General features: G+C 43.8%; 4 protein-coding genes across 5 annotated transcripts; 3 read left to right on the forward strand and 1 right to left on the reverse strand.

Annotated features, from left to right (window-relative positions):
* Positions 1-16656: 16656 nt before the first annotated feature.
* On the forward strand, positions 16657-23514 carry LOC142196865 (uncharacterized). 2 transcript variants are annotated; one of them, XM_075266846.1, is made up of 5 exons: positions 16657-16925; positions 17013-17311; positions 17399-17603; positions 17686-17802; positions 21467-21567. In XM_075266846.1, exons 1-5 carry the CDS (start codon positions 16713-16715, stop codon positions 21512-21514), a joined length of 882 nt encoding a protein of 293 aa, XP_075122947.1. In that variant the 5' UTR covers positions 16657-16712; the 3' UTR covers positions 21515-21567. The 2 variants fall into 2 exon arrangements, with proteins under 2 accessions (XP_075122947.1, XP_075122945.1); XM_075266844.1 differs by lacking the exons at positions 16657-16925; positions 17013-17311; positions 17399-17603; positions 17686-17802 and adding exons at positions 19811-19880; positions 21763-22034; positions 22927-23514 and having other exon boundaries at positions 21467-21670.
* An 11288-nt stretch (positions 23515-34802) lies between these two features.
* Positions 34803-35750, forward strand: LOC142198663 (olfactory receptor 5P52-like). The gene has a single exon (XM_075269692.1). It carries the CDS (start codon positions 34803-34805, stop codon positions 35748-35750), a length of 948 nt encoding a protein of 315 aa, XP_075125793.1.
* A 14172-nt stretch (positions 35751-49922) lies between these two features.
* LOC142198664 (olfactory receptor 5V1-like) lies at positions 49923-50861 on the forward strand. The gene has a single exon (XM_075269693.1). The coding sequence runs from the start codon at positions 49923-49925 to the stop codon at positions 50859-50861; it is 939 nt and encodes a 312-aa protein (XP_075125794.1).
* Positions 50862-57818: 6957 nt separating this feature from the next.
* On the reverse strand, positions 57819-58757 carry LOC142198665 (olfactory receptor 13H1-like). Its single transcript, XM_075269694.1, has one exon. The coding sequence runs from the start codon at positions 58755-58757 to the stop codon at positions 57819-57821; it is 939 nt and encodes a 312-aa protein (XP_075125795.1).
* Positions 58758-72089: the final 13332 nt, after the last annotated feature.

Below are 72089 nucleotides of genomic sequence, written 5' to 3' on the forward strand. Positions count from 1 at the left end.
TACCTAGAAACAAGCTGTTTGTCCCAACTACTCTCTGACAAAGTCTACTGAGGGAGTGTCACGAGTCGGTTCTTGCTGGTCACCCGGGGGTTTCAGAGACCATGAGATTGGTGTCTAGGAATTTTTGGTGGCCAGGGTGGAGTAAGGATGTCTTGCAGTTTGTTCAAAATTGTTCGGTCTGTGCAAGAGCCAAGGCGTCGCATACCCGTCCCCACGGTCTTCTACATCCGTTAGAACCTCCTAAGGCACCTTGGACTCATCTGTCTATGGATTTCATCACGGGCCTTCCAGTGTCTAAGGGTTTCACGGTCATTTGGGTAGTCGTTGACCGCTTCACGAAAATGTGCCATTTGATCCCGTTTTCCAGGCTGCCATGTGCCAAGACACTATCAGGGTCATTTATTAAAGAAATTGTAAGGTTGCATGGTCTTCCTGAGGAGATCGTTTCGGACAGGGGTCCGCAATTTGTGGCTAAATTCTGGCGGGCTTTTTGCAGCAGGTTGGGAGTTACACTGTCGTTTTCCTCCGGGTTTCACCCGGAGTCTAACGGGCAAACAGAGAGGAAGAATCAGGATGTGGAACAGTTTTTGAGGTGTTTTGTTCGAGAGAATCAGAATAATTGGGCTGACTTTCTTCCCCTGGCAGAATTTTCCTTAAACAACCATGATTCCAACGCCACAGGTACCACACCTTTTTTTTGCTCCGGTGGTAGACATCCTGTTTTCGGAGTATTTTCTTCCATTTCGTCCCCAGTTCCGGAGGAGGAGCTATTTTCTAAAAAGCTGCAAGGGGTATGGTCCCGTATCCGAGAGAATCTGGTGCGGGCGTCGCACCAGGCTAAGGTCCAGGCGGATAGGAAGAGAGGGGAGTTGCAGTTCTTCCCTGGTGAGATGGTTTGGTTGTCCACCAAGAATATCAGGTTGAAGGTTCCTAGCAAGAAGCTGAGTCCCAGGTTTGTGGGTCCTTTTAAGATCATCAAGATGGTAAATGAAGTGGCGGCGCAGCTGCAACTACCTAAAAGGTGGAAGATAAACCGGGTGTTTCATGTCTCCTTGTTAAAGAAGGCCAAGAAGGGAACGTCTCCAGTTAAAGTTCCACCAGTTTCTGAGTCCGGGGAGTATGAGATATCCCGAGTTCTGGATAGCAAATATGTTCGGGGGAAGCTACGGTATCTGGTGGCATGGAAGGGATACGGTCCTGAAGATAATTCTTGGGTTCTGGAGTCGGATATGTCAGCCCCCAGACTCGTGGAGAAATTCCACAAGGAGTTCCCGAAGAAGGATGCTCCTAGAGAATCCGGAGTCTTCTCCTTGAGGGGAGGATCCTGTTAGGAGTATTTTGTGTCGTGGGTATTGGTGCACACCTTCTGACTTGCTCGCACGCACTGTTGGTAGACAGCTTGATTTCCTGGTTCATTAGTCTGTCCTCCCATTTGCACCTGGGAGGAGTGGTCTCTACTCTGTATTTAAACCCATGCCTCCCATGGTTCTGTGCTGAGTGTCGCTTTTACAGAGCTAGGCCTTAGCAGGAGGAGTAGGTGGTTATCTTGGATAGAGGAAGTTCCGTGGTTGGTTTTTGGGAGGTTTGGGTGAACAAGTTGGTTTGTGTGTTTTCCCTTCTGTGTTCACCAATCCTCCCTCCGTGTATAATTGACTGTGTGAGTGAATTGCCTTATCCTTTGATTTCTACTCAGTTTCCCTGTGTTTGTTTCCTAGTGTACGGTTCCTTCCCATATTGGTTTGGGGAATTCCTTTCCTACATGTTTCCTGTGTGCTGCTTGTGTTGTTAGTCAGCGCACACCCTTGTCAGTCCCTGTCAGTAGCAGCTTCACTTCTTCGTTAGGGGTGACCCCCTTTAGTCTCCAGTCCCTAGAGATCTTATAGGGCATTCCTTCTCCCACTTCCCTCTAGGCCTACGGTGTCAGTGAGAGAGGAGCTGTCGGGGTCAGGTTTAGCCTGAGAACAGCCGACCTACACCCGTGAGGCAGGGACCGGGTTAGCTAGTGGGAGTAGTGCAGGGCGAGATTCCCTACTGCAATCCCTTAGCCCCGTTGCAGCTACCTGGACTGACATAACAAAAAGAAAAAATAGGAATAGTGGCTCTTATAGAAATTTTAGAACAAAAGGCCCTAATACCAAAAGGCAAAAAATAAAGGAATATTGGACTTCCGACACGGATACATCTGATGATCAGCAATCGGACTCCAACAACGGGGGGAATCCACCGGCGAAGAAGCGTCTTGAGCAGTCAGTCCCTTTAGACCAAGGTCAAAAATCCGGAGAGGACGAAGAAAAAGAGGAAATAAGAATTGGAACCAAGAGGAAGCAGGTTTCATGGAGGAACTGAATGCTGAGCAAGATCAATTGGTGATCAATCTTACTGATACACCACTGGACGCTGCTTGCATATCTCTTCTGTCTAAGGGTTTAGGCTTTAGCCTGGTGGATCCCTTTAATGAGGTAGATTTCGAAATAGACCTCTTCAAAGGTGTTAGAAAACTCAATCTTTTTAAACACTTTAGTAGTCAACAGGTTACTGATAAAACGCCACTGGTGGGTGAAACACCTTGTGATATAGGCCCCTTAGGGTTTTTTGTTAATGATCCTCCTAATGAACAAGAGAAAAGGGTCCTGTTGGACCTTTTGGATGATCCCTCTGAGGATGTTTACCCTAGTAATTTAGATCATGAAACGTTTAAGGGAGGTGTAAAATCATCTTTTAATCCCCCCATAGTACCAGGAGGTGCAATAGATCTTTTTCATCATCAAGTACTAAAGGATGTTAAGGCTTTGATGTATAGAGAGGAGAGAAGTAACCTCTCACCTAAGGAGAAGAATGCTCTAGCTTGGTTAAAAAGACAACGGCATTTAGTAATAAAAAAAAGCCGATAAAGGCGGGAATCCCGTTGTCATGAGTAAAAGCTACTATGTCAGTGAAGCTGAGAGGCAGTTATCTGATCATAGAACTTATAAACGGTTAGAGAAGAGTCCAATTATATCTGTTAATAACAAAGTTAGAAGCTTCCTCAGACGAAGTGTGGAGGGTAATGTTATATCTAGAAGAACTGCGGAGAGGCTTTTTGTGAATGAACCAACTAAACCTTGTTGGTATTTTCTCCCCAAGGTACATAAGAGTATGATGAATCCACCCGGTAGGCCGATCGTGTCGGGGATTGGCTCGGCTACTGAGCCATTATCCCAGTATCTCGATTGGTTGTTGCAGCCACTACTCCTAAGAATCCCTGCATACTTAAAAGATACCAACGATTTCCTCAATCAAATAAATAGTGCTCCCTTTTGTAAGAACATGAAGTTAGCATCTATTGATGTGGAAAGCCTGTATACACGAATACCACAAAAACAAGGTGTTAGAGCAATAGAGAAGTTGTTGAAATATGCCGGTAAAGAAGAGGGCTTAATTAACTTTGTAACAAAGGGAGTTGAGTTGGTGTTAGGTAACAACACTTTTGTATTTAACGATCACTGGTACCATCAAATGGATGGAACAGCGATGGGGACGCCTTTAGCGTGCACCTATGCAAACATTTTCCTTGCTGATTTCGAAGACAAATATGTTTTTTCTTTGAACAACACTTTTTCTGGTAGCATTTCCCTCTATTTACGTTATGTTGACGATGTTTTCATTTTGTGGTCGGGCTCTGATGAGGATTTCTATAGTTTTGTTGAGTATTTGAATCGCAACGATTCTAATATGAAATTTACCGCTAAGATCAGTGAGGAATCTTTAGAATTTCTTGATGTCCTGGTACGAAAGAAAGAAGGGGGTTTCAGTACAGAGGTGTTTCGTAAACCCACTGCCACCAATGCGTTTTTACATTATGACAGCTTTCATCCACAAACAGTGAAGGACTCAATCCCGTATGGCCAATTTATCAGGTTAAAGAGGATCAACAGTGAGGTTTCTGTTTTTGAGGAACAGGCTGAACAGCTAAAACAACGATTACTACAGAGGGGTTACCCTATTAGTAATATCAACAGGGCTTACGAAAAGGCGAAATTGGCGGATAGAACAAGACTTCTGTCAGGAAGTCGCACTAAGCAAGAGAGACAGGATAATAACAGTGAGAGGTTTAGTTTTACCTTTAAGTATGGCCCTATGGCTGATCAGATTAGGGCGGCCATCTTTAAAAATTGGGGTATTATCGAATCGGATCCGGTACTTTCTCTTAGGGCAAAGAATAAACCTTTGGTTAGTTTCAGGCGAAGTCGCACTATAAAAGATACTCTAGTTTCCAGTAGATTTTCTGGAAGGGATAGTAGTTGGTTAGACTCCTCTTCCCCCAAGGGTAACTTTTGCTGTGGAAGATGTAATTTTTGTAGGTTCAATAAAAAAAGTGGTGTTTTGAATTTGGGCAGGATTAATCATAGAGTCACACAGTTTTTAAATTGTAAGACACAATATGTGGTTTATGTGGTTTTTTGCCCATGTGGTCGTTTTTATATCGGTAAGACCATACGTCCTCTATATGTTCGTTTTCGCGAACATTATAAATCTATTTCGACTAAAAAAGGCTCACCTCGCCTTATTGGACATATACATGAAGCACATGGTGGAAATGCCGATTGCCTTCGTTTTGCAGGTATTGAACATGTTAAGTTGCCTTCACGTGGTGGTGATAGGGGCAAACTATTACTCCAACAGGAAGCTAAGTGGATACTTAGAACAGATGCAATGGGACCTTTGGGTCTAAACGACAGAACAGACATGAGTGTGTTTTTGTAATTATATTAGTTATGTTTCCTTTTTTTTCGTTTGTTTTTCTATATATTAGTTATTAAGACTCTTTTTCTTTTATATATTTTCTAATGTTTAAGTTGTTTATGAGATTTGTGTTCCCTACTATCTCTATGTCAATCACCAGCCAATCACTTTTTATGTCTGGCTTTATACTGCGCTCTTCTTTTTTGTAGCTTGTTTTTGTATTATTATTATCCATTACTTACCCATTTTGGGTCATGTTTAGTATAATTTTAGGATACTAATTGTATGGATCCATTAGCTGGTGTTATACATACTGCCCCCTTTCTTCTTTATTTACTATAGAAGTGATGAGATCATTATAATGATCGGCGCCTATCTGAATGAGGGCTTCTGCTGATTGCGTCCGTGGGGATGGGCGGAGATTCTGCCCGTGTCTCCGTGAGCCCGGCCAATGAATGGGAATCAGCCGCTCGATGTTTTTCTTGGGCGGAGCGACTGTCTTGTTCAGTGTGCTCCGTGCGCAATGCGACGAGTACGCATGCGCATCGGCGATAGGCTTATTGGTCACTTCTGTATTCGGGCCGGGTTAGTTGTTCGTCCGCTTTTTTCTTCTTAGATGGGCGGTGCTAACACTCTTCCTTACGTGCGCAATGCTGTGGGGAAGTATGCGCAGCGGCAGGAGGTTGATTGGTCACCTCTACATTCGGGCCGGGTGAGTTGTCTGTTCTCTTTCCCTTTCACAGATGGGCACGTTTAACATCCTGCCTTACGTGCACAATGTTGTGGTTAGATATGCGCGTCGGCAGGATATCGATTGGGCACGGGCCAGGTGAATTTATCATTACTTGTGACACTAGGTAACTATTGGTGCGTTTTAGATCCTCCTACTGAGTGTGGTGTGTTTGTGCTATAGTTCTCCTTCAGGTCCGTCCTGAGGTAATGAGACTTGACTGTGATTGGTTTGTTTTGGTGATTGACATATGAGATTTCCAATCTGATTTTGCCTGAATGTCGTATTTAAAGGACTTGGAGTTCAACATATGGTATTGCATATTAGGCTTGAAAAAGCGTTTGATAACGCGAAACGGCTGTTGCCTGTTTTTTCTGCCAATTTATGTCATCCCTCCCTCCCTGAGGATTTGTTTTACTTATTCCAAATAAAGCATTTTTTTTATATAAAGAAGAAAAGTGCCGTCTACTGATTGGTGAGTGCCCACCCACATTTCTCCATTTTTTCGTTTCTATTACTGTTTTCTAAGGGTTGTGAGCACCACTGTATGTCAGAAGAGTTGCCGATTAAGAGGACCTATTGTTCACAGTTGATAACTATTTTTGCCGTTATTATTGAAGCGAGCAGTGCCGTCCACTTTCTTTCGTGGCATTTGGTCATATATGACGGACCATAGCGCTGAAAGACATAGCGCTGAAGACCGGACAAATCTATGCGGGGGAGTGTTACCTGCTGAACCTAAATGCAGTAAAAAAATAAGGATAGGCACTTCCTATGTTAGGAAGTGCAAAAATAACAAATATTACGTATGTCTTATTTAAACTATTGGTATCCATAGCTAGTGAACCAATGTCCCAGATAAAAATAGGGGAGGACTCTGAACTTTAAAGAGTGGCTTGTGTAAAGGAACAATATAAACTAGATATACAGTACATGTTAAAACCATAATCATAGTTAGCCACAATTATTAGAATCAGTATATATATATATTTTAGAGGAAATTTACACCAACGGTGCAGTGTTTTGGATATTGTCTAATCAAAATTCTCTGATACCATAATTATAGACATATTTGTTAGGAACATATTTGGATCATTAGTACACCTAAATCCTACACTACCTTAAGATTGTTAAAAAATATTTTGGGAACATATGAATAAATAGTGAGATACACAAGTAAATGAATAAATAAATATGTACATATTGTGTTTGGAATGCTGTATCTCAGCAACGGTACGTCCGAGCGAGTTGGAGTCTCATAGTAAACCTTCCCGGATACCTGAAGTATCTCTGCACCAAATTTGGTGAAGATCGGTCCAGTCGTTTGGTTCGCATTAGAGAACAGACAGACAGAAATTCATTTTTATAATACTAGCAGGAGGACCCGGCTTCGCACGGGTATATTACATTTTATGTTTGTGTAGTGGCCCCATGAGAATTGTGCAATTTTGCACTGGTGTATTTTGTATGTGGTTTGTGTGTATGTCCATAAGCGTCATGTGATTATGTGTATCTCATTTTGCATATCAGTGAAAAACCTGTGATCAGTTATTATGGATACCTGGAGTAAAGCTGTATCTAATCCTTCCCCGTGTAGTACTGTGTTTAGAAGCAAGTATCTAATCCTTGTTGGTGTGGTACTTTGTGCAGATGCATATATCTAATCCTCCGGCGTGTGGTATTGTGTGCAGATGCGTTTATCTAATCCTCCGGCAAGTGAAACTGTGTGCAGTAGTGCACATTTAATCTTACGGCATGTGGTACTGTGTGCAGAATAAATTGACACATTAGTTTTGAAAAATGAGGCCTGGTCGTTAAGGCATTTTTGGGCTGTTTCCTTAGGGTAAGTTCACACAGGGTTTTTTTGGCTAACCCTAACCCAAACCCTAACCCTAACCTTAGGCGCCTCAGGTTCCGATCCAAAAACTGGGTAGCCGCAACTGAAAACCAGTGCACTGCACCGGCATCCAGCCGTGCACTCCGCTCTGGATTAGGCTCGAATGAATGGGCCTAGTCCGGAGGAACAAACGAAAAAAAGATTGTTTTCAGCTCACCATATGATATGTCTTTATAAGACCCAGGAGACGAAAAAAGCCACTGCACGAACTCAGGCCAGTACACAATGAGGAAGGTACTTCGGTATCGAAACGTGTAGCAACTTTTCTTGGATCTGAAACTCATGTAATCCCCTCTTTTTTAATGGAGAAAAATAAAAGTAAATTTTTATTTATACCGGACGTCTCTTGGATCCTTTCCCAGTTTGAGCAGAGCCTTTTTATTTGGAATCTAGTCTGGAGGAGGGAGTGTCTTCAGGCCGAATTGCGAGGTGAAACGTTCAGAGGAATGAGCATCTCGCTTCTTTTTCCGGGAGCCAGAATAAGCCGGCTTCCGGAAAAAACTCCTGAGCTGAGTTTTTTTCAGTCAGGATTTTGAGGTGAATATGGCCTCAAAACCCTGACCAAAAAACTCCATGTGAACTTACCCTTAATAATAATAACAATAATAAATGTTATTTCTATAGCGCCAACATATTCCGCAGCGCTGTACAATGTGTAGGGTTCAAATACAGACAGAAAGATACATTACAAAGAAAGTCACTTCACACACTGGGACTGAGGGTCCTGCTCACAAGAGCTTACAATCTATGAGGTAGAGGGGGTGACACAAGAGGTAGCAGGGGCGATATTGCTTATACAGAGGTCAGACACTTCTGTAATAGAGGTGACTGTCATTACACAAACATAAGACTTTATGAGCCGTCACCAGTCGTGTCCTGTAACATGTGGATGGAGCTTGGACCTATAAAGTTATCCTGAGATGACATCATATCATGTGGGGAAATGTGGGAGCGGGGACAGAGGAGGGTTAAGGGTTTACGTTAGAAATTGTGACAGGTCTGTCTGATAAGATGCGTCTTTAGTTTGCGTTTGAAACTGTAGAAATTGGGAGTTAATCTGATTGTCCGGGGTAGAGCATTCCAGAGAAGTGGTGCAGCTCGGGAGAAGTCTTGTATATGAGCGGGGGAGGTTCTGATAATAGAGGATGTAAGTGTTAGGTCATTGAGTGAGCGGAGAACATGGGTTGGGCGGTAGACAGAGATGAGGGAGGAAATGTATGGAGGTGTGGCATTATGGAGAGCCTTGTGGGGGAGGGGGAGAAGGTTATATTGTATTCTGTAATGAATAGGCAGCCAATGTAGTGACCGGCACAGACCAGAGGCATCGCTGTAGTGACCGGCACAGACCGGAGGCCTCGCTGTAGTGACCGGCACAGACCAGAGGCCTCGCTATAGTGACCGGCACAGACCTGAGGCCTCGCTATAGTGACCGGCACAGACCCGAGGCCTCGCTGTAGTGACCGGCACAGACCGGAGGCCTCGCTGTAGTGACCGGCACAGACCGGAAGCCTCGCTATAGTGACCGGCACAGACCGGAGGCCTCGCTATAGTGACCGGCACAGACCGGAGGCCTCGCTGTAGTGACCGGCACAGACCTGAGGCCTCGCTATAGTGACCGGCACAGACCTGAGGCCTCGCTGTAGTGACCGGCACAGACCGGAGGCCTCGCTGTAGTGACAGGCACAGACCGGAGGCCTCGCTATAGTGACCGGCACAGACCGGAGGCCTCGCTGTAGTGACCGGCACAGACCGGAAGCCTCGCTATAGTGACCGGCACAGACCGGAGGCCTCGCTGTAGTGACCGGCACAGACCGGAGGCCTCGCTATAGTGACCGGCACAGACCGGAGGCCTCGCTGTAGTGACCGGCACAGGCCGGAGGCATCGCTGTAGTGACCGGCACAGGCCGGAGGCCTCGCTGTAGTGACCGGCACAGTCCGGAGGCCTCGCTGTAGTGACCGGCACAGACCCGAGGCCTCGCTGTAGTGACCGGCACAGACCGGAGGCCTCGCTGTAGTGACCGGCACAGGCCGGAGGCATCGCTGTAGTGACCGGCACAGGCCGGAGGCCTCGCTGTAGTAACCGGCACAGTCCGGAGGCCTCGCTGTAGTGACCGGCACAGACCGGAGGCCTCGCTGTAGTGACCGGCACAGACCGGAGGCCTCGCTGTAGTGACCGGCACAGTCCGGAGGCCTCGCTGTAGTGACAGGCACAGACCGGAGGACTCGCTATAGTGACCGGCACAGACCGGAGGACTCGCTATAGTGACCGGCACAGACCGGAGGCCTCGCTGTAGTGACCGGCACAGGCCGGAGGCATCGCTGTAGTGACAGGCACAGACCGGAGGCCTCGCTGTAGTGACCGGCACAGACCGGAGGCCTCGCTGTAGTGACAGGTACAGACCGGAGGACTCGCTATAGTGACCGGCACAGACCGGAGGCCTCGCTGTAGCGTCTAGACCAGTCTTTCTCAAAGTGGGCGATAATGCCCCCTTGTGGGCGCTGGAGGCCTATAGGGGGGCAGTAAAGGGCACAGAGAAGATTGGGGGGCGTTGAAGCGGTTTAGGGGGGCGATGGCTAATTTAAAGGGGTGGTATCATAACAATCATTCTATCTATACTGCTTGTTAATGTGGATGTAAGACTTTTCCTAAATACAATGCTTCAGCAAAACTGCTTTGTTTGTCCACTATCTTACTTTATTCACTTCATTGTGGACACTAGCACCTGGCCCCCTGCTCATTGCTGAGGGAGCCACATGACGTAGCTCCCTGCTGTGTGGGGGCTGAGTGTACGGAGCCAGCCTGTGTCTGCACCACACATACACATCACATACACATCACATACACATCACATACACATCACATACACATCACCTAGCTCCCTGCTGTGAGATAGAGGGGGGGGGGGGGGGGTGTGGAATAAGTGCTGCTTTCTTATATAAAGCAGTCTAAATCCTACTGGGCTAAAGGACCTGGTCTCTCTATTCACTAGGATAAAGCTTTATTATATAGAGCAGGCTGCTAGTGGGCAGAGGAGCCAGGTCCTTTAGGAAACTCCGTACAAGGTAAATCCAAGTCTACAGGACCTTTTGATGACATCACAGACCCTTCAGTCATCCCATAGGATCACGCTATGTGGCGGGCGGAGCTACAAGCTAATTTGGGGGCGGGGCTAATTGACGCGAGCAAACAGGAAGAAAGAAGATTTTTAGGCAGCTTAGAAGGCAGATCAAGCTTCATGAGGCTACCCCTTTAAAATTATTATTTTTTTTTTGCTTTACGCTCCTTTACGCTTAAAGTGCGTTTCCTCGTGTAACGCCATCTAGGGGACTAGACAGTAACTATTTCCTGTCCAAAAGTTGTCAAACTGTACCATAGATGGCGGTAAGCTCCAATATTAACATAATGACTGTGATTGTGATTCTTAAGATGTAGTAAAGTAAAAAAAATTGGGGGGGGGGGGGCGCTAGAGAATAATTAATTCTGGAAGTGGGCGGTAGACAAAATAAGTTTGAGAACCTCTGGTCTAGCCTGATAGATGAGCCTGGCCGCTGCATTCAGAATAGATTGTAGAGGGGAGAGTTTAGTGAGGGGAAGACCGATTAGTAAGGAGTTACAGTAGTCAAGGCGAGAATGAATCAGAGAGACAATAAGTGTCTTTAGTGTATCTCTGGTAAGGAAAGGGCGTATTCTGGAGATATTTTTGAGGTGGAGGTGACATGAACGTGCGAGTGATTCAACATGAGGGGTGAAGGAAAGGTCTGCGTCAAATATGACCCCGAGGCAGCGGGAATACTACCTAGGAGTTATAGTAAGGCCTGAGGGCCCCTTCACACGGCGTAAGCGCTCGGCTAATTCCAAGCTGTACACGTGAGCGCTTCTAAACACTTCCCACTCACTTCAATGGGAGCGCTTGTATAGCTGGCTGTATGCGCGCTCCTATTGTAGTGAATGGGAAGTGTTTTTATAAGCGCTCGCGTGTACGGCTCGGAAATTAGCCGAGCGCTTACGCCGTGTGAAGGGGCCCTGAGACTGCGATGGATATATCAGGGACGGATCTATTAGATGGTGGAAACAATAGTAGCTCAGTCTTGTTTTGTACTTTATTATTAGACGCCGCTGTATTGGGGGAATCAGGTTACACTAGAGGGGGCATTGGGGGGATGTTATACAAGGAGACATCATGTATATAAGGTTGTGTGGTACTATTCCGTTATCGGGCCAGCAGCAGCGCAGTTCAGCAGCAGCTTTCGGGACAGCAGTTCAGCAGCGGGAATTACAATGACATCCGAGGACTGCTGGCCCGATGCTTGTGCCCAGTAACCAGTACATCGATGACCCCCCTCCCCCATCCTTCTCCTCCTGCCAGTGCTGCCCCCCAGCTCTCCTTACATCTTCCCCGTACCCTCTCCCCGCCACACGACTAGGCCTCACCTCAGCGCTAGTACCGAGACCGAAAGGAAAGACACCGGGGCTCAATCCAGGCCCTGACAAGAAACACGCCGACTATAGGAACGGTGAGCTACAGCGAGCCGGAGGGACAAACTTTCTGCAGCGTCCGGCGGCTATCTAGTAGCATTCATTGCTCAAGATTTACGGTGAGGCCTATTACAGGGAGAGGGTACGGGGCAGATGTAAGAAGAGCTGGGGGGCAGCACTGGAAGGAAGAGGAGGATGAGGGCATCGATCGATGTACTGCCTACTACACACAAGCACGGCCTCTATCATCGGGCCAGCATCGGCTTAGTCATGTGGCGGGGAGAGGGTACGGGGTAGATGTAAGGAGAGCTGGGGGGCAGCACTGGAAGGAGGAGGAGATGGAGGGGGGGTCATTGATGTACTGGCTACTGGGCACAAGCATCGGGCCAGCAGTCCTCGGATGTCATTGTAATTCCCGCTGCTGAACTGAACTGCTGTCCCGAAAGCTGGTGCTGAAATGCGCTGCTGCTGGCCCGATAACGGAATAGTACCGGTTGTGTTCATACTGCCTTCTCTCTATTTATACACACTCGGCATTATGTCCTCTCTGCGGTACCGCTGTACACACAGCACTCTATCCCGCGGTTTCCTCTCCTCTGCGCAGCGTCATCTGTCTTGTAGTGAGTGATTTCCGCCGCTAGAGGGCACAGTTTACACACGTGTTATTATGTTTACATCTCTACCCATATCCAAAATGGCGTCCCTGGCCTCTAAGCGCTACTGCGCATGTCCGGACGTGTCTTCCCCCGGAGCCTATGTATGTAGTGCAGCTGTGGTGGTCAGGTGTAGTGAGTGCGGGGAGAGCAGCAGACAGGACGGGGTGAGATCTTCTAGAAGGTTCCGTGTAGACGCTGCTGCTGCTGCTGGTGTCGGCCTCCATGGCTGGCTTCTGCCTCTTATACTTCTCTATGGGACTTTTCCTCACTGTATGTGGAGTGGTGGTGACAGCTGGTCACGTGGTGTGCTGGGCTCCAGGGCTGCAGGGGTTAATCCTGCATTCTAGTGACTACCTGGTAGGGGCAGTATGGAGGCCGCTACTGTGGTGTCCGCGGGTCCATATGTGCCTGAGAACAGGAGATGAGCGCCGCGCAGGCGCAAAATCCACCGTATAAGGCGCCGCAGAGATGTGTAATACTGCAGCGAAAACATCCGAAATCCTCTGTGCTGCTGGGATTGTCGCAGCACAGGCGGAGATCTGACATCAAGTGACGTGCTGATTGTTTTCTGTCGCCACATGTACGTGTATCTCATCTGCTGCCGCCACATATCGCCTGGTGATAGCCACTGCGATCCTTCCTGTGTGTGCCCGCCATAGTGTACGACACCGCCATACTGGGATCCATCTGTTGTAGATCCTGTCCTAAGCCGCTGCGGTCTGTGTTGGCACCATTGGTTCTATCTCTACAGGTGTCCTGGACGACTATGAAGGCGATTTACATGTCCGTACACAAGACTTTGTCTCGTACTTGTCAAGTCTGCCGTACGTGTACAGTGGACGTCACCACCCTGTCTAAATATGGCGCCCACTAAGATCTGAGCGGGCGCCATAACTGTGTTTGTACCGCTGTGACTCCTTCACAAATGGCAGCCAGGGTCAGGAGGAAGCGGCAAAGCTCCGAAAGCACAAAAACCTCCAGCCATTGATTCCTAAGAAAGTAACAAACCGTGTATCCCATTAATTCTATAACGTACGGCCCCATGTCCGAGTCTGCGTCCGATGTAGGGCTGAGTATCGGGGGACTTGGAGCCACCTCAGACTATATTTCGGATGCATTCATGTCTATGGGGGCTTTGGATTGGATCTGTTGCGGTGACTCGGAGCAGTACAGGACGGGATCTATAATCATCTGTGTCATCGGGACGGCCCATCAGAGACCCCCATAGTATAATGGGATGTACTCGGGGGTCACATCAGTGTATTCTGCTGCAAACTGGGCCCCACATCAGATACAGTCCTGGGCCTGTGTGTGGGGACTTATTCTTCATTGTATTTTGAATCCGGGGTCCTTAAAGGGATTCTACCATTAAAATAACAAAAATGTTCTCACTAACGTAGGAATACCCTTAAAGTCTATTCTCCTCCTACCTTTAGATGTCTTCTCCGCGCCGCCGTTCGGTAGAAATCCCAGTTTTCGTCGGTATGAAATTAGTTCTCTCGCAGCACTGGGGTGGTCCTCAGTGCTCAAACAGCACTGGGGGCGGGCCCAATGCTGCGAGAGAACTCTCCAGCGCCACCTCCATCTTCTTCAGGAACGGCCTCTCTGCACGTCTTCTTCCGGCGCTGGCGGTCAAACTTCTAGGCCTAGGACAGAGCTGACTGCGCATGCCCGGGTCACAAGAAAATGGCCGCTCACACACTGTGTAAGCGGCCATTTTTCTTGTGGCCGCGGGAATGCGCTCTGCCTGACGTCTAGAAATTTGACCCCCAGCATCGGAAGAAGACATGCAGAGAGGTCGTTCCTGAAGAAGATGGAGGCGTCGCTGAAGAGTTCTCTCGCAGCATTGGGTCCGCCCCCAGTGCTGTTTGAGCGATGAGGTCCGCCCTAAGTGCTGTGAGAGAACTCATTTGCATACCGTCAAAAAACGGGATTTCTACCGGACGGCGGTGCGGAGAAGACATGTAAAGGTAGGAGAAGACTAGACTTTCTTAAGGCAATTCCTACGTGTTAGGGAGAAAAAATTAGATTTTAATGGTAGAATCCCTTTAACTCTTTTTGGGCTCTCTTACTGCCCCCACTCCACAGCTCTGCGACTACCTGCACTACTGCGGGCTGTTACCGTGGATGAAAGATAAGAACACACTGGGAGGAATTTTATTTTTTGCCTCTTTTTAGCTGTTTGCTACTATTTTTGAAGAAGTCGGTGTTTTGGCCGCTCCGCTCCACAGTCCTGCTGCCCGAGGCGTTGAGGTTTGGTTGAGTGCAGATGACAAATTTCTGCTGTAGCCCTGGTCAGACTCGCCTATATCAGACTGGCATCTTATTGGTTAATGGAGGGCTGGGCAATTAATAAACATAATCAAAACTGATCGTCAATCTGCATAACTGATGTGATTCGGGGAAGTTGTTTGGTTTGGTTATTACATTATCCGCGAGCTGATGGAGCGCACAAGTCTTATTATATTGTTGGATGTCTCCAGACCCCAGAGTATAATAGGTGGAGGCCCAGGGATGGTGAGCAAAACATAAAACACAATGTTACTCACCTCCCCCGGGCTCTGGCGCTGGTCTTCATCCTCTTCCGGCCTCCTGAGTAATGTCAGGGACCAGTAAGGCCTGTAATTGGGCCTCAGTGGTCATGTGGGGTCATGACATTGGGTGACCCATAAGTGCCAATCGCAAATCTCAGTGGTCTCTGAGGTCATTCATGGGGGCGGAAGAGGACCAGGAGCATTGCTGGAGCCCAGGGGAGGTGAGTAACAGTATGTAACGTTTGGACACCTCCCTTGGCCCTCCACTTATTATAGTCTGGGTTTTGGAGAGACCCCACAATAGAATAATGGCAGTTCTGGTTTGGACTAGTTCAGTCTCAATGAAACCTAGTGAGTTTTGCCCGACACATACTCTTACCCTAAAAGAAGTGCGTCGTAAATAATCACCATTAATGATAATCGGGGTAAAGTCCCTGATTAATGGCGATTTGGATTTAGGTGACTGTCCCCAGCCTTAGGGTAATGTGCTCCATTGTTCTATGTTGTGATGAGGCCATCCGATCACTTTGTGGGTTCCTGGAGACTCCTTGGATCTTCCTTCGTCGGTGGGCATTGCTCCCGTGGGCCTCTCTAGGACTTATCTAGTGACCCTTTAGGATTGTTGCCTATCTTCTTCTCTTCATATCTTCGGTGTAACATCCTATTTATTACCTTATCTGTAAATATTTGATGTCTGCATCTTACAGAATTCGTCATATTACTGAACAGGAAAGATGGCCGCCTACAAACAATATCATAGGCCCCTGGTCTGCAAGGCCTGTATGAAACTGAAGATCCATCTGTCGGTGCACCTCCGCCAAGCGTGCAAAAGAACAGCCGATGAGTCCGTCATCCGCCAATATGTGGAAGAAGCAAAAGCGAACTCTCATAAACTGTTGCAGTCCCTGAGCCTAGTGCCTTATGGATGTCTGGACTACAGGAAGAGTCGTTATTCCGATCCGCAGGAGTTCTTCGCAGACTTCCTGGCGCAGCGCGGTTGCATTATACCGGATAAGCCAATTACAATGTATGGTTAAGTGCGTTTTTTTTTTTTCAATTTTTATGTTCCATATTTTACTCCCAAAAGCCTTAACTTTGTATTTTTCCATTCAGCAGTATGGGGGCTTATTTTTTGTGGGACACGGTGCACTTCATAATTGTACTTCACCTTTTTGTCTGCCTTAGCAGGCCATGCACATGAGCAGGTCCAGTGGAGCGGTTGTCTATACCAACCAATCAGATGAGTACTTTTGTTTTTAAAGGGACCATGGACAGATGACATCACATCGGTTTCTATGTGCAACTGCCTCATTTTTCTTTTCCAACATTTCAGATAAATCACCCCCCATCGCATCTTATGTTTTGTGGGAGCATCGTATTGTTCTCCTCCGCATATCTGAACTGGCAATAAATCACTCTCATGAGTGGTTTCAAGGGAGAAGGAGGTAACATGTTGCTGTGACTTTTTGTTTGCTGGCTCAACTGCTTACAGGGAGGGATAGTAAGCTTGTAAACAAAACGTCACAGCTGTGGTCAATGACCTGAAGATAAATATAGTAAAAGGTGTAGAATTTAAACAGGATGAATATTAGGAAGTGTTTGGTATTGATGAATCGTGTTTTTTGGCCCGGAATTTTTAAATACTGGATAACCCATATATATATATATATATATACACACACATACATACATATATATGCATATTTTCAGGCAAACTTTTGAAACGGATGAAGAGGAAAAGTCTGAAAACAAAGATGATGTAACAGATTTCAACTTTGATGATTCCTCGCTACGGAAGAAATTGTCTAAGGTCGGTGTGTACCAGAGACATGACGTGAACTCCTTGGTGTTGGACAGTTTTGGACGTTACCTGCAGAATTACTTTGGTGACTACAGCATAAAGCAGATGGTAAGCCGGATCTCCCTTCAGGTTGCTTGTATTGGATGACTCTCCCATACACGTTCCAACCACAAGTTGACATGGATTTACTTTCAGTTGTATAGTGTGTCTTGCTATCTGTATTTCATCAACCCGGATGAGATCTCCTTGGACTTTCTCAATGACCTGGAGAAGACCCAAAAATATGTTACCACCCTCTTAGGCGTGAAGGCTTCTGTCAGCACAATAAAAAACCGCCTGAATCACATTGAGCATTTCATCAAGTTCGTGATCTCGGAAGACTTCCCGAATGACGTAGATGAAGACAAGAAACAGGCCGCGGAGACTTTCCTGAAAGGACTAAGACGTTTGAAGGCGAATGTGAGACCAGTGCCCAAAAAAGGCCCAAAACAGTGGTAACTACCACTCATCATGTAAGTAGGAGGCTCCGACTTTGTCTTGGGAAATGGAACCCTTAACAATTTTTTTTTTTTTTTTTGTAGCCGACACAGAATTCGGGGAGATCTGACCCCCAAAGAGAGTTGCAGGGTGCTCACTGTATCAGAAAGTCTCGTCATGGACCTATTCGCACAGGCAAGATCTGGTTCTGAACTGGAGGTGATGGATAAGATGTTGGCCTGGTATTACCTTAAGGCCTTGCTGCTCTTGAAGTATCTTTACAAACCAGCCGTCCTTCACAATCTGACGGTAACATTCTTATTACTCTAGCGTACAGATTTCCGATAGACGCCCCGTTACCCTAATCTCCTTTTCCATCCATCTCTTACAGGTTAAAAGTTGGCTCGAGAGAAAATCCTACACACACCGTGAGGGAAGCGTGACAAAGACGGTGGCCATCATAAAAACGAGACGTAAAATCATTCTGCTGCAGCCTGAGGAAGAAAAGGTAGCTGTTCAACATCCGTACACTGTAAGAATATATACCCACCCTTGTAAGGAGCGGTTTCATTATCTTAGCTTTCCTGAGACTTGGGGTTAATTCCTTGGTATTTGACTTACCAGACATAGATGTTCCACCTCTCTCGGCCGGTAGATTAACCAGAGAATCCATTGGTGGGTATTACTTGTGTAACTCCCGCCCTTCGTTCAGAGAGTGTAACCCCAAATCCCTCCAGTGCTGATCTTAGTCCATCTTGAAAGAGGGCCCTTCATCAACACCAACTCTTCACATCGGGCTATCGGTGTCAAGCCACTGATTCTGATGAAGCTAGAATTTTTTCAGTAGCCCCCCCCCCATCATTCCTAAGCAATTGGTACCATTAGTTTAAGCATAATATGCTAATTAAGCCCCCTAATGTTATATGGGGGTTCTGGAGTGGACAGGGCAGACAGAAGGATTGCCCATCTGATTGTAGGGGAGCACGTTTAGCATATTGGGTGCTCAGGAACGATGGGAGCTACAGAAAAATTTCCAACTGTGCTGGAATCAGTGGAGGGGTGCTATTGAAGGAATGTGAAGAGATGTAGTTGGTGGAGGTAGTGAAAGGTCCTGCACCAAATACCCAGCTGTGAGGGCCGTCTACTTCCAAAGACTCTCTGCCCACATCCCAGACTTCACATCTGCAGACGAGAAGAGGAAACTCTACATCCTACTGGGAGAAGAAAAGACCACTGTGGAGATCGCTGCCCAATACGTGTCCAGCTGTCACCAAATAAGAGGAAGATGAGACCCCACGGACTGTTATGCCCCAAACACAACCCCCCCCCCCAACTTTAGTAGTTTTGACAATACCAAATATCTTTTCGGACGTGCCAATAAAGCCTGTTTGATTTGATTTGACTAGTGAGGTTCCTGTGACCACTATGGCCTAGGTGGTCACATGTGTTTTCCTAAAATCTACAAAAATGCAGTATTGCTGTGACTGTACTGACCTACAGAATACAGGTAACTCATGTAATTTGTCCTGCACCGTGAATGCTGTAAAAACAAAACCTATAAGAAAGGCAGTTTTTCTCCAATTCCACCCCATTCAGAATTTTTTTTTCCCAGCTTCCTAGTACCTCTTACGGAATATTAAATGATACCATTACCAAGTACATTTTGTCCTGCAAAAATTAGGCCTGGATACGGCTCTGTGAACAAGAACGTTATGACTTTTGGAAGGTGTAGAGTTAAAAACAAAAATTGAAACTCAAAAAATGTCTGCAACGGGAAGAGGTGAAACAGATATCGATTGGCTTGTTGGATGGTTGATCACCACTGCTCATAGCCAGACATCATGGGATGGTTTTCCATGGTCGTGACCAGGCATTGGCTGGATTTACCATCCTGAACGCTGCTCGGATAAATTGAATCTAATATGGCAACTCAACTAAGCGAACCTTGGACCCATAAATCGCACCGCCTTGTGAAATGGCCCTTAGGCCCTCCAGTACCCGATGTACTGCTCCTCCTTTCTTCAAGGATCTGTAACTTTCGGGACATCCTTTGTATCTGCCCCATTATGAGATGACACCTGGTCTAACCTTCCGAAACAAAGAACTTTGAAGATCAGATTGGGCCCCTCCCACTTGTCTGACAACATGTAAATAATGATAGAAAGTGCCTGAGACTCTTTTCTTTATCAGACAGTGGAAACTCGTGAATCTTTTCATGTGAACATGGGTCGTAAACAGTGACCACTTTTCATTGGGTCAATGCGGCCAAGCCCATCTGAACGTAATACACCTATATACCACACCCTATATTATATCAACATATAGAATTTTTTTTTTTTGTTCGCCACCTCACATTTCTTAAAATTGTGGGGGGTTTTTTTCTTTTATCTTTTACCTATTTTGAAGCGGACCTGTAACACAATACTACTTTTTTGTTTTTTTTTATCAGCTTTTTGAGACTTACTTCAAGTTCATCAGGCCGACTCCTTTGGTAAAGAATGCAAAAACGGTTGAGAGATTTTTTTTGAGCTCTAAAGGGCGAGCGACAACAAATATCTTTAATGAGATGATCAGGTTCCACAAGAGGTAAGTGAACAGAACGGATGTGAATACCATGTTAGGACATTTAGTGTTTTTTTATGTCATGGTTTTTATAGGGACATTGATAGTCCAGCTGCAGATTTTTGGTTTTTTGCCCCCCCCCTCTTAATTTTTTTTTTAATTTCTTTTTCCGTTCAAAGAGCTGTATGAGGGCTTATTTTTTGCAGGACAATTTGTACTTCATAATAATACAATTGAATCTTTTGTCTAATGGACAGGGAAGCTAGAAACAAAATTTCTGAACGGGGTTTTTTTTTTCTAAATTTTTTTTTTTTTTTAAATACTGTTCCTTTTTAGACCCTCTAGAGGGCTGATCACACGTAGGGCCCCTTCACACGGCGTATAATATATTACAGTACAAATATACTACATTGCAGTATATTGAAAAATCTATGGCATACTTATAGAAATCATAAGCTTGGCAACAGAGATCCAGAACAACATGGTGTAGCCCACTGGTGGTGCTTTTGACTGAGGCAACTGTAAGGTTAAGGCCTGGTTCACACACTGTTTTTTGGACCAGAACCTGAGGTGCAGAGACTTCTTTTTTCCGGGAGCAAACGGCTCCCGGAAAAAAAAACTGACCGGCTCCCATTGATTTTAATGGGAGCCATCTTTTTGTTGAGGATTTTGAGGCGGATACAGCCTCAAAACCCGGACCAAAAAAACTCTGTGTGAACTTAGCCTGATGCCTATGATCAGAGAGGACCCTGTTGCAGGCCGTGATGTCGGGTTGAGTCGATGGCCATGGGTTCACTTAGCTACTTAGAGTCCCAACATCAGCCAATACTAAACTGACTCAAATTCCTCCTCCTAAAAACGCCTCACCATAGGACTGTGTGGTCAGGCGTCTTTTGGAGGAGGAATTTGAGTCAGTTTCCTGACCAAAAAAAACTCCGTGTGAACTTAGCCTTACAGCAGACGTTGGAAAGGGATTAAGGGAGTAGTCCAGGTGTTGACCTGCTGGTTCTGATAATGGGACCAGGTGGCTGGAACCAGTCCAGAACCCCATTGGGTCCATCATCAAAAAACCCCTGGATCAGGCAAGTTCATCAAAACTCTATGGACAAGCCCTTGTAAAAATCATAGTAAGGTTAGGTTCATGGGGTGGAATTTTCATGATAGAATCTGCCACAAAAAAATTCCACCTCCAGTCAGCAGAAAACGTTAGCATCCTCATTCATCTTCAGGTTGATTATGCCCAAACCGTCTATTGAAGTGCATTGGAGTAGAAAATCTGCAATGAATTTTTCATGGTGAATCCCATTGCAGAATCCACTGTTTGAGGCTAGTCTAAGGTTTTCTCAGCCGCAGCAGAGGGCTGAAGCCAAATCTTGACTTGAGGCTAGGTGAATAGCCTCAAATACAATGGGGGAAGCCAACTATGAGGCCACGTGCCGCAGGTTTTGCAGTGATTCAACCAACAGAGATATTGTAATAGGGATCTGTCAACGTTCCTCTCCAGGCAGTGAGATATTTGAAGGTTGTAAACCAAGGATTTAGTCTCAATGACTTGTAAGATTTATTGTTTTGGCTACGACACTAACAGGGGCTCTTTTTGCTTCCGTCAGGTTAGACCAGCCTCCTGTCACCGGGAGAGATGCGAGACTTTCTTTTAACAAGTGGTTGCGGGACAATCTCTCGAAAGAAGACACAGACACTGTCAAATATTTTATGAACCACAATGTGAAAGATGAGATTGACATGAGCAAGATGATGAAGGCCATATCCATTCTGAGCAACCTGGCGGATGGCAATCACAAAGATGGCTCCGAGTACGAGTACTCTTCATCCACGGACGGTCCTTTCCTCATTATATGCCACGTAGTCACTGCTGGGTGACTTGCATGTCCTTTTATCTTCATAGAACTTCAAGAAGTGAGAAGAGGAAGAGGGCAGACGGAGGAGAAGAAGAGGAAGAACGCAACGAAGAGGGAGGAGAGGATGAAGATGTCGAGGAAATGCTTGTGAATGTGAAGGAACAATGCTACATGAAGCTGCTTGAAAGCCATCCTGTTCTACTCGAGGCTCATCCTCCAACCATAGAGACCTGTCTACAGATCACCCAGAAACATGCCCAGTACCTCGCACACAAATGGAGAGCGATGCAGCTCAGGAATCGGATGAATACGGTCATCGGTAAGATTTTATTGCTGTGATATTTCACGTGACGGTCGATTATTTTTATTATTATACATTGGTATTGTAGTTTTTGAATATGCTCATAAAAGGATAGTCAAGTGATCGCCAGCGAGGTAGTGGCAAGCTAAGGTCCGAGGGATGAAACCTGGGGGTGTTTATCCGATTCCTGAGCTGCGTCGCTCTCCATTTGTATGCGAAGATGGGAACATGGGCTCCACTTTTGGGTTTGAATCCCAAAGGTGGGGTCCACGTATATCAGACATTTATAAGGTATCCTGAGGATATACCATAAATGTGTTTCGTAGGAAAGCCCCTGTGATGTCACATGGACCATTGGGCGGTACTTATAGTCGGCCGAGCAGTGTTAACATCACACGGTTTTACAAAACTTATTCAATAACTCACAGTTCAACTTGCCAAATGGGTACAAAACTAACACGAGGTATAATCTACATGGGCACTGTTCTGACTCTGCATATATAGGGACATCACTATGCAGAAGGACTGGGCAATTAATCGAAAAACATCAACTTGGAGAGAGGAGTGGGATATATATTTACCCCTTTAGGGCCCGTTGACACGGGCACAGAGGGGGCAGATTATGGCGCATAGTCCAGGTCATAGTCCGCCCCCTCACAATGGTGGCATGGCTGCCGTTCACGGAAAAAAGAAGCGGGCTGACCTTTCTTCATGCGGCAGTATCCTCCGGGGTGGGCCCATTCATTTGAGCCAACTCCGGGGTGGGGCGGGTAAGCCGCGACCACGACAGCCGTGGCGGGTGGGTTTTGACCTGAGAGTGTCACTCTCTGTGCCAAAACCCGCTATACCGCCCCATGTGAGCTTAGCCTTACATGGTTATCGAATAAATAAATCTCTCTGTTTTTTGTAGATCACTTCAGCTCTGCCCCCACTGAGATGCAGGTGTCGGAGTACATAAAGGAACAAGGCTGGGACACCAATGTGCCAAGATCCAGCGACATTGTACAAGTCTGGTGGTCGCTTGACTGCCAACGAAAGAAAAATAGCCAGCAGTACATTGAGGCCATGGTCCAGTCACAGGAATGGAGAGGACTCGTGATTGTGGAAGACCATAACAATGGCCGACACTCCCTAAAGACCACCCAGATCTTTAAAAAAGGAGACTTTGTGTGCGATTACCATGGAGTCCTAATGGAGGAGAAAGATGAGGAGGAGATCCAAAAATCACTGGAGGACGAAACGCGCTATATCTTATTCTTCGAGGAAAAAGGGAAGAAAAGGTGCCTCAATGCGGTGAAGGCTCCCTGCGAGTGCCACCCGCACATGGCGTCCACCTTCGGGAGGCTCATAAACCACTCCCATAAACAAGGCAATGTAAGACCTGTCCTAAAATATGTCCAAGATGGGAAGAAACCCGTCATATTGTTTGAGGCTAAAAAAGACCTTCCCCCGGGCACAGAACTGCTTTTTAGTTATGGCGTCTGAGTGAAATTTTTCGGCTGAAATTCACCCGGACTTTGTACTTTGCTACTTTGGTTTTTATACGTGTGAAAGTCCCCTTATGTTCTATGTGTGCTTGGTTGATATTTTTATATTTAATAAAGTTTTAGTACTAAAAAGTTTGCTATTTATTGAACTAATCCCGACTTTTATAGTCATTTCTGTAAATTCCATGAAAATTGTGTAATTGAGCACCATTATGGGTGATGTCAGACCCGATAGGTGGATAGTGATCTATCTGAGCTTCAAATCGCCTTAACAAGATCTCCCTGAGGGGGCTTCAGGGTCCTAATGGAGGAGAAGATGTCCTGGTGACCAAGAACTGTATCCGATTCCTATAGTTCCAAAGCCCAACTCCTTCATAATTGCTCGACAACCATGGTGAGACAGACTCAGTAAACCTCCAATTCATTATAAATCTGTTGTTGCGGCGAGTATATCTTCCATATGTGTTACTCTATATCCACAATAAATATGATTGGTTATATCAACCATGAGGGAAATAATCTATAGATCTATCTATTTATCCGTCATATCTATCTTCTATCTCCTTGTCTTTCTCAGATCTAATTCCCATCTATCTCTTATCCATCTTTTTATCTAGATTTCCGTCTGTCAGATCGATGTATCTTTACAATATCTGTCACATATTATTTCTCTCTCTTCTAGATCTACCTATGATGGTATGATATGTATATGCCATATATATTATATTTGACCTCTCTGTGGTACCGCTGTACACACAGCACTCTTCTCTCTCCGGTGTAATCTGTCTCATAGTTAGTGATTTACACCACTAGAATGCACAGTTTACACACGTGTTCCGGGCTTTACATTGCTGCCCATATCCAAGATGGCGCCACTGAGTCTGTTCTCGTTACTATGCATGTCGCCCCTTCCCCGGAGTCTGGGCATACAGCTGCTGTGGTCAGGTGTAGTGACCGGGGTGAGAACTTTTAGTTGTGGCTGCCCTGGCCTTTCTGAACAGTGGCCACCTGCCAGTGCTGCAGGAGTTAATATAGGGGCCTCACTGTCCACAGGCGCTTAACCCCTCACATGCTGGGCTCAAATACCACTTTGGCATCTGAAGAGTTGAGAAGACTTTCACTTAAAGGGTTGTCCAGAATAAACCATTTTTGACAAGGAGGCTGATCAGCAGGGCCCGGAAAGACCTAAAAAACAAACAAACTGGACAACCCCTTCAGTGATGGGATAACCCCATCATTTCTGTGTTTTTTGTAGATGACAATACTTATCCATGATTTTGGGTGTTCTGTTTTCACAGACGTGGACAGTTCACCAGCCGCAAAAGTTATCAGTGTGGGGGCTGCTGAGTGGGAACAGTGTGGAGATTACACGTCCACCAAATGCAGACCTTGTAGTAATGGTTTCCATGTACTAGGTGAAGAGAGTCCGTATTCTTCTGGCAGAAAGATTTCCCTTAAACGCTCTGTTCACATCTGAGCTTGGTAGTAGAGTAGTCACACATGATTACACCGGTATCTGTTAAAAAAAAAAACTGTCCATTTGTGTTGGATCGATTATATAAGTTGTATCTATTTATTTATTTATTTTATATAAATCTAATCCTCCAGCGTGTGAGATTGTGTGCAGACGTGCATATCTAATACTACGGCATGTGGTACTGTGTGCAGACATGCATATCTAATCCTCTGGCGTGTGGAACTGTGTGCAGACGCCCGTATCTAATCCTCCCCTGTGTGGTATTGTGTAAAGAGGCACGTATCTAATCCTATGGCGTGTGGAACTGTGTGAAGATGTGCGTACCTAATCCTACAGCATGTGGTACTGTGTGCAGACACACGTATCTAATCCACTAGCGTGTGGTACTGTCTGCAGACGCGCATATCTAATCCTCCCCCGTGTTGTACTGTATGCTGAGACGTGTATCTAATTCTCTGGCTTGTGGTACTGTGTGCAGAGACATATATCTAATCCTCCAAAGTGTGGTACTGTGTGCAGACAAACATCTAATCCTCCCCTGTGTGGTATTGTGTGGAGAGGCGCGTATCTAATCCTACGGCGTGTGGAACTGTGTGTAGATGCGCGTATCTAATCCTACGGCATGTGGTACTGTGTGCAGATGTGTGTATCTAATTCTATGGCATGTACAACTGTGTGCAGACGTGCTTATATTATGCTCTGGTGTGTGAAACTGTGTGCAGATGCACATATCCAATCCTTTGGCATGTGGTACTGTGTGCAGACGCATGTATCCAATCCTCCGGCGTGTGGTACTGTGTGCAGACGCGTGTATCTAATCCTTCGGCATGTGGAACGGTATGCAGACGCACATATCTAATTCTTCAGTGTGTGGAACTGTGTGCAGCAGAAGCGTTTGTTTAATCCTCTGGTGTGTGGGACTGTGTGCAGATGTGTGTATCTAATCCTCTGGCGTGTGATACTGTGTGCGGATCTGTGTATCTAATCCTCTGATGCGTGTATCTCAGTTTGGATATCAGTGCTGTATTGTGCATGTGGAGTGACTGTGTGTATTGCAGTTGGAACATGCGTGAAAGTCTTGCAGGTTTGTATTGGCTAAGGAAGGGGGCACTGTGTTTTGAATGCTGTATCTCAGCAACGGTACGTCCGAGCGAGTTGGAGCCCCGTCTTAAACCTTCCCGGATACCTGAAGTATCTCTGCACCAAATTTGGTGAAGATCGGTCCAGTCGTTTGGTTTGCATTAGAGAACAGACAGACACACAGACAGAAATTCATTTTTATAATACTAGCAGGAGGACCCGGCTTCACACGGGTATATTACATTTTATGTTTGTGTAGTGGCCCCATGAGAATTGTGCAATTTTGCGCTGGTGTATTTTGTATGTTTGTGTGTATGTCCATAAGCGTCATGGGATTATGTGTATCTCATTTTGGATATCAGTGAAAAACCTGTGATCAGTTGTTATGAATACCTGGAGTAAAGCTGTATCTAATCCTTCCCCGTGTAGTACTGTGTTTAGATGCAAGTATCTAATCCTTGTTGGTGTGGTACTGTGTGCAGATGCACATATCTAATCCTCCGGCGTGTGGTACTGTGTGCAGATGCGCATATCTAATCTTCCCCATGTGGTACTGTGTGCTGAGGCGCGTATCTAATTCTCTGGCATGTGGTACTGTGTGCAGAGGCAAGTATCTAATCCTCCCCTGTGTGGTATTGTGTGAAGAGGCGCGTATGTAATACTACGGCATGTGGAACTGTGCGTAGATGCGCGTATTCTAATCCTATGGCGTGCACAACTGTGTGAAGACGCGCATATCTAATCCTCTGGCATGTGGAACTGTAAGAAGATGCGCGCATCTAATCCTACGGCATGTGGTACTGTGTGCAGACGTGCTTATCTAGTCCTCTGGTGTGTGGACCTGTGTGCAGATGCACGTATCCAATCCTCTGGCATGTGGTATTGTGTGCAGATGCATGTATCCATTCCCCCGGCATATGGTACTGTGTGCAGATGCGCATATCTAATCCTCTGAGGTGTGAAACTGTGTGCAGACGCACGTATCTAATACTATGGTATGTGGTACTGTGTGCAGACGTGCGTTTCTAATCCTCTGGCGTATGGAACTGTGTGCAGATGCGCGTATCTAATCCTCCCCTGTATGCTATTGTGTGTAGACACGCGTATCTAATTCTACGGCATGTGGTACTGTGTGCAGATGTGCATATCTTATGCTCTGGTGTGTGGAACTGTGTGCAGATGCGTGTATCCAATCCCCCGGCGTGTGGTACTGTGTGCAGATGCATGTATCTAATCCTTCCGCATGTGGAACCGTGTACAGACACGCATATCTAATCCTTCAGTGTGTGGAACTGTGTGCAGAAGCATGTATCTAATCCTCTGGCGTGTGATACTGTGTGCTGATCTGTATATCTAATCCTCTGATGCATGTATCTCAGTTTGGATATCAGTGTTGGATTGTACATGTGGAGTGACCGTGTGTATTGCAGATGGAATATGAGTGAAAGACTTGCAGGTTTGTATTGGCTAAGGGGGGGGGGTCATTGTGTTTGGAATGCTGTATCTCAGCAACGATACGTCCGAGCGAGTTGGAGTCTTGTCTTAAACCTTCCCGGATACCTGAAGTATCTCTGTATCAAATTTGGTGAAGATCAGTCCAGTTGTTTGGTTTGCAATAGAGAACAGACAGACACACAGACAATTTTATAATATAGAGAGATGATGGAAAGCAGTGAGACGATTTCTGCCGGCAGTAGAGAAATAAGGGGAAGAATAAGTAAGGAGCAGAAAGTGGATTTCACCAGGGGTCGTAACAAAAAGGTTCTGAAATCTATTACAGTTTATTAATATGGTAAATGATGATAAATAAAAAAATTATAGTTTTTGGACAACTTAAGAAATCCTTAATCGTATCTAAAAAAAAATCTATCACCAATAGCGTCGAGCGATCGGGATCAGGATTGGCTGGAAAATGATCGGAAATCGGATTTTAAAATCAATTCTGAAATCTCAAGATCGGCTCAACCCAATGACAAAGTAATGACGTCGTGTCCCTGCTCATAGACAAAAAAAAACAACAAAAAAAAATTCACGTGCAATAAAGGAACTTTTCTAAAAAAAAAATTCCAGTTGTTTAAAATTGTAATTAAAATTTCTATAAATTGAAGAATTGTATCATTTACCGTACATGTGGGAAATATTTAATTGCTAACATTTAAGAGCAAAAAAACAATGTCATTAAAAATAATTGGAGCTCTTACTAATCTCTGGGGCCGAGTCCCCAGGTAAAATGACTTATTAAGGCCACGGAACAAACACAAGATAAATAAAGGAAGAGGCCGAGCACAAAATAGATAATGGTAATATAGAGATAATGGTAGGATGGATATGATATATGGTGCAGAAATAAATGGGAATCATCCAAAAGGGGAATCTGTCCCTAATCTTAGTAACTATTTTAGTTCCATTGACTCGATTTGTCATAAAGTCACAGATTTTTAGCTTTCTTACAGGTTTGTCTATTAAGGGTATTACTACCGATATTCTGTGGGTCACTCTAAGTTGCTGTGTTCTGACACCCATAACTTTAATATATTTCTGTGTATCTTCCCATCTCAGGGATCTTATCTATACTGTAGAGTTTTCCTAAATTCATTGCTTTGGCAATGCTGCTTTGTTTGCCTGTTCTATTAGATTATTCCTTCCATTGTTTACACAGCCTTTACTTGGTCCCATTCCTGTCCCATGATAACAGGTCGGAGGGATTACTCACTGCTTTCTGGGAGGGGGGATGAGTTCTCCTGCTGCTCTGTAGGACTCTGTTGTCAAGACAATCGATTCCGCTAATTGAAGTTTGCTGATAAAGGCTCGGACAGTGTCCGGAATCTCTGCAAGAAGATGTTTGTATCTTATTATCAATGTTATTCATTGGCATCATAAATTTTCCTCTCCTAAAGGACTGTTTGCCATCAAATTTGAATTAAACTTTTAATATGGAACCAGATAACCAAACAATGATTACAGAATTTATCCTGATCGGCTTCTCCCAGAATCGGTGGATTTGTATCTCGCTTTTTTCTCTGTTTTTTATCATTTATATACTGACTATCTTTGAAAACGGTTTCCTAATTGTCACGGTGATCGTCAGTCCTAAGTTACACACCCCTATGTATTATTTTCTTGGTAATCTGTCTTTTCTGGATTTGTGCGTCTCATCCAGCTCCATCCCAAAGTTACTGATTGACATATTATCCAAGAAAAGAAGAATTTCCGTCATCGGCTGCTTGATCCGGATGAACACAGTTCTGGTTCTAGGAAGCATTGATTGTATATTATTGGTGGTGATGGCCTATGACCGGTATATCGCCATATGCTTCCCCTTATATTACACCGTCATTATGAGTTGGAGGGTCTGTAGATGTATCACAGTCATCATGTGTGGGGCAAGTTTCTTATTCTCAGTTGTTCCTACTATAATAAGGCCTTTTGTGTTCTGCAATGAGTTTCGGCTCAATCACTTTTTTTGTGAAGTTCTGGCCATCTTAGAACTGGTTTGCGGCGACATCTCATTTTATAAAATTTGTATTGTAGCTATAGGCTTTTTTACATTGTTGGTTTCGCCTGTATTTATTATGTCGTCCTATAGTTGTATCATTTCATCGATACTAAAAATTCATTCTTCCGGGGGTAGATATAAAGCCTTCTCCACCTGCGCCTCCCACCTCATTGTGGTCTTTATGTTCTTCGGGGCAAGTTTGACCATGTACATGGGACAGGCAAGTTTCTCCGCTTATCTGAAATACATTTCTCTGAATTATATGGTTTTTACGCCTGCGCTTAACCCTTTGATCTACAGCCTGAGGAACAATGAAGTGAAAGAAGGGTTTCAGAAAATATTTATCAAACATTCAGTAACACAAATGTGGTGGCCATGTGCTAATGAATAGAGATGAGCGAACAGTAAAATGTTCGAGGTTCGATATTCGTTTCGAGTAGCCCCTCAATATTCGACTACTCAAATCGAATATCGAACCCTATTATAGTCTATGGGGGGAAAATGCTCATTTCAGGGGTAGGCAACGTTCGATCAAATTATACTTACCAAGTCCACGAGTGAGGGTGGGGCTGGATTCTCCGAGCAGTCTTCTCCTTGCAGCGTCCCCGCAGCGTCTTCCGGCTCTTCATTCTCTCTGCCAGGCATCGGGCCTGGACAGACCCGACTGCGCATGCCCGCACTACAAGCGGACATGCGCAGTTGGCTCTGCCCAGGCCCGATGCCTGGCAGAGTGAATTCAGAGCCCGAAGACGCCGCGGGGAAGCTGCACGGAGAAGACTTCTAAAGGTAGGAGAAGAACTAACGTTGATTGGCTGACTGTATAGCATTCGGCCAATCAATGCTGGTTCTGCATTGAACTTTTACATTCGAATAGCGAGTGGTACTCGATCGAGTACTACTCGCTCATCTCTACTAATGAAGTGTCCAGGTAACAGCCCTGAAACCTGAAAGATCCGGAGAAGATCTGTAGGAAGGAGTGGGACAGAATCCCTGCTGGAGTGTTTGCAGATTTGGTCAAAAACTTCAGAAAAAAGGTTTCTGTATCAAATATTAAGTTCTGTTTTTCTATTGTGAGAAATATTTATTTCATGTAATAAAATGCACATGAATTATTTACAAATCATAAAATGTGATTTTCTGGATTATTTTTGGATTCTGTTTCTCACAGCTAAAGTGTAACTAAGATAGAAATGACAGTCTTCTCCATTCATTATAGGTGGGAACACTTGCAAAATCGAGATATATATATAGTGGGAAAGTTAGCTCGGTAGAAGCAGTGGTGTGAACCCAAACAGTGAAGACAGGGACACAAAATGTGCAGCAAAGAAAAGAAAACTGGAAAATAAATAAACCTTGACTTCAGGCACAAAATGGGCAAAACAAAATCCAGCCTTAACTTCAGGCAAAAACAAAATAACTACCTCCTCGACTGAGCAACTAACTAAACAGTAGGTTAACGTAACTATACATGTGTCTTACTACCAGCCAAACGAACAAAACAGGCGCAATATAGTCTCCCTGGACTCAGGGTTACAGGACAGAACCATAAATTTCCTTCCACCTAATGGAACTGCCCTGCAATGCTGGAGAATATATACACTATGGACCATATGTATCAGTATCTGAGTCATGAAATGGAAAATTATTTTCCATGTATATGTGACTGAGGTTTATATAGTATATGAGCAATCTGGGACCAGTGTCTGCCTCAATTTCCTCTTTACTTTTTGACATCTGAACTGGTTCTGTCTACATGTACGGAATGGAGTGCACTACAATAGATCTGCCTCAGCAAAAAAAACACCACCAATTTCGGTTGTGTCTTTGCTGTGCATAAATTGCTCCAAAAGGAGCCCACACCAGCCTGGAGTCGGCCTTGACTCTGTCACACTCTGTACACCAGGGGTGCTCACACTTTTTTAGCATGTGAGCTACTTTATAAACTGACCAAGTCAAAAGATCTACTACCCACTTCTTGTGGGCGGGGCCGGGGCAGAGCGTGAGAGCAGGAGACAGCGGCGTTCTGTGGTCCCAGGGATCCCCGGTGTCTGCTTGTTCACAGCGCATGCTGAGAGTCATCTCTGGACACTGGCAGGCTGGGGCCGCCGCAGCCCTGACTGCGAACGAGTGCAAGGGCCTTGCACTTGCCAATGACCCAGAGGTCTTATTAGCCGCATGAGATGGGGCATTGTCCTGTATGAAGATGATATACTAAGGAAGGCAAGGTTCTTCTTTTTGTACCATGAAAGAAAAGGGTTAGTCTTGAATTCTATAGACCTTTCAAAGGTCATTTTTACACCTTTAGGTGCCTACCATCTTTCTACCCCATGATTCCAGCCCAAAACGTGACTCTGCCACCTCCTTTCAGGCGTATACAAGACTGTTTCACAACGAGTCTTCATGTATGTCTGGGCCCACGGCATAGTGAGCAATGTTTAGAGGTTTATGCACAACTGCAAGACTCTGGAGGAACCTACACCTTGATCGGGGGGCCTCAGGGTGGGTGTACAGCTGTTATGATTGGGTTCCACAGGTTGCTATCATAGCGCACAGCGCCACCTGCGGGTCAGTCTAACCATCCAGCTTTCACCTTACTGAGCATGCTCAGATGTATTGGAGCTGCTCACAAGCTAAGCGCCATTTCCCCCCTACTGAGCATGAGCGGTGTGGTCATTGCCACCACCCCTATTGGGCTGGGACTTCCCTTTAAATAGTGTGAGCTGACGCCCGCCGGGTGCTCACACTTTGACTAAAATCTCCTCTAAGGCCACGGAGTGAATGACAGTAGTTTTCAGGGATAGGCTCCAGTACTCAAGCAGGTTGTCAGACTAGGCCTCTGTGTGGGGTTCCTTTGCTTCTCCTGGGTGCTGTTAGGCAGGACCTGTAAACCCTGAAGTGACAGCTCTACACCAGAGCTAGGAGCAATAGACATTGTCCCAGCCTGTAGATCTGCAACAGGTATGGTCTCTGAGATAGCCTATGTGTACTGTCTGACTTCATGTATGGCTCCTAGCTGTGTGCGGGAGCATGGGTGTTTGATGGCTCCAAGCTGTGTGCAGGACCATGCAAACTCCCCTGGTAACTCCAAGCTGTGTGCAGGAGAATGTTCTAAACTTCCGTGGTGGCCCCTAGCTGTCGCAGGGGTAAGTGTGTGTGTTTGCTGGAATGGGGTGAGTGTTAACCCTTGGCAGCCGTATGTGTTTCACACTGAGCTAAACTGGCAGGGTTTTAGTTGCACCTTGTTCACATGGAGTGTTGCATAGTACACACTGTTCACATTAAGTACCACACTGCAGTGTCTTTGCAGCTGTTCACATTAAGAACCATGCTGCAATGTCTTTGCAGTAGTTCACTTTGAGTTCAGACATACAGCCGCCCACCATTGGGCCTCTGGACCTCACTGTAGTGTTGTACAGACTAGAAGTTCGCTGTAGTGTTCTACAGTCTTGTGGTTCTGTCGTGACATACTGAGGTCCTCGCTGTAGTGTTCTACAGACTAGCAGGTCTGTCGTGACATACCACCACCCACCGGGCCTGTGGACCTCGCTGCAGTGTCTTGCAGCTAAGAGGTTCTGTAGTTTAAAAAAAAATATTTATATATATACACAGAACCGTAACAACAGCACTGGCCTGGGAAGTACTTTGAGCAGCTGAGCTGTGGGGTCCTGGACATCTGACCCCCACCAATCAGATGTCGATGATCCATCACAAGAAAATCCTTTAATCCAAAGTGGAAAACCTGTTATAAGAAAAATTCAAATCTTTCTCTCAAGATGTAAATAGGGAGACAGTGGAGCAACTACGGCCGTATAAGTCTCCACACACCTTAATAGGTGGTCTCTCCATAAGGATGGACATTATTGGTTAATATGTATGGCCTATCTGATAGTAGTGGACCCTGCAGCTCCATTGCACCCATGATACTATTTCCTGTCTATTGTGAATCCAAATGGTATTTAATGAGAGACAATGGGGAAAAATTTGCTAACAACACATCATTACAATTGTTTCTCATTAAATGTAATGACTATTGAGCTGACTACCCTCTGGTGCTTTATGGATGACTCCAGGCCAAATGATTCTCTGACTCTATAAAAGCCACGAATATTGTAACACCAGGAAGCAGAAGAATCCAAACAGCACTCCGTACAAGAGGTATTACCTATCTGTGCACCGATTTATTTAGTTATTCATTTATGTAACTCCCTGTCTGCTAAAACACAAAGTCACTTACTGCTATTGCTACTTTTTTGTATTTATTCTGATCTTTCTAATTTATAATCCAATTCCAAAAAAGTTGAGCAGCTGAGTAGAATTGCAACCCGGCACTATCATGTTTGCACGCTCTGGAACGTTCATACCAAGATGGATGGTCCCTCTCCCTTTGAGTCAACAGGACACGGCGTCCGTGGTTCCACGAAGAATTATAAAGTTTGACCCCAGACCAGTTTCCACTGTGACTCAGAGCATTTTAAATGAGGTTTGGCCCAGAGAAAACAACAGTGTTTCTGGATTGTGATGATATATAGCGTGTGTGTCTCATGATACAGCTTTAACTTGCATTTGTGGATTACACTGTGAACTGTGTCCACAGGCAATGGTTTCTGGAAGTATTCCTGAGCCCATGCGGTGCATTATTGTGGTACACATTACACACTGTGTCCTGTCACTATGCCCGTGCCATATAAGATATGAAATGTTATATTATCTATTTATATTATAGATTTTTGCTGATACATTATCACATTTTATATTATGGTGTATTTCAGAGGTTAGTCTGACATGTTTTTTGACTGGTGTATAGTTATAATTTTTGTTCCTTTTCTATAGTTATAGGGTGATCACTTAATTTAAATTTTTTGGTTATCCAGTACCCTGAGGGTGATATATTGTACATGGTCTTTGTCATGAACCTGAAAATCCTCTATGTCCGATTGAATTCACATTATTTGCAGTCGGAGAAATCCCTACTGGCTAAAAATCACACAATTAAACCGAGGCAATTCATGGTAAATAGTCATCCAGTTCTTGGTCACATATCCCACTTCTGACACCCAATGTTTGTGAGCACTGTTACATCTGAAAAGAGAAGTGTTCAGTAAGAATCGACACCGTAAAGTAGCATTGACCCTATTATAAGCCTTGGGCTCTTAGTAGGGTCATTACCTAAGGGTCTTTGTATACAAAGTATCAGTAATATTGACACAACACAGTGAGTTCTACTCTCCATTGTATGGTATAATGTGATGGCATTTAGAAATGGAACCATCGTTACAGAGTTAATTCTCCTTGGACTTTCTCAGAACTTGCAGATTTGTATTTTCCTCTTTGTCATGTTTTTTAAAATTTATATATTGACCATCCTGGGAAACATTTTTTTTATCTTTGCTGTTACGATCAGTGCTAAGTTACACACGCCTATGTATTATTTCCTCTGTAACTTGTCTTTTCTGGATTTGTGTTATTCATCAAACTCTGTTCCGAGATTCCTCATTGATTTATTATCAAAGAAAAGAAGCATTTCGGTGGTGATGTGCATGGCACAGATGAACATCGGCCTTATTCTCGGAGGTATTGAGTGTATGTTACTGGCGGTGATGGCCTATGACCGGTATATCGCTATATGTTACCCCTTACGTTACACCGTCATTATGAGTTGGAGGGTCTGTAGATACATCACTGTTATTATGTGGCTTGGAAACGTCACGGTATCATCCTTCCCCACCATATCACAACCTCTTGTGTTTTGTAAAGAGAATCAACTCAATCATTTCTACTGTGAGATTTTGTTGCTTCTGGAGGTGGCTTGTGGTGACATCTCCTTATATAAGATAACTATAGTCGTTGTAGGATGTTTTACTCTTGTTTCAGGACCTATTTTTATTATTGGATCTTATATCTTCATTATTATTTCTGTATTAAAAATCCAATCTTCCCAGGGTAGATCCAAAGCTTTCTCCACCTGCACTTCCCACCTCACTGTGGTCCTTCTCTTCTTTGGGACATTAACGACCATGTACGTAGGACAGTCAAAACGTTTTTCTCCTTATCTGAAATATATTTCGATCATTTATATAGTCATTACTCCTATGTTGAATCCTTTGATCTACAGTCTGAGGAATGAGGAGGTGAAAAAAGTCTTTAGGAAAATATTGACCAGTCGTTCAAAATCAAAGAATGAGCTGCTGCGTTAGGTGGGCCGATCAGATTTATGGAAAGGTTAATCATTTTATTCTTCTGCTTTTGGTCGCTTTTGTATAAAACTAGGGTTGAGCGATCGGAATCGGAAAAGATCGGATCCCGATCGGTGATCGAGCAAATTTCACGATCGGGATCGGGTGGAAAATGATCGGAAATCGGATTTTGAAATCTCAAAATAGGCTCAACCCTAAAAGTGACTGTTCCCATAGATAAGCATTGAGTAGGGTTGAGTAATAACGATCGGGAAAAATCAGATCCCGATCAGCGATCGAGCAAATTTCACGATCGGGATCGGGTGGAAAATGATCGAAAATCGGATTTTGAAATCTCAAGATCTGCTCACCCCTAAAAGTGATTGTTCCCATAGAGAAGCATTGAGTAGGGTTGAGTAATCACGATCGGGAAAAATCAGATCCCGATCAGCGATCGAGCAAATTTCACGATCGGGATCGGGTGGAAAATGATCGGAAATCGGATTTTGAAATTTCAAGATCGGCTCAACCCTAAAAGTGACTGTTCCCATAGATAAGCATTGAGTAGGGTTGAGTAATAATGATCGGGAAAGATCGGGTCCCGATCGGCGATCGAGCAAATTTCACAATCGGGATCGGGTGGAAAATGATCGGAAATCGGATTTTGAAATCTCAAGATCGGCTCAATCCTAAAAGTGACTGTTCCCATAGAGAAGCATTGAGTAGGGTTGAGTAATCACGATTGGGAAAGATTGGATCCTGATCGGTGATCGAGCAAATTTCATGATCTGGATCAGGTGGAAAATGATCGGAAATTGGATTTTGAAATCTCAAGATCGGCTCAACCCTAAAAGTGACTGTTCTCATAGATAAGCATTGAGTAGGGTTGAGTAATCACGATCGGGAAAGATCGGATCCCGATCGGTGATCGAGCAAATTTCATGAACGGGATCGGGTGGAAAATGATCGGAAATTGGATTTTAAAATTGATCCTGATCTCAAGATCAGCTCCATCCTATATAAAACGCATTCATTTTTCGGTATGGTAAAGCCAAAAGTAAAAAAAAAAAAACACAGCTCACCGCCATATGCTAAATTTGATATCCATAATCCTGGAAAGAAAGGTGCATGAAAAAGGATCTTTAACTTGAAGATCTGTTGAATCCTCACAATCTGATGAGGCCAGAAGTCCCCTGTCAAGTTTAGGACGAGACCGCTAAAACCCACACAATGCTGTGGAGGTACCGGTCTGTCTCCCGAGACCTGGAAGCGGGAACTTGGGAGCATATCGGGGGGAGGGCCGACAGCGCCATGGAGGTTCCTGCCTCCTCATAACAAATAAAATACAAATCATGACACAGCCAAAGAAATTAGATTATGAATAAGTAAACCCTTACCCCCTGGTTGCCCGTAGACAAGTGAAACCACTGTAACGCAAGTATCGATGATGATGGAGAAACCTCCGGAATCAGGAAATGGGAATGGATCATGTGATATGTCACATGACCCACAAGAGCGGCAACTTTTAAAAAAGGGGGTTACTGTTGACATATTATCACTTAAGACCAAGAAACAAGCGAAAACATGATCAGATGGTAACGTTACGTCACACAAGCAACCAGACAGTTAAAAACAATCTTAGGGCTCGTTCACACGGGGGGGCGGTGGGGAAGGTTTTGACCATATTTTGAATCGGGGAGCCAAGTCAAAATATGGTTAAAACCCGCCTGTCACGATGTCGAATCTGTTTTAATATTGAATCCTCCTGGAAATCGAGGGCCTAATTTGAAAATCCAAAAGGATTCTTGTTTTAGACCCCTTGCAATGCCGCCACATAGATCTTTGGTTTTTCGGCAACAAGATCAGACCAGGGGACAAAATATCCCTGACGGATCGACCTCTTCTGGTCACATACTTGACCTCTTGTTTTAAAACGGTGTTTCAGGTCGGATCCTGATAAAGAACGAGCAACTTTTTCTGAATGATTTTAATGATGTTTCAAATACTGAGAACTGTAGGAAGTGGGAAAAAAACTAAAAAAAATTGAAAAATTTGTATCCATAAGAGATGGCTTAACTTGTGTGAGCAAATCCGATTCACAATTTTACAAGCCCTATCGAGTGACCATCTTGGATAGGAGCGAAAACGCAAACGATCCAAAGATAATCAACTATGTTTCCGGTAGTCGCCATTGACCGAATAAGCCCTTCGAATTCTGGTTAATTCACATACTGGAATAGATTGGAACGTATGCTGTGGGTGATGACCGAATGCCTGTAAAATGGTATTGCCCACAGAGGACTTCCTAAACACAGATGTCTTAAATTTACCCCCCAAACTGTCACCAATAAGCAAAAGATCCCAAAAAATAGGCTTTGGATCCCAAAAATTGAGTAAATTTTAAATTACTGTCGTTGGCATTGATGTATTCAACAAATCCTGGTATGGACCTTGCATTACCTGACAAAATAATCAATGTCGATGTAATGGGAAAACGGATTCCTACCAGAAAAAAAAATGAAGAACTCCTCCCACCTCACCATATGCTGAGAAACGAGGCCCCATTGGACATCCCTGTATTTGCAAGTAAAAGACTCAAACATAAAGAAATTGTAACAAGTAACCTCTAAAATGAACTCACATAAGTCTTCCCAAAAAGAGCTGAATTTCTAAAGATGGTGGGCCAGTGCGGTGAGCGCTATTTCATGTGGTATGCCGGAATATAAGGCCACCACATCACATGTAACCCAAGATAACTCATCTCTCCATATCAGGCTGTCAAAGGTCTGCAACAACTGTGCGGTCTGTTTAATAAACCCAGAGACTGTACACACCAACGGCTGTAATAGATCACCTAGCCAACCGCACAACTGTTCAATTAAAGAGTCTATTCCAGAAATTATTGGACGTAACGTTGGGGGAAAATCTGGTTTGTGAATTTTCGGAGGACCGTGAAAAATGGAAACAACAGGAAGTTGTTTCAATAAGAACTTACTTTGTTTCTCTGAAATAAAACCCAAATTGAAACCAGGTAAGAGCTGGAACTCTGGATTGTACTTGGTACAAAGATGGATTATGAATAGAGATGAGCGAACAGTAAAATGTTCGAGGTTCGATATTCGTTTCGAGTAGCCCCTCAATATTCGACTACTCAAATTGAATATCGAACCCTATTATAGTCTATGGGGGAAAATGCTCGTTTCAGGGGTAGGCAACGTTCAATCAAATTATACTTACCAAGTCCACGAGTGAGGGTCGGGCTGGATCCTCCGAGAAGTCTTCTCCGTGCAGCGTCCCCGCGGCGTCTTCCGGCTCTGAATTCATTCTGCCAGGCATCGGACCTGGGCAGAGCCGACTGCGCATGCCCACACTACAAGCGGACATGCGCAGTCGGCTCTGCCCAGGCCCGATGCCTGGCAGAGTGAATTCAGAGCCGGAAGACGCCGCGGGGACGCTGCACGGAGAAGACTTCTCGGAGGATCCAGCCCGACCCTCACTCGTGGACTTGGTAAGTTCTATTTGATCGAACGTTGCCTACCCCTGAAACCAGCATTTTCCCCTATAAGTTACATTATTTTTTATTCATATTGATGTGAATTTATGTATTTATGTGTTTATCTAATTATTTTCCTTTGTTTCGGGTTCATCAGTGGTGATAGTTACTGTCAATGTTTTCTCTGTTTGATATCATGTGATCCAGGGGTGTGTGGTTTTTTTGGGGGGTTTGTTTGTTCAGTATGTTTTCTTATGCCATGAGTAAGGACATTATGTCTCGAAACGCGAAGGATGTTTCTTTATAACTACTGAACCCAGTAGTTATAAAGACTATAATGGGGTCCGTGCGCTTTAACTGCACAGCGCTCCTCCTAAACACTCTCCTCCTGCTACTCGTGGACTTGGTGACTCTCCTTTAGTCAAATAGTGGTTTCCCTTGAAACGAGCATTTTTCCCCATAGACTATAATGGGATTCGATATTCGATCGAGTAGTCCAATATTGAGGCTCTACTCGAAACGAATCTCGAATATTTCACTGTTCGCTCATCTCTAACGGTGACCAATAGCTACTGCTCACAAATAAGATCTATCTATTGGTCTAGATGGCATTTGGGTTCACACAGTGCCCTATGAAAACATTCAACCTCACAAAGTAGAGGGATAGTGTACCTGCCCATAGCAAAAAGCAACACAAAGAAAATATTCCTGGTTATTTGTCATTCTAATTGATAGAAAATAAAATCTTTTTATAATTTCAGATCTACCAATTAAGTACAAAAAATAATATCATTAAAAATAAGTGGTGCACAGACTAATCTCCGGGGTCGAGACTCCCACAGGTAACATGGCTTATAAAGGTGACATAGCAAGCGCAGGGGAAATAGCCGAGCACGAAATAACAAGGCACGGCCTGCCGGAGATTTAGTAAAACCTTCACCTACAGAAATAAATGGTAATTGTTAGTCGAAAGGGAAATATTCTCACCACTGCTTTGGTTTCATTGTCCAAAAGTTCTGAGTTTTTGGCTTCTTTACATGGTCCATTCTAAATATCGAGTACAAGGCGCGGGTAATAATTTACCGATTGTTTCTGCAGCTGTTTTTTCTTTTACATTTTTGTTTTTCACTCTCTGACTTCCAAATTTCTTATTTTTTTGATGTCCATAGCGCAGGGTGAGGGTTTATCTTTTGGAAGGGCAAGTGGTCTCATTTCATATGTTCTACAATGTAGTCGGGAGCTGGAAAATAACTCCAAATCGGGTGTCATTCAAAAAAAGGAAAACTTCAGTTGCATTTTCTTATGGGTTTTACTTTACAGGTCGGTACGGTCACGGCTATTATGTTTTAATTTTTTTTACAAAAATCCCAAACTATGAAAAATAAAAGTTGTTTTCTAACACATATTTTTTTTCTGTGTTTTTTGTGGGGAAAGATGTAGTTTGTATGTATTTACACTATTTTGGGGACTGTAGGACAGTTTTCATCACTTCTCATTCATTTGTTCTTGTGAAATTGCAAAAAAAATTGTGATTTGACTTTTTCATTTTTTTTTTCTGCTATAGTGTTCACCTTATGGGAGAAATATTTTTCCAATTTGGCCATTTTTAGACTCAGAGATAACTAACATCTTTGTGTTTGTTTTTGACAATTTCAGCCCGGTTTGTAGCGATATTCAGCTGCTTTACTTATTTCTTTGAAACATCTTTATTAAGTTATTTGTCAGGATGTTCCTTGGAAATCTTTACCCTTATCTTATATTTTCTGGACATCAATGTTTTGTGACTTGTGTAAATCTCAATAATTAATAACTGTTAACTCTTTTGATAAAATCCTGTATTTCTTGGCGTAACCATCTTCACCTTCTTAATTTCTGACCTTAAATTTATCTTACTTAGACAACTTGGCCTTATTTGAAATCTTCTCTATTTGTAGATGGTTTTCTGGTTCTTTCCAACCATTTGGCAAAATTTTTGAATTTCTTTTGACTTTTTTTCTATACCCCTCAAAAAAGTTCTTTTGCTCTTTGATTTGTCACTGCACATTTCACCAACAAAGAGAGAACCAAACTATAAATCTGGGGTGTACAGTATATAAGATGGGGTTCTACGTGATCTTAAAGGCATCCAATAATCTGTACCTGAACGGCTGTACCTGAGTGGGCTTTACGAGATTACAGAAATGGTAAAACTGTGAATTTTTTTTACATCCACACAGTTTGGTTACCGCTAACATTCAAGACCCTGCTTGTCCATGGTCACAATTTTTCAGGAAAATGAGAGACAATTATTAATTTATTTAATTACGTCTTATCTTTGTAGACTATTTGAACAAAATTACTTGTCCAAATATATAAAAAAAAAATTAAAAAAATTGTGAATTGGAAAAATGCCATCAAGGTAAAAACTTGATGGTTTGCATATTATTAACGTTACCATTGTTATGTATTTCCTTACCTTAAGGACCTTATACCGTAAGATGGAGCGTGGAATGAAACATCCATTAAAGAATATATCAGGTTTGGTTTTTCACAGAATTTGTCTCTCATTTTTTCTTTGTTTTTAATCATTTATACATTGACTATTTTTGAAATTTTTCCATTTTTCTCAGTTATTGTCAGTCACTTCACTTATTGTAGATTCCCATACCAAAGGGGCTTTCGGTAACAAAATACAACTTTGTAAAATGGAACCGAGAAACCAAACAATCATTAAAGAATTTATCCTGATTGGCTTTTCCCAGAATTGGTGGATTTGTATCTCACTGTTTTCTACATTTTTTATCATTTACACATTGACTATTTTTGAAAACGGTTTCCTGATTGTCACGGTGATCGTCAGTCCTAAGTTACACACCCCTATGTATTATTTTCTTGGTAACTTGTCTTTTCTGGATTTGTGCGTCTCCTCCTGCGCTCTTCCAAAGTTACTGATCGACGTGTTATCCGAAAAAAGAAGAATTTCGGTCATCGGCTGTTTGATACAGATGAACATTCTTCTGCTTCTAGGAGGCATTGAGTGTATATTACTGGCGGTGATGGCCTATGACCGGTATATCGCCATATGCTTCCCCTTATATTACACCGTCATTATGAGTTGGAGGGTCTGTAGACATATCACAGTCATCATGTGGGGGGCAAGTTTCCTGTTTTCGGTTGCTCCCACTATAATAAAACCTTTCGTGTTCTGCAATGAGTACCGGCTAAATCACTTTTTGTGTGAAATTCTGGCCATTATAGAGCTGGCCTGCGGGGATATATCATTTTATAAGATTAGTATAGTAGTTGTCGGCTTATTTACGTTGTTAGTATCGCCTGTATTTATTATGGTGTCTTATATTTGTATCATTTTCTCCATATTAAAAATTCATTCTTCCGGGGGTAGATATAAAGCCTTCTCCACCTGCGCCTCCCACCTCATTGTGGTCTTTATGTTCTTTGGGGCAGGGTTCGCCATGTACATGGGACAGGCAAGTTTCTCCGCTTATCTGAAATACATTTCTCTGAATTATACGGTTTTTACGCCTGCGCTTAACCCTTTGATCTACTGCCTGAGAAATAATGAAGTGAAAGAAGGCATTTGGAAAATTTTAACCAAATATTCAGTGGCACAATCGTTTTGATCATGAAACCGTTCTTCATCATATTACTGTAGGCCATTTGTTACGCCTTTTTGTATGTATAAGCATTGAGACTCTTTTTGTCATATTAAACTCCCTGTAACAAATTCTGTTTTGTCTTCTTCCACAAGTCCAGGTGCTAAACCTGGTGCACATAAGGCTGCCTGTCCAGCTTACAGAGCATTATAGTATCTGAAGAGGACCTTTCACCATCTCCACTAACCTGACCACTTTCTACCCATAAATAGAGGCCACTTCACTGACTGCGAACAATTTCATATGAATTCACTATTGTGTTCCTGCAGATCATTAAAACGCAAACGAAATCTGAAAAATATGTTCTAACCTTTTCTTCCTTTAACCCCTTCCTGCCACAGGCATTTTTTAATTTTCATTTTTGACTCCCTGCCTTCCAAACCTCATAACCAGAGACAAAACTACTGAGGTAGCCTTGGTAGCGGCGACACTACAGGTCCCGGCGGCAGCCGCTACTACTGCAGTTTTTTTGTTTTTTTTTAATAGGCCTCCAGTAGGTAACGGGCCTTATTTATTGCAGAGCCAGATGCCATGGGTTGCTGCCTAAAGATGGAAGCAGCAGCACCCGGCATTTTGCAGAGGAGCTGCTTCCTTCAAAGTCCATCTTTTAACAGTAATGAAGCCAGCAATTGGTGGCTTCACTAGTGTACCCAAGCAGGGGCTGTCTGCTCTCCAGGCCCCTGCCTCCCAGCATTTGCATAATGACGCGGACAGGAGAAACTTCTATCTCATGTCCGCTGTCCCCAAACCCTGATACCTTCTGCTAGGGTCTAACATAGTGGGCTAAAGGACCTTTGATGAGTCTCATGACATCATCAAAGGTCCTTTAGCCTACTAAGATATTATCAGACTTTTGTGTGGGCTAAGCTATTCCGGATTGGGTTGCAGGCTGCCTATGAGCAAGAGGGGGAAAGGGGGGTGCAGACTGTGAGCAAGAGCAGGGAATGTGGGTGCAGACTGTGAGCAAGAGCAGGGAATGGGGGGGCAGACTGTGAACAAGAGGAGTACATGGGTGTGCAGGCTGTGCATGAGAAAGAAGTGGGGAATGGGTGGTGTAGGCTGTGGGTGAGCAAGAGTGTGGTGGAATGGGGTTCCCCCTCCACATCACCCTGTTGCTCTCACACAGCTTGCACCCCCATTCCCTCCTCTTGCTCGCACACAGCTTGCACCCCCATTTCCCCCTCTTGCTCATACATACTGTGTACCTCACGTCACGCTTTGGTTCACATACAGCCTGCATGCCCATGCCCTAGCTAAGGCAGGTTACTGCCAAACTAATATTTGCACTGACGTGCACAAATCTGAATTAAGGCTAAGGCACGGGGCAAAAAAACCTGCCTCCTTAAATAGAGGGTGGGTGGGTCTAAACAGCAAGCCCAGGTGCCCACGCCAGGTGCTGATAGGTTAGCACTAGAGATAAGCGAACAGTAAAATATTCGATGTTCGTTATTCGTTCTGAATAGCATCTCAATATTCGACTATTCGAACGAATATCGAACCCCATTATAGTCTATAGTCTATAGTCTAAAATGCTTCATTTCAGGGGATCCCACCATTCGACTCAGGAGGGGTCACCAAGTCCACTATGACACCCCAGCAAATGATGTCAACACCTCTGCAATGCAACTGGGACAGCAGGGGAGCATGTCTGGGGGCATCTAACACACCAAAGACCCTCTATTACCCCACTATCACAGCCTAACAACTACACACTTTCCACATTCAAAAAAAACCTCTATCACAGTGGGAAAATACCTGGAAACCTTCTTTACTCCCCAAATGGACGGACACAAACCCCAATTTAAGCTCCACAAACAGTAACAACCACCCCTTTATATCACGTTGCCCATGACAACCATAGATGGAATAGGCAATGGGAAATCCAACAGTACCCACCCTGAACTGTCATTGTGGATGTGTGTGATGCGGTGAGACCTTCCAAAATTCACTTTTCTAGCCCTTAACATGAGCCCTTCCAAATTAAGTTATAGGCCCTTAAGCTGAGCTCCCAGCAGAGATTGGGGCCCTTCAGGTGACTTCAGCCTCTACCTGCAGAGTTTTAGGCCCTTTAACTTAGTTCAGCCTTGTACCAGCAGAGATTTGTTGGCCCTTTGGGTGAGTTGAGCCTTTAAAAAGCAGTGCTTTTGGCCCTTGGCATGAGCAGAGCCTCGCACCAGCAGTGTTTTTGGCCCTTGGAGTGAGTGGAGCCTTTAAACTACAGTGCTTTTGGCCCTTGGCATGAGAAGAGCCTTTAAAAAGCAGTGCTTTTGGCACTTGGAGTGAGTAGAGCCTTGCACCAGCAGTGTTTTTGGCCCTTGGAGTGAGTGGAGCCTTTAAACTACAGTGCTTTTGGCCCTTGGCATGAGAAGAGCCTTTAAAAAGCAGTGCTTTTAGCACTTGGAGTGAGTAGAGCCTTGCACCAGCACTGTTTTTGGCCCTTGGAGTGAGTGGAGCCTTTAAACTACAGTGTTTTTTGCCCTTGGCATGAGTAGAGCCTTCAGAAAGCAGAGTTTTTGGCCCTTGGAGTGAGTAGAGCCTTTAAACTACAGTGCTTTTGGCCCTTGGAGTGAGTAGAGTCTTTAAAATACAGTGTTTTTGGCCCTTGGCATGAGTAGAGCCTCACACCAGCAGTGCTTTTGGCCCTTGGAGTGGGTACAGCCTTTAAACTACAGTGCTTTTGGCCCTTGGGGTGAGTAGAGCCTTTAAAATACAGTGCTTTTGGCCCTTGGAGTGAGTGGAGCCTTTAGAAAGCAGTGCTTTTGGCCCTTGGCATGAATAGAGCCTCGCACCAGCAGAGCTTTTGGCCCTTGGAGTGGGTACAGCCTTTAAAAAGCAATGTTTTTGGCCCTTGGAGTGAGTGGAGCCTTTAGAAAGCAGTGTTTTATGCCCTTTTGGTGACTAGAGCCATGCAGCAGCAGTGTTTCATTTTCTAGCCCTTGGGGTGAGCCCTAAAACATTAATTTTCACGCCCTTGCGGCCACTATGGGGTACAATACTGTGTGCAGGGGCCACTATGGGACATAATACTGTGTGCAGGGGCCACTATGGGACATAATACTGTGTGCAGGGGCCACTATGGGACATAATAATGTGTGCATGGGCCACTATGGGGCATAATACTGTGTGCAGGGGCCACTATGGGACATAATACTGTGTGCAGGGGCCACTATGGGACATAATACTGTGTGCAGGGGCCACTATGGGGGATAATACTGTGCGGAGGGGCCACTGAGGGACATAATACTGTGTGCAGGGGCCACTATGGGACATAATACTGTCTGCAGGGGCCACTATGGGACATAATACTGTGTGCAGGGGCCACTATGGGACATAATACTGTGTGCAGGGGACACTATTGGGGATAATACTGTGTGAAAGGGGCCACTATGGGCCATAATAGAGCACACAGGAATGTGGTGGCAGGTTGGTTGGTTGAGGTCTTCTGTGTCGGTCAGGAAGAGGGGGGGCCATGTCAAAAGTTCGCCACGCCCCGTCATTCCTAGTTACGCCACTGGTTATAAGAGAGCCCACCCATCTCTTCCCTCAGTGAGAATCAGTAACAGGATTTCTGGTACTATCCAACAAATAAGATCTTACATGTTCATTGATCTATATGGTGCCCGTTTGTCAGATTAAAGAGGCTTTGTGTGTACTCATGGACAAAAACAACAAAAAGAAAATTCGTGTTCAATAAAGGGACCTTTACACAATACTGCAGGTTATTTGAAATTCTATTTGAAATTGATATGAATTAAAGTTTTTTTTTGATATTTTACACATGGGAAATATTTCATATCTAACAATTATGTACAAAAAATAATGTCATTAAAAATAATTGTCGCCCTCACTAATCTCTGGGGCCGAGTGTTAAAGACGTATAAAGGAGGCTTAGTGAGAAAGAAGACGCCAAGCACAACGTACCTGCTGCCGGTGCGATTCATCAAAACACATGGATCTACCTGAATAAATGGTCAGGCAAAAACAAAGAAAAAATATCCCGAATATTCCAGATTAATTTCACTGTCCCCTATTCTATTCCATGCTTTGGGAAGTTCTGACGTTTGGCTTTTTTCCAGGTCAGGTCTCTTACGAATGTTGACTAGTGATTTACTCCAGGCAGACAGGTTTCATTTTTTGCTTTTAATTCCCTGATTTCCACAAGCTGTAACGTCGGGGGTTTATTTTTTGCAGGACTTGTCATTGAATATGTCATACAATGTAATGCAGTTTCCCCATTTACTTAAGGTTTTCTTTTTATGCATTCACTTTGCAATAAAAATTCTTCCTTTATTCTACCTATCGGTGTGATCCTGGTTATCCCAAATTAATAATTAGGATTACTTAATTTTAAGAAAATCAAAAATTATGAAAAATAATTCAAATTCGATTCTGAGACCTGTAACTGTTTTAGATTTCTGTGTACAGATCTGGGTCTTTTTTTTTGCAGGAAAAATTGTCGCTTGAGGAGTTGATTTGACGAGTTGATGACTTTGATTCAAATTTTGGAGTGTAACAGTGATTTGGAAATGTTGCTGTGTTTTTTCTCCTGCAGAGTTCTCCTTATGAGAGTATTTTTATAGTCTGGGCATTCTCAGATGTAGACACCTAATAATGTGTTCATGTTTGTTTTTTACTGGTTCACTTACAATGTTCGGCTGATTTACTTGTCCTTTCTCGTCAGGGTGTTACTTGGCAGTCCTTTGCTTTGTCTTCTTCTCGACATTAAGGTTTTTACCCTGTATGTATCTTACGTAGAGATGAGCGAGTAGAATTTGATCGAGTAGGTATTCAATCGAATATTACGGTATTCAAAATACTCGTACTCGATTGAATACCACTCGCCATTCGAATGGAAAAGTTCGATGCAGAACCAGCATTGATTGGCTGAATGCTATACAGTCGGCCAATCAACGCTGGATCTTCTCCTACCTTTAGAAGTCTTCTCCGTGCAGCTTCCCCACAGCATCTTCCGGCTCTGAATTCACACTGCCAGGCATCGGGCCTGGGCAGAGCCAACTACGCATGCTTTGACTGTAAATGGCCATTTTCTTGTAGTGCGGACATGCGCAGTCGGCTCTGCCCAGGCCCGATGCCTGGCAGAGTGAATTCAGAGCCGGAAGACGCCGCGGGGACGCTGCGCGGAGAAGACTTCTCGGAGAATCCAGCCCGACCCTCACTCGTAGACTTGGTAAGTTCAATTTGATCGAATGTTGCCTACCCCTGAAACCAGCATTTTTCCCCCATAGAGTATAACAGGATTCGATATTCGATTCGAGTAGTCAAATATTGCGGGGCTACTCGAAACGAATATCAAATATCGAGTATTTAACTACTCGCTCATCTCTAATCTTACATAAATCTGATTCTGTAGTTCTTAGTGTCGTCCTTATTATACTCTAATAGTCTGTACCTAAACCGCTGCATCTGATTCTAATTGATAGTCTTTAAGAGATTGATGGCAGAGATGGCAAAACTGTGAATATCTTATGTAAAGGTAAAGTACTGTGTAAAAGTTTTAGGCTATTTGGGGAAATGTTTCGACATAAGAATGATTTATTTTTTGTTATCTAAAGTGAAGCAAATTACAAAATTAGAAATCTAAATCCAATTAATTTTTGGTGTATTTAAAGGAAGGTTGTTCATCTTCCATGGATGTAGGCTTACTCCAATTCTTACCTATATCTTTACGTAATCGCGGTCAGACTGGACGATGTTGAGATGGTGGCTCTAGGAGAACCATATCATTACTTTCAGGATTCAAATAGTGATCTGCTTTAGATTTTGTTCATTCATATAATTTTGTTCATTGACATTTATTTTTGAATGCATTCTTAGTTTGCAACACTTTTTGCACCCCTACCTAAAACCTCTACTGTCCACACAATTTGGCTGTCGTAAACATCTAAGTGTTATAGTAGAATTGTGTTATGACTGGAGATGAGTGAGTAGTACTCGATCGAGTAGGTATTCGATCGAATACTACGGTATTCGAAATACTTGTACTCAATCGAGTACCACTCGCTGTTCGAATGTAAAAGTTCGATGCAGAACCAGCATTGATTGGCCGAATGCTATACAGTCGGCCAATCAACGCTGGTTCTTCTCCTACTTTTAGAAGTCTTGTCCGTGCAGCTTCCCCGCGGCGTCTTCCAGCTCTTCATTCACTCTGCCGGGCATCGGGCCTGGGCAGAGCCGACTGCGCATGTCTGCTTGTAGTGCGGGCATGCGCAGTCGGCTCTGCCCAGGCCCAATGCCTGGCAGAGTGAATTCAGAGCCAGAAGACGCTGCGGGGACGCTGCACGGAGAAGACTTCTTGGAGGATGCAGCCCGACCCTCACTTGTGGACTTGGTAAGTATAATTTGATTGAACGTTGCCTATCCCTGAAATGAGCATTTCCCCCCCATAGACTATAATAGGGTTCGATATTCGATTCGAGTAGTCGAATATTGAGGGGCTACTCGAAACGAATATCGAACCTCAAACATTTTACTGTTCGCTCATCTCTAGTTATGACCCTCAAGATAGGGATCTCATCTGTGAACCTCCAACTTGGGTGAAGGATTTGCAAAGCATAACCTAACAATCCATTTATCTTCTAGTAACAGGTCTTACAATTTAAAACCAAGTTCTGTCCAATGGAAATGATGCATTTAAGGTGTTGCTTCCAATCAGAATTCCCATATGTTGCATGCATCTATTAAATGTATAGGACCATGTACCCTGACGAGACAAAGACTGCTTTCAGAAAAGGAAAGGAGAACATGCACACAAAGAAACACCTGGAATCTACTAGGCAGTGATCAGCACAAGCGAAATTCTGTTGTAAGCCTATATGCCCTTCACACTACCTTATCATTGCCAATGAACATACAATTTGGCAGCTAATAATGTATTCAAAAATATCAAAACTAAAAAATTGAAATGATTTGCCTTCATATTTACATAACCGTACATGAAGCAACTAAGTGTTCACTTCAAGGTAAATGTCCAATGTTGTATATTTTCCGTACCTACAGGGCGGTATTCCATAAAATGGGAACTGTACGATGGAACCTGGAAACCAAACATTCATTCAAGAATTTATCCTGATCGGCTTCTCCCAGAATCGGTGGATTTCTATCTCACTTTTTTCTCTGTTTTTTATCATTTATATACTGACTATTTTTGAAAACGGTTTCCTAATTTTCACGGTGATCGTCAGTCCTAAGTTACACACCCCTATGTATTATTTTCTGGCTAATCTGTCCTTTCTGGATTTGTGCTTCTCGTCCAGCACTGTTCCAAAATTACTGATTGACATATTATCCCAGAAAAGAAGAATTTCGGTCATCGGCTGTTTGATACAGATGAACACAGTTCTGGTTCTAGGAGGTATTGAGTGTATATTACTGGCGGTGATGGCCTATGACCGGTATATCGCCATATGCTTCCCCTTATATTACACCGTCATTATGAGTTGGAAGGTCTGTAGATACATCACTGTCATCATGTGGGGGGCAAGTTTCCTGCTTTCGGTTGCCCCTACTATAATAAAACCTTTTGTTTTCTGCAAAGAGAATCAACTCAATCACTTTTTTTGTGAAGTTCTGGCCATCATGGAGCTGGCCTGCGGGGATATATCGTTTTATAAGATTACTATCGTAGCTATAGGCTTTTTTACGTTGTTATCGCCGCCTGTATTTATTATGGGGTCTTATATTTGTATCATTTTATCCATATTAAAAATTCATTCTTCCCAAGGTCGATCTAAAGCCTTCTCCACCTGCGCCTCCCACCTCATTGTGGTCTTTATGTTCTTCGGGACAAGTTTGACCATGTACATGGGACAGGCAAGTTTCTCCGCTTATCTGAAATACATTTCTCTGAATTATATGGTTTTTACGCCTGCGCTTAACCCTTTGATCTACAGCCTGAGGAACAATGAAGTGAAAGAAGGGTTTCAGAAAATATTATCCAAGTATTCATTAACACGTCCATTGTCATAGCCACTCCAAGACTGGAGAACATGGATTCCTCCTGTAACTGGAGCTAAAGTATCATCCCTAGTTACAGGGAAAATCTAAAAAACTAAAAAGAAATTGTTAAAAAAAAATTAAAACAAAAAAATGGAATTCCATTACCAAACACACTCCACAGACTGTGGCCCCATTCCAGAATCCACAATACATTGTGTCACGTTCAGTGGGGAAAAAAAAGTATTTAGTCAGCCGCCATTTGTACAAGTTCTCCCACTTACAAAGATGAGGTCGGCCTGTAATTGACATCATAGGTGACCTCAACTATGAGAGACAGAATGAAAAAACAAATTTAGAAAATCACATTGTCCGATTTGGAAAGAATTTATTTACAAATGATGGTGGAAAATAAGTATTTGATCAATAAGAAAAGTTTATCTCAATAATTTTGTTCTATATCCTTTGTTGGCATGGACAGAGGTCAAACGTTTTCTGTAAGTCTTCACAAGGTTGGCCCATTCCTCCATGCAGATCTCCTCTAGAGCAGTGATGTTTTGGGCAACATGGACTTTCAACTCCCTCCAAAGGTTTTCTATAGGGTTGAGATCTGGAGACTGGCTAGGCCACTCCAGGACCTTGAAATGGTTCTTACAAAGCCACTCCTTCGTTGCCCTGGTGGTGTGCTTTGGATCATTGTCATGTTGAAAGACCCAGCCACGTTTCATCTTCAATGCCCTTGCTGATGGAAGGAGGTTTGCACTCAAAATCTCACTATACATGGCCCCATTCATTCTTTCATGTACACGAATCAGTCATCCTGGTCCCTTTGCAGAGAAATAGCCCCAAAGCATGATGTTTCCACCCCCATGCTTCACAGTAGGTATGGAGTTCTTTGGATGCAACTCAGCATTCTTTCTCCTGCAAACACGACGAGTTGTGTTTCTACCAAACAGTTCTACTTTGGTTTCATCTGACCATATGACATTCTCCCAATGCTCTTCTGGATTATCCAAATGTTCTCTATCAAATTTCAGACGGTCCCGGACATGTACTGGCTTAAGCAGGAGGACACGTCTGGCACTGCAGGATCTGAGTCCCTGGCGGCGTAGTGTGTTACTGATGGTAGGCTTTGTTACGTTGGTCCCAGCTCTCTGCAGTTCATTCACTAGGTCCCCCCATGTGGTTCTGGGATTTTTGCTCACTGTTTTTTTTTTTCTTTCTTTTGGTAGAGTTGGAAGGGACCTCAAGGGCCATCGAGTCTAACCCCCTGCGAGTGCAGGTCTTCCTAAATCATCCCAGCTATATGTTTATCCAGATTCCGCTTGAAGATTTCCATTGATGGAGCGCCCACCACCTCCCGTGGCAGCCTATTCCACTCTCTCACTCCCCTCACTGTCAGAAAGTTTTTCCTAATGTCTAATCTGTATCTCTTTCCCTTTAGTTTCATCCCATTGCTTCTTGTTCTTGTGATCATTTTGACCCCACGGGATGAGATTTTGCGTGGAGCCCCAAATCGAGGGAGACTATCAGTGGTTTTGAATGTCTTCCAGTTTCTAATTATTGCTCCCACAGTTGATTTCTTCAATCCAAGCTGCTTGGCTATTGCAGATTCAGTCTTCCCAGCCTGGTGCAGGTCTGCCATTTTGTTTCTGGTGTCCTTCGTCAGCTCTTTGGTCTTCACCATAGTGGAGTTGGGAGTCTGACTGTTCAAGGTTGTGGACAGGGGTCTTTTATAAACAGGTGCCATTACTACAGGTAATGAGTGGAGGAAAGAGGAGACTCTTAAAGAAGAAGTTACAGGTCTGTGAGAGCCAGAAATCTTGATTGCTTGTAGGTGACCAAATACTTATTTTCCACCATAATTTGCAAATAAATTCTTCCCAAATCAGACAATGTGATTTTCTGGATTTGTTTTCTCATTTTGTCTCTATGGTCTCCTAGGTCACCTATGATGTCAATTACAGGCCGTCCTCATCTTTATAAGTGGAAGAACTTGTACAATTGGTGGGTGACTAAATACTTTTTCCCCACTGTATATAAAAAGTTATGTAATGGAGACAAGAAACAGGGACATTTACTAGGATAGGAAAGAGTCCATTGAAAAAGTCACAAAATAGCCAATATCAAATTATTTTGAATGTGGACACAACAAAGATGGAGGAACCCCAAACTAGAACTTAGATTCCTCAACGCAACATCCAACTTCTGGAGGGTTCACCAACACCAACAACTCCCCCGGAGTCCCAGCACTTCAATTACCTTTCACACTGGAGGATAGTAGAGATATAGCATGAGATATCCAGGCTGAACATGATGACACTTCCCCAAGTCCTTAGAACTTTCTACAATTACCTGCTTCTGCCTGAGAAGCAGCGTCCTTGAATCGGCCAGCCCAGGTGCCCAAGCCAGGTGCTCATAGACTGACACCAATGTCAGTCAGCAGACTGACCACACCCAAAGGCTGCAAAGGAATTAACCCCTGCTATGCTGGACTGAGCAGTAACACAGAACAGGCTGCGACCCTAATACCTTGGCCGCTCCTGCCGCACAGTCCTAACACCCGCACTGACCTGGCGGAAGACTTTGAATCCTTGAGGAGGTGATGGACATGAAAGACTGTTCCCGCAAGGCACAATATTAAATTAAGAGGTATACCCAAGACTATTCATCCTTTGGCTCTTCACAAATATGTTCAAAATCTTAAAAAAACTACTTCTACCTGAGTATACACCGAATGACCTAAACATCGACAGGACTTATAGAACGGCTGTTGGATTTAGGCAGATGCAGAAAATATTTTCCTTAAAGGGATTCTACCATTGAAATGAAATTTTATGGCGATAACACGTCAGAATAGCATTTAGAAAGGCTATTCGTCTCTTACCTTACCTTTAGGCTATTAGTCTCTTACCTGTGCCATTCTTTAGAAATACCGTTTTTTACCAGTATGCAAATTAGTTCTCTTGCAGTGATGGGGGCAGGCCCCAGTGCTTAAAAATGCGATGGGGGCGTCCACACTGCTGCTCGAAAACACGCTCCAGCAACACCTCTATCTTTGGCTGGATCCTCCCCTTCTTTCATCTGCCATTGCGTCACCTCCGATGCCTGTGCAGTTGGCTCTGTCAGTGAGACACCAGCAGAGCCAAGTGAGCATGCCGGCCGGCGGCCATTTTTGGGAGGCCGCTCCTGTATTGAACTATAAGAGCAATAGTGGCCTCCCATAAATGGCCGCCGGCTGGCATGCACACTCTGGTCTGCTGGTGTCTCACTGACAGAGCCAACTGCGCAGGCGTCGGAGGTGACGCAAAGGAAGACGACGAAGTGGAGGAACAAGCCGAAGATAGAGGCGTCACTGGAGCGTGTTTTCGAGCTGAGGATGACACTGTTACACAAGGTCACATTCACACGGCTTTACTCCAGGTCTCCATAACAACTGGTTGCAGGATTTTCACTGATATCCAAACTGAGATACACACACAAATGATATACAAAATACACCAGTGCAAAACTAGGCAATTCTTATGGGGCCACTACACAAACAATAAATGAAACACACCCATGGTAAGCCGGGTCCTCCTGCATATATACTGTATCACACATCAAAGGATTAGATACTCAGCTCACCACACAGTATCACTGATCAGATGATTACACAGCACACAGTATCACACATCAGAGGATTAGATACACAGCTCAGCACACAGTATCACACATCAGAGAATATATGATATTATATAAGGTTTTGGGTGCTTAAACCAACAGCAATCCCTTATGTTGCCGGGGTTTGGGTTGTACACCTGGGAATCACAGTGCTATCTAACAGTATAAAAACTTGTTCCATTAGACATGAGTCCTAGAGGGGCATAGCTTGACAGCAAAATGAGATAGCTGTTTGAGCACAGAGCTCTGGCGCCATAGTGACAATAAGTGACAATTCCTCCTGAATCCGTGCCATACATGGCCACATGGGTTGCTCCAATTGCCAACATAGTTGTCTGGTGTCTGCTGCTTTAAACAGCAGACACCATGCGCTAATGTCCGTGATCGGTGCCTGCACCAATCATGGGCATTAACCCCTCTGGCGCTTCGGTCAAAGCTGACTGAGGTACCATTTTACCGGCGGCGCCGCCATTTCCACTGTTGATTTTGTACCTTGATTTTGCCTCCTGTTGTGACCAGCTTGCCTCCTAGACCACTTCTCATTGACCTACATTTTTGTCCACGTGACCTCCAGTGATCGACCATCTAAATCCATGCCAAAAATTGTAAGTGGTGTTTGCATAGGTGATATAGGAGGGTAGGATGAGGTTAATCCAACAAGGGATAACTGAAGAAATGGAGAGTTCTGAAATGATCTGCTGGATACAAATCTCAAAAAGATTCTGTAGGAAAATTAGAAACATGTAGGAAAAAAAAACACTCAAACATTGCACAGATGGCCCGCCACAATATCAGAGGATCCATCGGTAGGTCCAGCAGGTCTATGTTTGAAGGGTACTATGGTCTATTTCCTAGTGTTTCAGTGTGCCCCGTAAATCATTATATCTGAAGGGCCCAAAGAACCTCAGCCTGACACTGGTCCCACTATCCAAGAAAGAGGAAAAATTCTCCCAGTTAATAAGTAAGGCATGTTATTGGTTAATGGCTGCTTCTGATGGTAATATCAGATATAAGAAGGAATACTATGTGATATGTAACTGAACATCCACTAGTGATAGGTCCACCGACATCAAGACATAAAAAAGTCTCTACAAAATGCAAAAAGTTACTATGGATGTAAGAACCTGCGCAAAACCATCAATCGGCATTAAAGTTATTTCCAGGGCACTGCATGTCCATGGTATAGTCTAGGTAATGCTGATCAGGTTGAAATTGCACCAAAAGGTGCTGAACTCCATATACAGTAACAATGTGGGGGTCCTCAGAGGTCCGAATATTCAATACATATTACACTGTATTGCATAGAAAGATTGACGTCATATATGTCATCCAATATTTCAAAATAAGTCCACCCAAGATGAACTTTTGATCCAAGACATTCAAGTTCTACATGGAGAGCCAAGTTATATGTGAATAGCATTTCACTGCATCAACCTGTCAGTCGTTAGTTGACCTAAACCATTGGGCAGGCGGCATCTCCTTGACTACTGGACGCCATGGTTCTCCTCTGTGATGCAAACTTCCAGCCGCAGAATGGGTGAGGCCTATGATAACACAACTCTAGGACCTTAAATGGGAATCACTGGCATCTTCCAGTGCTTGGTTAGCAGTATGTTCAGTGATTTCCCTGGCTATCTTCCCATTTGCTCCTGTGTTGAGTTGACTTGTTTAGCCCATCTGTTTACCAACCATCACCTGACCGTCTGACTGTGCTTTCCCATATCAACGGTGGGCCTAATGTTTACCTCCCCTTTCCTGCCCCAAATTTCTCTTGACTAAATTTTTAGCTCCACATGCTATCTGCTATCCAACTATCTATTGGGGGTTATCCCGAGGACCTTGATGTCTGACTAGCTAAGGTCATACCTACTTGCAAAAATGGACAGAAGAATGGAAAATATTCTAGACTTTCTATTTTAGCAAGTCTGTGCCACTGCCAACTATTCGGGGACTGAAAGAGGGACCAAATCTGATGCCACTATATAGTCCACATTACTTCTAAGCTGTCGGGAGCAGAGACAGGGGTCAATACCCAGGCAAGGAGCAAATGGATCCCTTCTCAATCATAGTACCCAACTCTATATGTGTTTGGAGGTTGAAGCTGGGACATACCCCTTAGTATCTGGGATAGCACCTGCAATCCATGACTATCCTACTGAATCTGGGACGGTTGGTTGGTTTGGCCAATTCCATGGAGGTCTCCTGGAACTATATATCACCGCCAAGCTTCTTATAACACTCTGAAGTCTACATCTTGCAAATAGCCATACATCTATGAGCCTGTGTCCAGAAAACCTGCCATCTATATGTTTGCTGCTACACTACCTGTCCAGGAACCAGCGCCAAGGCGAGTTCTTGACAAAAATTGTAGGAGGCAGAACTCACGTTATCGTGTTTTATGCTTTTCTCCACCACAAGACATATAGGGGTACAGAGGTGGCCACTGCCTTTTGGTCCTGCCGACTCGTATGGTAACACAGTATTATAAATAGAATCATGCTGAGCTTCATGCACAAAAATTGATATTGCTGAAGACAAGAATGGACCCGTCTGTGCACTTCACTTAGTTTTGAGCTTTTACGGTGAATGGTCGCTTATTGGATACAAGTTTCCGATATGGTCCCCATAAAGTTCCATGAGTTCCTGTATACCTCTAAGTGCTTACGATTTTTCCATAGAGATTAATTTTCACAAACTCTATCAAAAATTATGAAAAAAGTTGAGGCATTCTCCGTTGTACGTGATGTGTGGGGAAGATAGCTCGGTAGAAGCAATGGTGCGGACCCAAACAGTCAAAGACGGGGACACAAGGCTTGCAGCAAAGCGGTTTATTTAAGAAAAAACAGCAAATAAACCTTTACATCAGGTGCAAAAATGATCAAAATGAAATACAAACAGTAAGAAACACAATCCTGCTCGTCTGAGCTACTAACAAAGCAGTAATAATAAGCTAACCATACGTGTGGCCTACTACCAGCCACACGAACAAACAAATAAGCACATTATTGTCTCACCGGACTCTGGACAGACCCAGACGCCTTCTCTCACTCCTTGGATCTGCCCCGAAGTGCAGGATCTGTTTCCTTTTATGGCCCAGTATTTAGCCTAGTATCCACACCAGACCCGCCCTGGACCCCACATAAGTCAGAAACCTGGGGCAGATATAGCGGGACTCCAACACTCGGCCTGTCACCTTCTCATAGATGTTATAATATATTCTTTCCTAGAAGCAGAATATTGCACCCTCATGGAGGTGTACACATAGTAAGATGAATGTAAAATAACCTCACCTCTATAGCGGAATTCTATTTTATTTTTTTTAATTTGTCATACTGTATGTTTTACAAGATGAATTTTCAAAATTTTTCGAAACGCTTGTTTGACTTCGGCATTCTTCAAGCTGTAGATCATAGGATTTAGCACAGGCGTCAGAACCCCATAAATCAGAGAAATATATTTCAGATTAGAAGAAAAACTTTGCGTGTGCCCCATGTACATGGTTATGCTGGTCCCATAAAACATAAGCACCACAGTGAGGTGGGAAGCGCAGGTGGAGAAAGCTTTAGACCGACCCTCTGCCGAACGAATGTTGAGTATCGATACGATGATACAAATATAGGAAACCACAATAAAAATAAAGGGTGATAGAAGAGTAAAAAAACTGATAATAACAATAGTTATCTTATAAAAGGAGAGGTCACCGCAGGCCAATTCTAAAAGCACCAGGATCTCACAAGCAAAATGGTTTATCCGGTACTCATTGCAGAAGATGAGAGGTCTGGCCATAGTTGGGACGGTTGAAAACAGAAAACTTCCAACCCACATCACGACCGTAATACAATGGCACACCCGCCAACTCATAATGACGGTGTAATATAAGGGGAAGCATATGGCGATATACCGGTCATAGGCCATCACCGCCAACAATATACACTCAGTTCCTCCTAGAAACAGACCAATGTACATTTGGGTCAAGCAACCGGTGACCGAAATCCTTCTCTTTTTAGAAAATACATCATGTAGCATCCTCGGAAGAGAATTTGAAGAGTAGCACAAGTCCAAAAAAGACAAATTGCTGAGAAAGTAATACATTGGCGTGTGGATCTGAGGACTGACGACAACGGTGAAGATCAGAAAACAGTTCCCAAAAATTGTCAACACGTAAAAGAATACAAATAAAATGAATAAAAATATTCTTGTCTGCAAGCTTTGAGAAAATCCCGTCAGGACAAATTCTGTGAGTACGGTTTGGTTCCTAAGATCCATGTTAGAGTTGACATTTTTTTTAATTAAATTCCTGGGTAAAAAAAAAATAATAATTTACGTTTTATAACAGTTTTGTATTTTGACATGAAAAATAAAATTTTTTGAAATTGCTCATTCAACCTTACAACACGCGAGGAAAAGAAATTTGGATTGTAGGTAAAAGACAAGGAAGTTTTCGTTTGAGATTCGAACTGGTTCACAATAAATCAGGCTCGTCATGAATTTTCTAAAATTTTCTAGTTTGGCTTAACCAGAAATTTTTGGAGTTTTCCAACCATGAATCATTATTACACTTCGGGCCCCAAGAAAGAACATTGGATGTCAAAAAGAATCCCCAGGAGAGGTGAGGGAAGGAGAGTAAAAATATGTTTCTGTGCCTACCCAGGGCCATTGACTACAATTACACTATATTACAATTATGTTACAGTCTATGGCACAAGCAATGTAATGATCACAAATTCAAGCCCCCTTAAAAAAAAAAATTCAATTAAAAATTAAAAAAAACAAACAAAAAAAAACAATACACAAAATGCTCAAATGACTCCCCTTTCCATAGATTCCTAATAAAAGAACTAAATTAAACTAAACACATTGTGCCTCCAAAAATACCTGAACTACAGACATGTAAAAAAAAAATTCCCATATGGTGAACACTGTCGTGGGGGAGAAAAAAAAAAATCAAAATGGCTGAACTTGTGTTTTCACATCCCATTAAAACTGAAAAAAGTGATTAAAATATCAGAAATTCCCCAAAATTACAGAAAAATATACTCGAGTATAAGCCTAGTTTTTCAGCCCAGGTTTTGTGCTCAAAAAGCCCCCCTCGGCTTATACTCAAGTCAAGCAAAAAAAAAAAAAAAAAAAAAAAAAAAATTATATATATATATATATATATATATTCTTTTTTTATTTATTTATTTTCTTGGGGGGGGGGGGGGGAGAGCTATGAACATCCGCTATAGTAATGTATAGAATCTCCCATAAAATAGTGAAGGAAAAAAAAAAAAAAAAGCTTTAAAAAAAATATATAATAAAAAAAAATAAAAGTTGTAAATCCCTCCTTTCCCTAGAATACATATATAAGTAGAAAATGACTGTGACACACATACACATTAGGTCTCCTGTGTCTGACAGTGTCCGGTCTACTGAATATAGGGGATCTGCAGTGCTCCTGTTCCGTCGGGAAGGGGTTAATAGGAGCACTGCAGATCCCCTATATTCAGCCAGACTGAATTCCAATTGGGGGGAAAAAACCCAGTCCTCAAGCTCAGGGAAGGGGCAGACAGACAACCAAAACACCCCCTCCCCTTCCCCAGTACCCAGTAACTACTGCACCCAAAAACTCCGGCCATTTTAATTTTTGAAATTTTCCAGTAGCTGCTGCATTTCCCCCCTAGGCTTATACTCAAGTCAATAAGTTTTCCCATTTTTTGTAGTAAAATTAGGGGCCTCGACTTATATTCGGGTTGGCTTATACTCGAGAATATACAGTAATTAAAAAGTACATCTGGTCCACAAAAAACAAAACAAAGAAAAAAGGAAAACAAGTTATAGCTGTCAGAATATGGCAATTTTTTGGAAAAAAAAGTTTTAGATTTATATTAAAGGGGTCTTCCCATGTACATAATCACATCTATATTTGTAGATAATTAAAGGTTAAACATTTTTGCACATATAAGTAATTAAAAATTCTGCAAAGTTTTAAAGATTTTCTCTAACTTTATCAGTGGTGACAGTCTGTTATCTTGATCGTTTGACAATGGATACGACCACCAATGCAGAAACTTTCTATGGTCTGGGCCTTGTCAGGAACCCAGACATGATTTTCTTATTGGGATATCAGGCAGGGGCACTACATGTATCAGAAGATATCCCGGCCACAATAAGGACAGCATGACCGATTTTCTGACCTTAGTAAGTTCCTACATTCATGGTCGTATCCACTGCCAACCGATCAAGACAACAGACTGTGACCGCAAGATATTTAAAGAAAATCTGTAAAACTCTGCAAAATGTTTAATGACTTATATTTGCAAAAATGTTTAACTTTTCATTATCTACAAATTTAAAAGAAAAAATCATGTACATGGGAGACCCCTTTAAGGTGTTAAAGTGTAATCTTAACTGCCAACAAAAAATTGACGAAACATTGGATGCCATAAAAACAAAGCCTATAAGAAAATGGTGCAAATGTGTTTTTTTTCTAAATCCACACCCTTCTGAATTTTTTGCTGATTCCCACTACATAATAGGGATTTTTTTTTATTATTATTTTTTTTTATGTAGATTGTGAGCCCCACATAGAGATCACAATGTACATTCCCCCCCCCCCCCCCTCCCTATCAGTATGTCTTTGGAATATGGGATGAAAATCCATGCAAACATGGGGAGAACATACAAACTCCTTGCAGATGTTTTTTTTTGCCCTTGGTGGGATTTGAACACCAGGACCCCAGCGCTGCAAGGCTGCTGTGCTAACCACTGAGCCACCGTGTGCCCCCCCCCATAATAGGGAATATTAAATGATACCATCATGAAATCCAATCTGTCCCACAAAAAATAAGCCCAACTCTATAAATAGACAAAAATAAATAAATTATTACTTTTGGAATTTTTTAGGATTCTGATAATTTCTACTAAATCCTAATTTTACTGATCAACTATGGAACAATCAGTAGTAAGAATCTTATTCTATGACATCTCTTCACATTTGTAGTATACAGCAGACATCCCGTTGCAATGGCCAGGATTGTAAGCAACTCAGAAACTAGACTTCAAATTATGGAATTGTGGAGACCTCCATAACTATCTGCGTTCCGCAACATGAGAAATTAGCCATAGGTCGGGTCCCTGCGTCATGTAAATACCATGACTTTTTGGCTGTGGCTCGCTACGTGGGGCCATAACCTCAAAGTGTTTTTATTGTGCAGAAGATGCAAAGTGTAAAAAAATATGAAGTTCTGTTGTATTATATTAACTCACGGGGTAAAACACCATGTCATTCGTACAGCTTGTTGAAAGCCATAAAAAGCAGTGCAGTATTGCAATATTTTATCTTCCCTTCCAATAAAATGGAGTAAAAATGCTCATTATGTGATATGGATGTCAAAATAGTACAAATAAAAAATGACGTAAATACAATAGTCAAAACTTTCATCCAAGAACAATTCAGATACAACACATAGAATCCAATGGTAAAAGCCACCTGGATCAAATGGCATCCAGGTAGTAGGAAACAGTAACGGGGCAATGTGACCACGTATGTAGCTCAGTTAATGGGGAAAAAAAACAACAAATTATCCTGAAAATATGGCAACAAAAACACAATTTTTTAAAGTGCTTTTATTGTGCAAAATAAAACATAACACAATTATATGGCCATTGTCTTATCCACCCGTGGCCAATGTCTTTTAGGCTAGGGCCCCACATCAGGAGTGGAATGAGCAAAAGGTTGATGTATAAGTATGTTATATATATCTCCCATTTCACTTGTAGGCTTTGGCTCAAAAAAACGCAACAAAATCTGCAACAAAAAAGCTGCCATTTCCGCAACGTGGGGCCTTACCCTTATACTCTCATTTCGAACACCATTAACAGAAAAAAGAAAACAACATTGAAATAAAATTTTTTCCCATTCCATCCATTTAAAAAAAAAAATACAGGATAGGTACCCCAAAATGGTGTCATTAATAAATACAACAGACCCCACAAAAACAAGCCCTCGTACAAGTACATTGGTATAACCAGAAATATTGGAAGGCAGGGATGTCAAATAGATTGCAGTAAAATAAAGATGAAAATTGGGTGGAGCAGCAAGGGGTTAATACCACATAGTCAAGGGAGTATAAAAAAAAAAAAAATGTAAGAAAGTAGAAATCACCTTAGTTCAACCCCCACCAAATAAAATGGAACAGCTGTTAGCCGAAACATGTTCCAATAAAAACTCATCCCACAAAAACTAAGCCATCTATTTCACCAATCCTATAATATTGGAGGGAGAGTATCAATGTACATGAAGCTATACTGTATGTAATTGGAGACTACCCTAAGGTGTGCACACGAAGACAAAACCAGAGACTGATATTTATAGAAGAGCAATTACCGGATTGTAGTCAATTATCGGCACGCTGCAAAGGGATCTGTGATCAGAGAGAATTCTCCATAGAACACAGAAATTACCAGCTACGTTACATCTCGAAATATCACCGTTAACCCCTCGGGGACATTTCAGCGATATTCTGGGATTTTGTTTTATTTGCTTGTTTTTAATTTTCACTTTCTCAATTCTGTCTTCCAAGAACTTGTTTTGTATGATTTCATTATAGCCATATGAATAGGAAGCACCAGTCTGTTCTAAGGCTTAGTGACCAGACCAAAACCTGCAAGAAGACAGTGCCGGAATAGAAGACCTCACCGGCGTTGGTCTTTGAGCTAAAACTGGGTAAGCTGAGAAACCGTACACTCAATTTAACCCTAAAGTACTATCATGGTGTCTATCATACTTCCTCCGCGTCTCTTGCGTGCATGCGCAGTACACTCCTGTAGTTCTCCGTAGAACTACAGGAGCGTACTGCGTACGGAGCGGAGTGTGACCCCAGCCAGAAGAAGACACGGTTGCTGTTGAAGAGGGAGGCGTCGCTGGGGAGAGGTCTCTGGCTGCAGTGGGGACGCCCCCATCGCCGGTATTGCTAGCTAAGGAACGGCGCTGCGGAGATGGTAGAGACGAATAGTCTTTCTTAAGGCTATTCCGATGTGATAATTAGAGAAAAAAAAAATGTTGGTTTTGTGGTAAAATCCCTTTAATGGGATTCTACTAGAGATGAGCGAACAGTGTTCTATCGAACACGTTTGATCGGATATCAGGGTGTTCGCCATGTTCGAATCGAATCGAACACCGCGTGGTAAAGTGCGCCAAAATTCGATTCCCCTCCCACCTTCCCTGGCGCCTTTTTTGCACCAATAACAGCGCAGGGGAGGTGGGACAGGAACTACGACACCGGTGACGTTGAAAAAAGTAGGCAAAACCCATTGGCTGCCGAAATCAGGTGACCTCCATTTTAGACGAATAGTGGATTTCAAATCCGGGTCATATGAGAATGTGAACTTTGTGACTATGAGACAGGGATAGCTGTACAGGCAGGGATAGCTAGGGATAACCTTTATTTAGGGGGGAATGTTATTAAAAATAACTTTTTGGGGCTCTATCGGGTGTGTAATTGTGATTTTTGTGAGATAAACTTTTTCCCGTAGGGATGCATTGGCCAGCGCTGATTGGCCGAATTCCGTACTCTGGCCAATCAGTGCTGGCCAATGCATTCTATTAGCTTGATGAAGCAGAGTGTGCACAAGGGTTCAAGCGCACCCTCGGCTCTGATGTAGGAGAGCCGAGGGTGCACTTGAACCCTTGTGCACCCTCAGCTCTGCTACATCAGAGCCGAGGGTGCGCTTGAACCCTTGTGCACACTCTGCTTCATCAAGCTAATAGAATGCATTGGCCAGCGCTGATTGGCCAGAGTACGGAACTCGACCAATCAGCGCTGGCTCTGCTGGAGGAGGCGGAGTCTAAGATCGCTCCACACCAGTCTCCATTCAGGTCCGACCTTAGACTCCGCCTCCTCCAGCAGAGCCAGCGCTGATTGGCCGAATTCCGTACTCTGGCCAATCAGCACTGGCTAATGCATTGTATTGGCGTGATGAAGCAGTGCTGAATGTGTGTGCTTAGCACACACATTCAGCTCTACTTCATCGGGCTAATAGAATGCATTGGCCAATCAGCGCTGGCCAATGCATTCTATTAGCGTGAACTGAGTTTGCACAGGGGTTCTAGTGCACCCTCGGCTCTGCTACATCAGATTGCTACATCTGATGTAGCAGTGCCGAGTGTGCATCAGATGTGTAGTTGAGCAAAACTGACTCAGCACTGCTAAGTCTCTGCATTCGCATAGGAATGCATTGGCCAGCCTTCGGCCAATCAGCGCTGGCTCTGCCGGAGGAGGCGGAGTCTAAGGTCGGACCTGAATGGAGACTGGTGTGGAGCGATCTTAGACTGCGCCTCCTCCAGCAGAGCCAGCGCTGATTGGTCGAGTTCCGTACTCTGGCCAATCAGCACTGGCCAATGCATTTCTATGGGGAAAAGTTAGCTTGCGAAAATCGCAAACTGACAGGGATTTCCATGAAATAAAGTGACTTTTATGCCCCCAGACATGCTTCCCCTGCTGTCCCAGTGTCATTCCAGGGTGTTGGTATCATTTCCTGTGGTGTCATAGTGGACTTGGTGACCCTCCAGACACGAATTTGGGTTTCCCCCTTAACGAGTTTATGTTCCCCATAGACTATAATGGGGTTCGAAACCCATTCGAACACTCGAACAGTGAGCGGCTGTTCGAATCGAATTTCGAACCTCGAACATTTTAGTGTTCGCTCATCTCTAGATTCTACCATTAAAACCTCTTTGTTTGTGGATAAGATGTCGGAGTAGCCTTTAGAAAGGCTATTTGTCTCTTACCTTTAGATGTGATCTCCGCCGAGCCGTTGCTTAGAAATACTGGTTTTTACCAGTATGCAAATTAGTTCTCTGGCAGCGATGGGGGCGGGCCCCAGCACTGAAAATGCGATGGGGGCGTCCCCACTGCTGCTCGAGGACACGATCCTGCGACGCCTATATCTTCGGCTGAATCCTCCCCTTCTCTGTCGTCTTCCTCCTGCGTCACACACTGCGTGAGACACTAGTAGAGCCAACTGCGTATGCCGGCCAGCGGCCATTTTTGGGAGGCCACTCTTGCTCTTGTAGTTCAATGCAGGAGCGGCCTCCCAAAAATGGCCGCGGGCTGGCATTCGCACTCTGTTTTGCTGGTGTTCAGAGCCAACTGCGCAGGCGTGGGAGGTGATGCAGGAGGAAGACGACAGAGAAGGGGAGGATCCAGCCGAAGATAGAGGCGTTGCAGGATCGTGTTTTCGAGCTGCAGTGGGGACACCCCCATCGCATTTTCAGCACTGGGCCCGCCCCCATCGCTGCCAGAGAACTAATTTGCATACCGGTAAAAAACGGTATTTCTAAGGAATGGCGCGGTGGAGATCACATCTAAAGGTAAGAGACGAATAGCTTCTCTGAAGACTATTCCAACATCTTATCCACAAAAAAGAGGTTTTAATAGTAGAATCCCTTTAAGGATTAAATTGGGTGTACGGTTTCTCAGTTTACCTAGTTGAAATCAATTGGAGCCGTTCAAGAGTTTTTTCCGGGAGCGAGGTGCTCATTCTTCAGGCCGTTTCACCTCACGATTCGGCCTGAAGACACTCCCTCCTCCCGACTAGGCCCATTCATTGGGCCTAATCTGAAGCAGAGTGCGCGATCGGATGCCGATGCGGCTACCCATTTTTTTTTAGACCGAGCCTGGCCTCTATCTCAGGTTCCGGTCCAAAATACCCCATCTGAACTTACCCTTAAGGTGACTAGCAGCTCAGATAGAGATCACTACGCGCATATCGGGTCCGTCATCACCTGTCGGTGTCCTCAAATACCCGACTCTCAAGAATTTACAGAGATTGTCATAAAGATCAGAGTTTATTTATAAACTATATTTAACAGAGGAATAAAAATATCAACTAACTGTACATAACAAGAGTATTGCTATAAATATAAAGCCTGGGAGAAATTCATCTCTCCGATTCGTCCTGAAGATTTCACTCAGACGCCATAACTAAAAAGCAGTTCTGTGCCCGGGGGAAGGTCTTTTTTAGCCTCAAACAATATGACTATCCTTTTATGAGCATATTCAAAAACTACAATACCAATGTATAATAATAAAAATAATCGACCGTCACGTGAAATATCACAGCAATAAAATCTTACCGATGACCTTATGTATCCGATTCCTGAGCTGCATCGCTCTCCATTTGTATGCGAGGTACTGGGCATGTTTCTGGGTGATCTGTAGACAGGTCTCTATGGTTGGAGGATGAGCCTCGAGTAGAATAGGATGGCTTTCAAGCAGCTTCTTGTAGCATCGTTCCTTCACATTCACAAGGATTTCCTCGACATCTTCATCCTCTCCTCCCTCTTCGTTGCGTTCTTCCTCTTCTTCTCCTTTTTCTGCCCTCTTCGTCTTCTCACTTTTTGAAGTTCTACGAAGATAAAAGGACATGCAAGTCACCCGGCAGTGACTACGTGGCATATAATGAGGACAGGACTGTCTGTGGACTCTTACTCGGAGCTATCTTTGTGATTGACATCCGTCAGGTCGCTCAGAATGGACATGGCCTTCATCATCTTGCTCATGTCAATATTTTTTTTCACATTGTAGCTCATAAAGTATTTGACACTGTCTCCGTCTTCTTTCGAGAGATTGTCCCGCACCCACTTGTTAAAAGCAAGTCTCGCATCTCTCCCGGTGACACGAGGCTGCTCTAACCTGACGGAAGTAAAAAAGAGTCCCTGTTAGTGTCGTAGCCAAAATACTAAGTCTACAAGTCATTGAGACTAAATCCTTGGTTTATAGCCATCAAATATCTCACTGCCTGGAGAGGAACGTTGACAGATCCTTATTACAATACCACTGTTGGTTGAATCACTGCGGTACATGGCCTCATAGTTGGCTAGCCCCAATGTATTTGAGGCTACTCACATGTATAAAACAACAGTTTACAGTCAAGGCTTGGCTTCAGCAGGGCAACCTCAAACTCCTCTCCAGTAAAGAAAACCTTAGGGCTCGTTCACACGCGCACTAAGAGGGCCCCCCCATCCCAATGGTGATCTATGTAGACCGCCAGGCTGCTTTTTTCCGTGAGCAGCATGCTGCCACTCACAGAAAAAAGAAACGAGCTGCCCTTTCTTCAGGCGGCTTCGACGGCTCATCGAGCCGCGGCGTCCGCAACCTCCGGAGTCGGCCCATTCATTTGAACCTGCCCGGAAGCCACGACAGTCGTGTTATGACCCCGTGTCAATCTCTGTGTCAAAATCCTCGCTTCCACTCCCCGTGTGAACTTAGCCTTAGACTAGCCTCACACTGTGGATTCTACAGTGGGACTTGCCATGAAAAATTCATTGCAGATTTTCTACTCCAATGTACTTCAATGGAAGGTTTGGGCATAATCAACCTGAAGATAAATGAGGATGCAGTTTCTTCTGGCTGGAGGTGGAATTTTTTTGAGGCAGATTCTATCCGCCCCATGAACTTAGCTTTTCTCTGATTATTAAAGGGCTTGTCCATAGAGTTTAGATGAATTTACCTGACCCAGGGGGTTTTTGATGATGGACCCAATGGGGTTCTGGACTGGTTCCAGCCACCTGGTCACATTATCAGAACCAGCATGTCAACACCTGGACTACTCCCTTAATCCCTTCCCTTCTGTAATAGTATGGCTGATGTCGGGACGCTAAGTAGCTGAATGAACCCATGGCCGTCGGCTCAACCCGACATCAAGGCCTGCAACAGGGTCCTTTCTGATCGTAGGCATTAGGGCGAGGTTTTTTGCTCAGGATTTTGAGACCGGACTTTGCCGGCGGCCGCTTAACCCCCCGCGTGCCAGCCGCTTCTATTCATTTCAATGGCACGCTTCCATTGAAATGAATGGAAGCGCTCGGCACACGAGGAGTTAAAGGGATTCTACCTTTAAAAGAACTTCCTTCTTGATCACGTCGGAATAATCTCCTTACCTTTTTACCATAGCCAGCGCCGCCTTCTTCCGCAGCTCCGTCTCTGTCTTCTTTGGGCCTCATGGATGACGCATGCGCAGTCGGCTCTAACAGGCTCTCGCAGCCAGAGCCGACTGCGCATGCGTCATCCATGAGGCCCAAAGAAGATGACACGGAAGGCGCGAACACAGCTCAGGGAGAAGGCGGCGCTGGCTATGGGAAAGGTAAGAGACGAATAGTCTTTTAAGGCTATTCCGACGTGGTTAGGGGGAAGAGGTTCTTTTAATGGTAGACTCTAGAGTTGAGCGAGTACTGTTCGGATCGGCTGATCCGAACAGTACTCGCTCATCTCTAGTAGAATCTCTTTAAAGCAGCGGCCGCCCGCAAAGTCTGCATGCTGCTTCCGTACATTACAATGAGAGCGCGCTATTCAAATAGTTAGAGATGAACGAATACTATTTGAATAGCGCTCCCATTGCAATGTATGGAAGCGGCATGGAGACTTTGCCGGCGGCCGCCGCTTAACTCCTCGCGTACCGCCGCTTAACTCCTCGCGTGCCGCCGCTTCAAGCCTTATATAAGGCGCACCGGACTATAAGGCGCACTTTCGATTTCTGAGGAAATCGAAGTATTTTATGTGCGCCTTATAGTCCGGAAAATACGGTGTATATATATATATATATATATATATATATATATATATATATATATATTATTTTTTTTATGTGATTGTATCAAGGCACAGAATATAAGTTACATCATTTTGGCTGCACATTGAAAGCCATAAAAGTTTCTACCCCATTCAGATTTTTTTTTTCTAGGTTCCCTGTACATTATACAGAATATTCAATTGTATTATTATGAAGTACAAAAATTGTCCTGCAAAAAAGAAGCCCTCATACAGCTCTTTGAATGGAGAAAAAAAAAAAGTAAAAGTTGTGGCTTTTGGAGGAAAGAGGGGGGCAAAAAAACAAAAACAACAAATGTCTGCAGCTGGACTATCAATGTCCCTATAAAAAACGTGACATAAAAAAACCCACTAAATGTCCTAACATGGTATTCACATCCGTTCTCTTCACTTACCTCTCGTGGAACCTGATCATATCACTAGAGAGACTTGTTGTCGCTCGCCCTCTAGAGGTCACAAAAAATTGCTCGACCGTTTTTGCATGCTTTACCAAAGGAGCCGGCCTGATGAACTTGTAGTAAGCCTCAAAAAGCTGGAAAAAAAAAAAAAAAGGATTGTGTTACAGGTCTGCTTGAAAATGGGTAAATCTAAAAAAAATAAATAAATAAATGTGAGTTTGTAAATAAAAAAAAATTCTATATGTTGATATAATATAGGGTGTTGATATAGGTGTATTACGTTCAGGTGGGCTTGGCCGCATTGACCCAATGAAAAGTGGTCACTGTTTACGACCCATGTTCACATGAAAAGATCCACGAGTTTCCACTGACTGATAAAGAAAAGAGTCTTCGGCACTTTCTATTATTATTTACATGTTGTCAGACAAGTGGGAGGGGCCCAATCTGATCGTCAAAGTTCTTTGTTTAGGAAGGTTAGACCAGGTGTCGTCTCATAATGCGGCAGATACAAAGGATGTCCTGAAAGTTACAGATCCTTGAAGAAAGGAGGAGCAGTACATCGGATACTGGAGGGCCTAAGGGCCAATTCACAAGGCGGTGCGATTTATGGGTCCAAGGTTCTCTTAGTTGAGTTGCCATACTAGATTCATTTTATCCAAGCAGCGTTCAGGATGGTAAATCCAGCCAATGCCTGGTCACGACAATGGAAAACCATCCCATGATGTCCGGCTATCAGCAGTGGTGATCAACCATCCAACAAGCCAATCGATATTTGTTTCACCTCTTCCCGTTGCAGCCATTTTTCGAGTTTCAGTTTATGTTTTTAACTCTACACCTTCCAAAAGTCATAACGTATTTTTGTTCACAGAGCCGTATTGGGGCCTAATTTTTGCAGGACAAAATGTACTTGGTAATGGTATCATTTAATATTCCGTAAGAGGTACTAGGAAGCTGGGAAAAAACATTCATAATGGTTTGGAATTGGAGAAAAACTGCATTTGTACAACTTTCGTAAAGGGTTCACGATGTATTACCTGTATTCTGCAGGTCAGTACGGTCACAGCAATACTAAGCTTATAAAGATTTTAGAAAAGCACATGTGGTCACTGAGGCCATAGTGATCACAGGAACCTCACCACTGAAATAGGACCTTTCACTACCTCCACCAACTACAACTCTTCACACTCCTTCAATAGCCACCCCTCCACCGATTCCAGCACAGTTGGAATTTTTCCTGTAGCTCCCATCGTTCCTGAGCAAATGGCTTAAAGGCTTAATGGGGTGGTCCTATCTCAAGGATCCTATCTATACTGCTAGCGTATGTGGATTTAAGACTTTTCCTAAATACATTGCTTCATCCAAACTGCTTTGTTTGGCTGGCAACTTAATTTATTCACTTGTTTATACTGCGTTTCCATAACCACGGACCTGGGGATGATCTTAGCTCTCCGCCCAGGACAAGTGACGTAGCTCCCTGCTCTCAGGAGGGGAGGGGGGCTGAATGCTCGGGACTCGGGAGCAGCTTGTATTTCTGAGTTATCTCCTACTTATCAGGTCGGCTAATTGAATTTTGCTGATAAGGGCTGAGACAGGGAGTCTGTTACCTCTGTATGTAAACACAGACCTAAAACGGAGTTTACTGTAAGCCGACTCTTGTTCCTGTAGCAGGTAAATTTGGGATTCTCATCACCTATCAAATGCAGCTCTGCTACATCAGGTTCATATTGTGCATCTTCCAGTGATACTGTGGTAATTTATGTACAACCGCCCCTCATTACTGACTGCAAATATGTACTGCTATGAAGAGAGATCGCAGAGCTGGCTTTGTCTGGTGGGCAGCAAGTGAAACCCCACCCACCAATTCACCGAGAAATCCAGGAAGTCAACAGAGCACACAGCATGCAGGTTGGTGAACAGGCGAGTTGGGAATACCCCTTTAAGCACCAAATATGCTAAATATGCTCCCCTACGGTCAGATGGACAGTCCTTGTGTCTGCCCTGCCGACTACAGGATCCCCATATAACAGTAGGGAGCCTAATTAGCATATTGGATGCTTAAACTAATGGTACCAATTGGTCAGGAATGATGGGGAGGGGCTCCTGAAAAAAATTCTAGCTTCATCAGAATGGATTGACACCATTTGGTGTTGATGAAGGGCCCTCTTTCGAGACTGACTAAGATCAGCACACGAGGGATTTGGGGTTACACTCTCTGAATGAAGGGCATCCACCAATGGGTTCTCTGGTTAATCTACCGGCCAAGAGAGGTGGAACATCTATGTCTGGCAAGTCAAATGCCAATGAATTAACCCCAAGTCTCAAGAAAGCTAAGACAAAGAAATTGCTCCTTACAAGGGTGGATATATATTCTTACAGTGTATGGATGTTGAATAAAGTTGAGCGATCGGGATCGGCTGGAAAATGATCGGAAATTGGATTTTGAAATCTCAAGATCGGCTCAACCCTAAAAGTGACTTTTCCCATAGAGAGGCATTGACTAGAGTTGAGCGATCGCGATCGGCTGGAAAATGATCGGAAATTAGATTTTAAAATCGATCCTGAAATCTCAAGATTGGCTCAACCCTAATGTTGAACAGTTACCTTTTCTTCCT

Source organism: Leptodactylus fuscus, chromosome 3, assembly GCF_031893055.1.
Source record: "Leptodactylus fuscus isolate aLepFus1 chromosome 3, aLepFus1.hap2, whole genome shotgun sequence".
NCBI classification, from domain to species: domain Eukaryota; kingdom Metazoa; phylum Chordata; class Amphibia; order Anura; family Leptodactylidae; genus Leptodactylus; species Leptodactylus fuscus.

Bases quoted from the DNA above. Each gene is read 5' to 3' on its own strand.
- LOC142196865 (XM_075266844.1), top strand. From the start codon at position 19,861: ATGATCAGGTTCCACAAGAG. The intron at 19,881-21,466 runs GTAAGTGAACAG...TGCTTCCGTCAG, and splicing joins ATGATCAGGTTCCACAAGAG to GTTAGACCAGCCTCCTGTCA. The intron at 21,671-21,762 runs GTACGAGTACTC...TTATCTTCATAG, and splicing joins AATCACAAAGATGGCTCCGA to AACTTCAAGAAGTGAGAAGA.
- LOC142198663 (XM_075269692.1), top strand. From the start codon at position 34,803: ATGGCATTTAGAAATGGAACCATCGTTACAGAGTTAATTCTCCTTGGA.
- LOC142198665 (XM_075269694.1), bottom strand. From the start codon at position 58,757: ATGGATCTTAGGAACCAAACCGTACTCACAGAATTTGTCCTGACGGGA.
- LOC142198664 (XM_075269693.1), top strand. From the start codon at position 49,923: ATGGAACCTGGAAACCAAACATTCATTCAAGAATTTATCCTGATCGGC.